Genomic DNA, 72,089 nt, shown 5'->3' with positions numbered 1-72,089 from the left:
TTGTAATTTTGAAATAAAATCCTCGCCTGCAAATGGTTTCGTTTGCAGTGCGGTCATTTCCAGAGCAGGTTTCCAATTTACGAGAATGCATCTCCGAGTGCAGCAGTTCCAAATTGTTTGAATTATTCACGAACTGTATTGCTACTAACCGGTAAGGAACCCTATCGCGACCTACACCGGACGGGGCGAAACGACAAAATAACTGTCGAACCGAAACCCACTTTCGGAGACGTGACATGTCCATGGATAGACAGAGACCTGACCCTTTCAAAACACCCCCGTGCCATTCCATCTTGCCTTACCATCCGTAAAAGGGCATCCAGCAAGGGAAACAATGAACCCACCAAAAAACCCAGAACCACATAACTACACAAAAGTTTTTCGCTAAATTGTATTATATTACTTTTAATTGACCGCGTTTATCTTCCACCCGAATATTCCAGGTCCCAAAACGGCGGAGCGGACACCGGTGATGGTTGGAAGCCGGAGGGAAATTTTCCGAAAAATGTTCTCCTTGCAACAACGGTCCGAGCTCACACCAAGGACTTCAGGGTAGGCAGGCACTTTGGCGGGAGCTGGCGGCTTTTCGAAACCAGATCGAGACGCGACACGAGGAAGATATAAAAATAAATCATTGCACTCCTTTAATGCTTATCGGCAGGTAGACAGCCGGGGCTTTTGTTGGTTTCGAATATTCCTCGCAAGAAAACAAAAAATCCCAAGGGTTGTTGAATTGGTTTAGCGGAAAATGCATCGTTTTCACCGTTATGTCAGCAGGTCGATGAGTGTGGCTTAAATGGTGGATGGTTGCTACAAGCTGGTTAGGAGAATTTGATTCGATAGCTTGCAATAGATAGTGGAGGAGGTAAGCTATGTGAAATCATATTTTTCAAAATTTTCTGATTTAATCCAGTAGTATTTATAACATTGAATTGGTTGGTAAAATTTATACCTAATTTTAAAATTCACGAATTTAAACCTTACATGTACGGGACGAGCCTGACGTTAAATTTGGCACAAGGGGTTGGTCACACCGCACATTGTGCCAAGAACAGGTTTGGGCACACCTGGGCACACTAATTGGCGCTCTTTGGCACCTATGATTAGAATTTTATATGATCATTAATGCTTCTGGCATCACTATACAGTCTCTTATCCTGCGCAATCCAATTATTGGAAACCACATTTATGACTTTGCTAAATTTCCGCCAAGCCCAGCCATTAAAACAGCGCAGATCCTCATACTACTTGTCTGAAACATTACATCATGTCATGCGCGGAATGGAATCCGTTTCACAAATCTTGGCACATGTCGTACAGCGACCGAGGTGGGTGAGATGGTTGTTGTTTACAATTCGGTAAAAATAATGTTTAGGTTTTATCGGCATAGGCTCAAATCTCTGCTCAAACTTTTTATTTCTTATCGGTTCCTATCAAAAAGAAATTCGACATCCTTCTGGACCTGCTAGGCAGTTCCTTCGACAGTGGTTCGTAGACCGCCAACGCAACTACCACTCAAGTACGATGATGCTCCACTCGGGAATCCACCGTGCAAAACATCAACGTTGTTCGGACGAAGCCTATCGTCATCAGTGCCCCTCTCCTGAAGACGACACACGTACCTTGCGCGGAACTGGCCAAGGTGAAGAAGATTGTGACGAAAATTTCCCGTGGAGTTAACTGTAAGTAAGAAAATCGAATGATCTCGACAAGGATGGAAGGCCCATAGGTGTATTCGGGGAAGATGAATGAATGCTCATTAGCAAAGGGACGCTAAAAGTTCAATTTCGCTGCACGGACGTGATATTCATTACGAGTGCATTTACTGAAAAAGTGAGTTCAAGAGCCAGATTGTACATGGAGTTCCCCAGGATAATACACCAGCGAGGCAGGAATCTCCCCAGCAGAGCTGATAAATATCACGGCCGTCATGTGACAATAAGAAAAGAAGTCTTCTCGCTATCACGAGACGCAACTATCACCTATCACGAGATTTCTTGTCATTTTCCAATGATCAAGCATGCATGAGAATAATTCTTATACGGTTTTAGCATCAACATTTCTAACTGATTTAGATGAATTTAAGCAAGCAACCGTATGTGGGTTACAAATCTGGAGGAGATCGAAGTAGGCCGCGCTGCGAAAATGCCGTGTTTCTGTTTTGCTGCGTCGTTTTCGTTCTAGTGGAAATGTTATAGATTTACAATTTCATTTTTAAAAAGTGTTAATTTGAAAGTACAGAAGTGATGTTGAAAAGTGCATTGAGTGAACATTTTCAAATTCCTATCCGTTGCATGTGGTGCCGACTGGTCTAACATACGCGAAGTTACGCTCAGATAAGTTTTTTTTTTACCTTTTCGATCCTCTGTCCTCGATAGGAAATATTCATCTAATTAAAAACGACCATTTCATAACTTACTAAATACGCGTCAATCAAGTATTGCACTACTGCTTGATTGAAAGTTTCAGTACATTATCAATGGTGTATATTAGCATCGATAATGTTTTGGAGTGGGGCTTATCATGTGCGAAAATAGCTTCGGAATGCTTGCGTTCTTGAAATGGGCTATTGTAGTTGCGGTAGAGCTGTCACCTTTTAACTCCCGGGTTCAAGCTTCGTTGCATTCATAAGAAGTGATTGCAGGCAGATTTTATCCATAATACCACTACCAGACAGTGGGAGTTAGGCCAAGGACGAATCTTCATTCTAATCTACGATTCCACATACTATTAATAACCTTTTACACATGAGAACCTTCTATCGATCAGAATGAATTGTGCATATGTTTAGGATCAACAAACATTTTCAGGCGCAAAGGACCAACAGGAGCTGATAACGTTTCTTAATTCCAAAATCTGAACACTGTTTTGAATAATATGTTTAGGTAATGGGCAGCAACAACGGACAGAAAACTACTTACAGCTTCTATTTATTTTATGCTTGATATAACGATTACAACGCCGGCTGGGCGTATCCAATGGCTTACCCTCCCTACTAGCAAAAATCCACCCTTCCCGTGACACTTATGAGGGTTCGTAGAGTTCTCTGCATCTCTCTTAAGTAAGTGTCGGACTAACATTCCTCCCGTTTCCCCACCAGATGCAAGGACGTGGCCAGGATAGCTCTGGTCTGTTGGAGGGAGACACATCCTTTATCTAAGAGGTAGTAATTAATCACAAAATACTATCTAACAGTAACGGATGCCGGTGGGTCACCTTCTTAACAACAGTTTGGTGTTCGTACCACCTACGGCATTGTGCAACCTGGTTTATGCTATGCTATGCTATTTAAGCAAGCAATCGTATGTAATCGGTAGAGTGAATATATTATAAAGATTTTGTAGGTACAAGTTACTTTAAAAGCAATAAATGAGCTAGATATTACGATGATCACAACACTGCACGCACAGTGGTCAAGAATGCAGATTTAAGTGGAATGATATGTTTTGAGCCTGAAATTGAAACTTTAGACTAAAAGTCTCTTCTACAAAGTTGTTCCTTATAGTTACGCCCTCATTTTTATGACAATGAATTCTAGGGTGGTTCCTATTATCATTAAAATCAAAAATCTAACTTTTTTGTTTGAATAAATTAAAGTATTCATTCTTGCGCAAAGTTTTAGCTGAGCTAATTTCAAGCAACTTTGTTGGAACTAACTTTTTCGTATCTCTTAAATTGGCCGATTTAGATCTATTTTCTTGAATTGATTTAGGGTGGCTCTTAAAAAAACAGTTTTTTTGCTCTAGTTTTCTTATTTCGAATTTCTCAGCAAAGGTGTCTTGAGATAACTTTTAGATCTTAAGAAGGCGCAAATTTTTGTTGGACAAAACTTGTCAATATCTTTCGCCGATCGAGAGTTATTGACGTTTTAATACTAAAAATATACACTTTTCATATGTTAATATCTCTGGTTGGGGCAAACAAAAAAAAAGTTTTTTACGGCTTTTTAAAGGGCGTATGTTATTCTCAATAATATGAAAAAAATTGAGGTATGTTATTTTTTAAACTCATATAAAATCAATTTGAATTTATTTATATTTTTTACTATATTTGGGTAAATCTTTTTTATTAGAAGCGATACAGGCAACAAATTCAGCTATAAAACATTCGTCTTAAAGAGTTTTAAATTTCTTTAGAAGATAACTTTAGAAGATAACTTTTGTCCGAAGCCCAATGAGAATAACCCAAATTTGAGATCCGTTCACCCAGTTTTGGAAAAACTATTAGGAACAGCTAAAAATTCTCAAAGTAAAGAACATTCATATGGGTTTTACTCAGTCTATTAATAGATGTCGATTTTACTCATATTTTAGTAGATTTTGAGGAAAAGCGTAGATAGTTAATTTTACTCAGTCTATGAGTTCCTGCAGTTTTCCCAATACTTGGTGAATGGAACTATAGTTTGGGTTATTCTCATTGGCCGGATTACAGGAAAATCTCAGGTTTAACAAGATTCCGTTGAAGGATTGCATCGAGACAATTTTCGGATTGGCTTGTGTTGGATCGTTCCGGGATCGCATCAAGTATAGTTGAATTTCTTGCCCTATTTGAAGCCATCACGAAAATCAGTCATCTGGGTTGCGACGACGACGACGATGATGCCCAGGTTGGTTTCATTCTCGGGATCCATGAGTATTAGACGTCGTTCAATGCTAGCCGTGAATGCTTCCATTACCGTGTCGGTGAATAAGACAGTGTCAATCACGGAGTAGGAACTACTGAAATGTACGGTCGTCAATGCTCATGCTCAATGCTGAAAATCGATGTCTGATGCCATTTTGTAATTCAAGATACCGGTTCTCAGATTCGGGAAGACTCGAAATACCTGTGATCTTGACTTTTATACCTAGGGGATCAGTACTTAAGGGGTTTAGATTTTGATAAATTCTTTAGTGAGAATGACACTGATGAAGACTGCGCATTGTAGTCGAAATACGTATCTGTCATGGATACCAAAATTAATTAAGTGGAATTAAATGGAAGTTAACCTTCTTTTTTGATGTTTTATTTTATCGAAATACCCTACAATATGGGTATTTTCAGAACGATTCCGACACGTTAATCCCAAAAATCAGTGTCTGATGCCATTTTTTAATCCAAGACGGCAGCTCTCAGATTCTGAAAAACTGTCAAATACACAATATGGGCATTTAGGAATCCAAGATGGCGGCCATTGGTGTAATATACTTAGTTTGTAGTGAATATGAATTTACGTGTAGGAAATCCTACCCCTCATCATCATCATCAATGCTAGCTGTCAAGAATTGCCTAAGGAGACTCAACAAATACGAAGATATTTTCCTGGACGAGTTTTTCTGAAACCAAGAGGAAATAAAGCTATGTCCAATAATAAAATCATCTGTATCTCGGTAACGGATTGACGTACAACTAAGGTTAATACATCAAAATAAAGGTAATTTACTTTACTTTCAGGTAAAAATATCGCAACAAATCACTTCTCAATCAAATCAAATGTTAAATTCAGTCCTCTATATCCGTAATACGCGCGCGAGGCTCAAACCTTTGTAGACTACTTTTTTTTTTAATTAATCTACTATAAAATCATATATTAAAAATCCATCATCACCCTCGTGGCGAACAGAAATAGTTTTTGCAGTGCTACAATAATTATTAAAAAGTCGTTATGACAGCTATCCATATAAAATAATCCGTTAGAGATAATTTCGTCAAGATACATAATTTGTCAATTCATAAAAAAATCACTGGATAACTGTTCAAAAGACAGTTTTAACGTGTGAAATGCAGTGTCTTTTAAATTCTCTAAGTGTTGCTAAACGTTTGATATGTCTAGGCATCGAATTGAAAACATTTATTCCTTTATAATATAATGAATTTTGTGAAGCACAAGTCAAGAAATGTGGTGTTCTTATTTCAACCGCGTTTCTAGTATTATATCTATGAAAGTCACTTCCTCTTTCAATTCGATCACACAAATATCGAGGCAGCAAACCGTTAACTACTTTAAAAATGAACACCATAGTCAAATATACAATTCTTTGCTTCACCGACAACCAGTGTAAGGCGTCTAAAATCAAAGTTAAGGAAGTGAATCTATTACATCTCAAAATCAAACGCATTATTTTATTCTGCAAGCGCTGTAATCTCGATATTACTCGATATATACTCGTATTCAAATGCAAATATTTGCCGCACGTGTGCATCGGGCCTAACGCAATTTGAAAAAATCACGCAGCCGTACACATCGGGGATTTCCTATGCTTGCTTCAGTGTTTTTCCATTAGAACGATATGAAACAAATATTTACCTGCAATGTTTCTGAGAGATATAAGTCCATCTTGCTGTAGCACATTCCCTTCCTCATTCAGGACAAGCTGATAGTTGGACAAATCGATTTTCGCTTCTATCATTTTACAATTTTAAAATACTGAACTTCTGAAGCACTGCACAAAAATGGGCTGTTAGGATTTCGTCGATTTCTTTACTCTGACTTTGACAGTTCTAACGATTGCACTAACACCATCATATTGACTCGACCTCAGATCCTACTCGGATCCATTTTCATTCGTTTATTGAGAGTCAGGGTTGACTCTGACCCAGGTTAAAAACCGAAAACGACATGTTTGTAGTGAATTTGAATTTACGTGTAGGAAATCCTACCCCTCATCATCATCATCAATGCTAGCTGTCAAGATTTGCCTAAGGAGACAACAAATACGAAGAGATTTTCGTGGACGAGTTTTTCTGATACCAAGAGGAAATAAAGCTATGTCCATTTAGAATCCAGAATAATAAAATCATCTGTATCGGTAACGTCAAATAAGGTTAATACATCAAAACATAGGTAATTCACTGTACTTTTAGGAAAAAAATATCAATACAAATCATTTCTCTTCGTTTCTAATGAAAATTCACCCTTTCTTCTTTATTCCTCCCATCAAACGCTGCACACCTCCGGAGTCAACTTCCTTGGCACATTTGTTCCACATTTTGGTCATCTAAATCGCGTCCCGAGCCGTTTTTCCCCTTTTCTTAAGCTTCCGTTTCATTATTGCCCAAAATCTCTCGATGGGCCGGAACTGCGGGCAGTTGGGTGGATTTATGTTTTTATCGATGAAATCTACGTTATTATCGCGAAACCACTGGATGACTTCCCGGCTGTGGTGGCAACTCGTCAAATCTGGCCAAAACTTCACGGGACCTTTATGGGCTTTAATGAAAGGTAGTACGCGGTTTTTGAGGCATTTTTCCTTGTACAGCTTCGAGTCCATCGTCTTATTCGTCACGAACACTTTGGTCTTTGCTCCGCAGCTGCATATCCCTTGCCAAATCATCAGTTTTTTGGCAAATTTGTCCATAAAAGCAAACTTAAACTTCGCATGAACATTTCCTCGTGCCGTCGTCATGTAGAATTTTTGGCCAGGGAGCTGTCCGAAATCCATTTTGACGTAGGTTTCATCGTTGATGAGCAGGCATCCTTGGTACTTTGTCAAAACCTGCTGGTAAAATTTTCGAGCTCGAGTTTTGGTGACGAAGCTTTGCTTCAACGTTTTGTTCGGTTGCTTGCTGGCTCGATAAGAACGATATTCTGCTCGCAAACGAATTCTTGGAACGGTACTGCGAGCAGCAGCGTATTTTTGTGCGATTTCATTATCTGATAGTCCAGGGTTTGCTGTGACGGTTCTCAACACCTTCTGGTTCAGCTTGCGGTCATATGTTCCACTACGACGCTTACGCTTACGCTTACCACGCTCTTTTGCTCCCTGAAACGTTTGAGCACATCATACACGGTTGATTTGGTGATTTTCAACGTTTTTGCGATTTTTATTGCAGACCACGTTAAATTATCAACGTGGGTGTGCAGAATTTGTTCTCTCCTCTCGGCTTGCATCTGCAATAATTTTTGACTCACTGCATGGAAACCGTGAAATTTATACCACAGAAAGTGGGTGCCTAGGTTAACAAACCGCTGTAAAATAATTCTTGCAGCGGTCACTTTTCGTGCCACTGCAACACAATAAGTGATTCCGGATTCTAACGTTAAAATAAGTTACCGCATTGTTCACATTTCAACAGAATCAATATGTTCTAGTGAAAACTACAGAAATTACCTTCAATGAAATCAGTTAAGCCTATTTTTATACGAACAATATTTAATGGGTCTGTTCTGCCTAGAAATTTGCAATGAAGTAGGATATTCTACGCATGTTAGTCCCACTAAGAACTGTTACTTTCAGTGTTGCTTTGATGGCCACGTTGCGTTTGAAGTCTTTACTCTTGTGCTTGCATGAGCGTGGAGATCTGGGCAAAAAACGTGAAGTGGCCGATCTGAACAGGCAGATTGCTTCCAGAATGGACTCACTCCGAAATGAAAGTTTCGGGCGTGTTGTCTAGAATCTGAACGACCGCTCCAGACCATTCTGGAAGGTAGCCAAGGTCCTGAAAAATCATCCCAAACCCGTTCCACCTCTCAAAGTCGAAAATGATGACGATCGGCTTTTAATTACCCCACAGGAGAAAGCAAATGCGATCGGCAAGCATGTCGCTTCATCGCATTTGCTTGGCTCGACTATCCAAAGTCCGCTCGATGATCAGGTTGCGCAATGCGTTCAAAACCACGACCCTTGTGTCGTGCCTCCGGCGGATATGATTACAGTACAACAGATTTGCTCAGCGCTGAAATGCACCAACAACATGAAAGCTCCCGGGTTTGACGGTATATTCAACTTGATCTTGAAGAGTCTCTTCTAACCGCTATCTTCAAAAGATGTTTGGAACTGCACTACTTTCCAGGCATCTGGAAAATAGCAAAAATCATACCAATCCGCAAACCCGGTAAGGATCCAACATTGTCTTCAAGCTACAGACCAATCAGCCTCCTTTCAGCGCTGAGCAAATTGTTCGAGAAACTCATTCTCAATCGTTTGCTCAAGTTTGTCGAGGAAAATAACATTCTCCTTCCGGAACAGTTTGGCTTCAGAAAGGGGCACTCCACCAATCACTACACTAGCTAGGGTGATGAATAACATCCGAAGTAACAAAGCTGTATCCATGGCCTTGTTAGACGTTGAGAAAGCGTTTGACAATGTTTGGCATGATGGACTTGTGTACTGGAAGGTAGTGATGGATCCTTACCGGGTTTGCGGATTGGTATGGTTTTTGCTACCTTCCAGATACTTGGAAAGTAGTGCGATCTATTGAAGATAGCAGTCAAAAGCGAGTACGCTTTCGTGCTCAGCTTCTTCAATACCAAGTTGAATATACCGTCAACCGGGGAGCCTTCATGTTCTTGTGTTTTTCAGCGCTGAGCAAATCTGCTCCACTGTAATATTTTCTGCCGGAGGAACGACACAAGCGGAGGCATCCAAGTTTTGTACACATTGTAAAACCTGACTTTCAAGCGGACTTTGGATGATGGATCCAAGCAGATGCGACGAAGCAATGTGGTTGCCAATCGCATTTACTTTCTCCTGCGGGGTGATTTTGAGCCGATCGTCATCATTTCCGACTCTGAGAGTTGGAACGGGTTTGGGACGAGTTTTCAGCACCTTGGCTACCTTCCAGAATGGACGGGAGCGGTCATCCAGATTCTGGACAACACGCCCGAAACTTTCATTTCGGAGTGAGTCCATTCTGGAAGCAATTTGCCTGTTCAGATCGGCCATTTCATGTTGTTTGCTCAGATCTCCAGTCCTCTGAAACTGGCGTCTACGCACATTTCTCAAGCGAATCAGTAACTGGGTGTGGGAATCAATGTAAACAAACTTACCCCTCACAGGAACTTGTCGAACACACGTCTCGTCAGCCATGGATATGGCCTGGTGGAGTCCTTCCAGAGCCCAGTCGATGTCCTCTACGGTGTCAAGCGGCGAATTTTCGTTGATGTTACGGTCAACCACACGTCCAAACTGGACCCAGTTTACGTGGTGGTACTCTTTTCGTAGGATTGGAGCAGGAGCTATGTTGATGCCGACCTCAGCCACCACCGGTTGGTGATCGGACGAGGCTGTTCGTTTTGAGTTCCCAGATTTGTTTCACGATGTACTAGTTCTAAAAGCGATTTTTAAAAATGAGGGTGATGTATACCCCAAGATTTAAAACGCCAGTTACACTATCCTCCTTGTAAATGTATTGAAATATGTAACGTCCACTTTAAATGCATAGATGTTCAAATGTATGGGCAAAAACAGCGCAGGGTGTAAGCACTTTCTAATCAATCCAAATTTAAGTCCGATCTACTTATATACACCAAAATTGAGTAAACAAAGTTGGAACTGACAAGATGGCGAATGAACAACATTGACCTAAATCCGAATGTTAGTTTGTTATCTTGTCAGTTACAATCTAGTTTGCTCTATATTGTTGGCCCTACTTCTAATGGAAATGAGTAGATCTTACTTAAAATTGGATTGTCTAGAAATAACGTGTGCAGACAGGTGGAAAAACTCGCTGCACACGGCCAACGAGATCAACCCAAATTTGATTTTAATTTACTCATAAATCGCAAAAAGTGCAGGAATTCAGAAAAGTTAACTTCATGTTTTCCAGTTTTTTTCGCGCTTTTTCAAGGAAAAATGCCAGAAAATGATAACACTAACGATTGGATTTTCTCGGTCTATTGGTACTACTACTAGATTGTGTAAAATGTTCGTAAATTTTCCTCATTTTCCAGCAGATTATTGAGGTTTTTATTTGGGTTCATCTCATCGGTCGTGCACAAATTTGAAGTGACAACATCTTACTGGTCTTATAGAGCTTCTCGACGTCTAATCGGCGCACACTACTGTACCATTTAAATCCAACGAGTGCGACCAAGAGGGAAACATATTAGTGGGAAAATACACCGTCTGTTATCGAAGTAACCTTGCAACGTCGGTACACTGACTTGAATACAACTCACTAGACTACGGCAATGGTTCACTGGTATTGGATTATGGTTCGATGTTAAGAAATAACGCGTTGATTGACGGTTTGAAAGATATATTTCACTTTTGGAGATAGTTTGTAAACTGATCTTATATTGCAATCCTGGTCCGTTTTTATATAATTTCTCTTCTCATGGGTTCATATGGAAGCCTTTGTGGCTTTTTAAGCTATTGTACAAATTTAAGTTGTTTTTCAACCTTCATTTGTCCCCTAATTTAAGCACAATTATAATCCATTTACATGTGCTCTTCTTCAACTGCCAATTTAATGCACACATCTAAACTTGTCTTCTTTCCTTTTCTAATAACTTGCATGCAAGTTTTGAGTGTTTGACCGAGTGTGAACTCATTGTTAACCCATGTAACTCAGTCGATATTCATCTTATTTTACTAATACTAAACTACTACTACTATTGTGGAGCATATATTGTTGCTGTCAACTCAGCAGAATCAAAACAAATCTAATTTTCTGCTGCTGCAGTCGCTTAGTAGAAAGACTAATTCTAGATAGATTTTTTAACATAAACGGCCGAAACACCGTCTATTCATACATGTGTGATAGATTGAGAAAGACGATTCAGCATCGAAAAAGTCTGTTGGTATACGTACACTCCACGATTTTGCGTACGATTTATTCTTCTGATCATTACGTCCAAACTAAACATAAAGCCTTTCCCTGAAAAAAAAGGGTTAACCGACATGCACGTATCAACCATATTGATCGAATAAGCCATCTCCAATAAATCTTGCCTAGATGAAATTGGGAATCGATTGGGTTCTTTTTTTTCCTTTGGTTTGTTTTTTTCCGTCGATCTTGTTTTCCGTGCTGAGCACTAATGCTACCGACGTGCCAGGAAGGCAGCTCCCACACCTGGACCCTACCTATCGACCCATCAAACTCATGAACCGGGGACCAACGGCTTTACTTCCCATCCGAAGGAAGGCGTGATCAGAGATGTTATGCCTCAGAACATCCCGGCGGCGCCGACTGGGATTGAACCCAGGCCTGCTAGGGTGAGAGGTAATCACGTTTACCACTACACCACCGGTGCCGTTACGATTGGGTTCTATCGATTGAGAATGTTTTATACAGATGAGATAGCTTGTGTGGATGGCTATCGCGCGCAGACGGCAAGACGTGTGAAAATCGATTCTAATACCTATGTTACACTAGTAACAAAGGTAAAACAGAAGTTTTTCCCTTAATTTCTTCCCGCACAAAAACTTTCAAATTTGAGAAAAAAAATTGCTTGAAAGACATATTCGATGATATTATGTTGGTGAATAACATACAACTGACTGGTAAACTTTTGACTTTAAATGATCTATATTTCTTGAATTTGTGTGGTTTACATGTATAACTTATCAAGTGACACAGATGCGTCTTTTCAACTTTAGTTCTTGTGAAATTTCAATTATTATTAATTACAGTTCCTAGTCCTATCAGGCCTGCTTTAGAGAATGACCACCTTGGTGGGATTGGTTTGTTTTAAAATTTGAAAAAGAAGACTACTTATAAATACTATTTACAACTACAACTAACCTAGAACTACTATATACACCTAATCTACTATAAACAAATTGCTTATTAAAGCATGTTCTGATAAATTACATTTTTGTGCAAATTTAGTCTTAATTTCGTTAATTCAGGAATCTATTTTGGCAATGCCTGCCTCTTCATGTTAATTTGTTATTCTAGTGTCAAAAGGACGATCAAGTACCATCCTCAGCACTCTATTCTGAGCGACCTGGATTTTGTTCCTGTGAGTCTGTGCACATGATTTCCACACCAGAGCTGCGTAGAGGATCGCAGGTGCTATGATTTGTTTGTAGATAGCCAGTTTGTTCACCCTTGAGAGGCGGGATCTGCGGCAAATCAGCGGATACAGACACCTAACCAAGACAGAACACTTGACTATGTACTGTTTTCTCTACATGCGAACGGAAGAGGAGCTTTTCATAGAACAACATCCCGAGATAGGTTACTTCGGCAGACCACTCAACCCTTGTGCCATTCATGATTACAGTACAAGATGGAGCCGGTTTCAGTTTGGGCGATTGCCGATGGAGGAACATGATCGCTTGTGTTTTGGAGGGATTGATTTTAATTTTCCGGGACTCCTGCTGGGATGGAAAACGTGTCGGAAAGACAACCATTCAACGATACCTTAAACGACCTTTGTTGGAGGTAGTTACGGGTGATTTTAACCAGATGTAAAGGAAAGTTGTGTGTGTGTGTGTCATCCTCTATCCCTCACCCAGCCGGGGGCGTTGGACAAGTAGAACTGCGAATAATTTGATCAAATCTCATGCTCCGTAATGGTGCCCTTTATGTTGTGAAGACTAGTATTTCAAAAAGGGTAACTTTTGAGGCAAGACAGGGTGTCCTCAACAAGTTAAGGGAACAGGATGCACTAGATGTCCACAACAGGTACAGCAAAACATCACATAGACGCCCTTATTCACACTAACTACTCAGGGGGTAGAAGGTCAAGAAGAGCCACCGCCGCCAACTAAAGCTTGAACCGGGTACCTGGGACTCCCACGATATACCCGCGGCAATGGTCAGCAGACGATGCCCTGTGCGTATTTATTATGTAATATGTTTTATTTGGATACACAAAATGTTTGAAGCCATGCGTCATCTAAACCATAATTTGCATCACCACAAATACACTTGTCAACAATCTTCAACTGGAACGTACTCACCAAATCACTTCACCCGGGAGCGCATTCCCGATGCTTCCACGCATATTTTTTTTTCCCTCCACTCCAACCACACAACAACCAAATATCACTTTTCTTCACGTTTCTTTTTCAAGTCACTCCGTGCACAAAAGCAATGCACATCTCAAAACCCTTCCAATAGATCAGCGCACTTCTCATCACCGCGTAAATAAACAGAAATTAAAATTTTCACTCGCGATGCCACAAATTTCTGGTCCGGGAGAAACAATCAAACCACGCCAATTTTGCAAACATGATGAATCATGTTTTCTTTCTCGATTCTAAAACTTCTCGGAAAGCGAGAAACCAACACTCACACACGTATAACCGTCCGGGAGGCAGAGTGCCAGCGCTAATCCGGCAAATGCAGCCGAAAACTATGAAAGCGAATGCACGCACAAAACAGAGAACGAACTTAACACACAACCGTATCCAAAGGCGTTAGAAACTCGACTCCACCAGATGTAAAGGAAAGTTGAAGTTACAAAGGATCCATCACTACCTTCCAGCTACAGACCAATCAGCCTCCTTTCAGCGCTGAGCAAATTGTTCGAGAAACTAATTCTCAATCGTTTGCTCAAGTTTGGCGAGGAGAACAACATTCTCCTACCTGAACAGTTTGGGTTTAGGAAGGGGCATTCCACAAATCACCAGTTAGTTCGGGTGATGAATAACATTCGAAGTAACAAAGCTGTATCCAAGTCCACAGCCATGGCCTTGCTAGACGTTGAAAAGGCTTTTGACAATGTTTGGCATGACGGACTTGGGTACAAGCTTTGTAACTTCAACTTTCCACCACATCTTGTAAAAATCACCCGAAACTACCTCCAGCAAAGGTCGTTTAAGGTATCGTTGAATGGTTGCAATTCAAACACTTTTTCCATCCCAGCAGGTGTTCCGCAAGGTAGCCTGTTGGGCCCTTTGCTATACAGCATCTACACTTCCGACATTCCTCCCTTGGGCAACGGTGGCGTGTTTTTCCTGTTCGCAGATGATACCGCTATAACCGTCAAGGGAAGGAGGCCTCGTGAAATAACAAACAAACTTCAACGATGCCTTGACGCCTTTGCTGATTATGCCAACATGTGGAAAATCAAAATCAATGCCTCCAAAACCCAATCAATAATGTTCCTCCATCGACAATCTCCCAAACTAAAACCGGCTCCCTCTTGTACTGTAATAATGGATGGTACAAGGGTTGAGTGGTCCACCGAAGTAACATATCTTGGTATGTTATTTGACGAGAAGCCCATTTTCCGCTCGCACATAGATAGGGCAGTAGTTAAGTATTCCAATCTAGTTAGGTGCTTGTATCCGCTAATTTGCCGCAGATCTCGTCTCTCTAGGGTGAACATGTGCATGTGCACAAACTCACAGGAACAAAATATAGGTAGCGCAGAACAGGGTATTGAGAATGATCCTAGATCGTCCTTTCGATACCCGCATTTCTGACCTCCATCAAGAGGCTAACATTCCGAAAGTAGATTTTCAAATTAACGGAACTAGGAACAAATTTGTGCATAAATGCAATACATCAGAACATGCTTTGATAAGCAATTTGTATATAGTAGGTTAGGTGTATATAGTAGTTGTAGATTAGTTGTAGCTGTAAATAATAGTTTTAAGTAGTCTCTTTTTTCCAATTCAAAACAAACCAATCCCACCAAGGTGGTCATACTTTAACAGGCCTGATAGGACTAGGAACAGTAAATAATAATTAAAATTTCAAAATAACTAAAGTTGAAAAGACGCATCTTTGTCACTTGAAAATCGCCTCCGCAAAGTAACACCATATTTGGGTAAAATTTCCCTTATCCAATGATGCCGCTAATTTGCGTTCGATTTGCGAGGAAAGAATAACACTAGTTTACAAAACAACATAAAAAGTGTGAACTTTAGTGGTTGACCAACGTTTCTAATACAAAATCCTACGCTGAATGCAATTCCGTGGTCAGAAAAAATTAAAGTAGAGCCATTTTTGAGATATACAAAAATTTAGATTTTTTGAATTTTGGACAAAAGTATGATTACTAAAATGTCAATACCTTTGAAACTAGTGCACCAATTTTAAATCTTTTTTTATGAAAATGAAGCTAAATAAATTTGCTATCGTTCACTTGAATATTATGTCTTGATTAAAAATTTAATTGTGAAGTCATTTAAAAATTTACGGCATTTTTTTTTTATTTTTCCTGCGAATTTTCCATAAAAATCTTGTTTCAATCAACATTTTTAATGGAATAAAAATATTCAAAAAATCATTCCATAATTTATTCTTAAAGTCTATTAAAAACTGGAGAATGAGCCTTTAATGGATGAAATCGGTTGGAAATTGTCGAAGTTATGAAATTTTTTGTAAAATCATGGAAATTGAATGTTCCAAGATTGGCCGTTGTCCCGCTCCTAGGTTCATGCACCACTTCCAGTAAGCCTTTCTGCGGACGTGTACGCATACGGTGCATTTCACTAACACTACCAGCTGTCACGCAAAATTAAATGGGATATTTTCAACAATATAATTTACGCTAGTGTTTGTGCGACCGCTCGGCGAGAACCTAACGCAACCAACTCAATTTGACAGCTTTCTTTCTTTAACATTGCTTAACGATGTATACGACAAAACGTGAATTCAAGTGTATAAATGATCCTCAAAAGTTTTGTTACGCGTGTGGCAACTATATATTTACAAAATCGGTCAATTTCACTGCTTCGTTGCAAACTGCATACAGGCTTTATTTTAAAATTGATCCTGGAGACTTTGACGAACCGTGGATTCCAAAAGTATTATGTAGTTCGTGCAAAACGTGCTTGGCTAGGTGGATGTCAGGCGCAAGGTAAATTGATTTTTTGAATAACTTTCACATAAACAATTTATGTACAGCATGGTAGTGCTTTGTTCTTTCCTGATCGACATTATCTTACTTCATCTATTTTTGATAAGTGTTAATGTCTTACTTACTAACTCACTTATTTGTTATCTGTCAGTCACTATTTGTCCTTTGACATACCCACCATATGGCGTCGACCGTTTTGTCATGCAACGGATTGTTATTTCTGCTTGACAAAAGTTAAGCAACAAGGACGTCACAAAACAGTTGAGTATCCACAAGTGGCTTCTATGACAAAACCTGTTCCACATTCAAGTTCGGTCCCGTATCCTGTTTATCCAAAGCGGAAACGAGCGCCCTCTGTTGAATCGACCGTTACAAAAAGTGAGGAGGAATTCAAGGAGGAATGCGAGGAAGACTTCGAGGTGGAATTGGAAAGAAACCCAAAACTGTTTACACAATCCGAATTTAATGATTTGGTGCGAGATCTCGACTTATCGAAGGAGAAATCCGAATTGCTGGCATCACGCTTGAAAGAACACAACATGCTGAGCAAGGAGGTCAAAATTTCTTGTCACAGGAATCGTCACAAGAAATTTGACAAATATTATTCTACAAAGGACAAGGCATGTTTTTGCCATGACGTAAACGGCTTGTTTGAAGAGTTTGGTGAGCCATATGATCCAGCTGAATGGCGTTTATTCATCGATAGCAGCAAGTTGAGCTTGAAAGCCGTTTTACTGCATCAAGGGAATGAGAAACCTTCTATTCCATTAGCTCATGCCGTTAATATGAAGGAAACGTATGAATCAATGGCTCTATTGCTCAATTTGATAAATTACAATCAACACAATTGGAAAATTTGTTCCGATCTTAAAGTGGTTGCCATGTTGACTGGATTGCAACAGGGATACATAAAATATATATGTTTTTTGTGTAAATGGGACAGTCGAGCTCGTAAGGAACACTACGTCCGAAAAGATTGGCCAAAACGGGATAATTTCACAATTGGTAAAGACAACGTTAAAAATGATCCTCTTGTGGTAAAAGAACGCATAATACTTCCACCACTACATATAAAACTTGGGCTATTCAAAAATTTCGTCAAAGCGTTGCAAAAAGAAGGGCCGGCATTCCAGATCTTGAAATCAGTATTTCCAAATTTATCTGACGCAAAGATAAAGGAAGGTGTATTTGTTGGCCCACAGATCAAAAAACTGCTCAATGATTCCGCATTCAATACAGTTTTGACACCAGATGAGGAAGAAGCGTGGAAATCGTTCCAGCGTGTTGTCACAACCTTTTTAGGAAATTTCAGAAGCCCAGATTATGAGGAAGCCGTCGATGAATTGCTCAAAAATTATGAGAAAATAGGTATAAATCAAAAATATTGTGTTTGTTACATATAATTAATTTCAAATCCTTTTATTTCACTGAACACAGGTGTGAATATGTCTTTGAAGATACATTTCCTACATTCTCACATGGATTTTTTCCCGGAAAATCTTGGTGACGAGAGTGATGAGCACGGCGAACGTTTTCACCAACAAATGAAGATGATGGAACGTCGTTTCCAAGGGTTTTGGGATGAAGCAATGATGGGTGACTATTGTTGGTTTCTGATTCGAGAAACAAGTTCAAAACATCGAAGACAAAGTCATTCGATTCTCAATCATTTTTAATAAAACCTAAATAAATTTCTTTTGTATCAACTCGGTTTTAAATCCTGATATGCCTTAATCAAATTGATATGTAGAGAAAAGAATCTACCATGAAAACTTTACATGCGATTTGGATGCTTACAACGACACCTAGAAAAGGAACTCTAAAGCTGTTGTATTTCAGCAACATTTTTAAGTGTTTTACAAAAATGCTCATAACTTCGACAATTTCCAACCGATTTCATCCATTGAAGGCTCATTTTCTCCGGTTTTGAATGGACTTTAAGAATAAATTATGGAATGATTTTTTGAATCTTTTTATCCCATTAAAAATGTTGATTAAAACAAGATTTTTATGGAAAATTCGCAGGAAAAATAAAAAAAAAATGCCTTCAAAATTAAATTTTTAATTAAGACATAATATTCCAGTAAACGATAGCAAATTTATTTAGCTTCATTTTCATTGAAAAAAGATTTGAAATTGGTGCACTAGTTCCAAAGATATTGACATTTTAGTAATCGTACTTTTGTCCAAAATTCAAAAAATCAAATTTTTTGTATATCTCAAAAATGGCTCTACTTTAATTTTTTCTGACCACGGCATTGAATTCAGCGTAGGATTTTGCATTGGAAATGATCATCACCTTACCGAGTTCAAAAATGCTGTAAACTAGTGTAATTAACGTTTTGTTTATAAAACTTGATAGTACCATTTTAATTGTCGGTCTACAATATATTGAATTGGTTCCGCTTTTTGATAGATCGAAATTCTATTCGTTAGACTATAAATATAGCGACTTTAGTTAGCTTGCGCCTGAATCAAAACACTGAATGGGGCTATTCTCGAAAGTGAAAATCGATGAAGATAATCGGGCTGATTGATTATTTAACTTTATTGGTTCGTCAAATATTATTGCAATATAATAATATTGTATACGAGCACAATAAAGCTGATTAAGTGTAAAGTCATAAAGCGCCAGTTGTAAGCCAAGAAAAAGAAAGTGATTTATATACACTTCGTACTACCTAAATTTTATACCAGCTCCAGATATATAAGCCACAATTATGTCCTTAAATTATTGTCATGTTAGGAAAAACAAAACGTGAAGACATAAATCAATTAATTATTGAATTATGATTTGAACTCGAATTCAAACTAGCAATTGATGTTCAATTGAGCAGTGCAGAAACTGAGACCAATAAAAATAAAAATATCCATTAAGGCCTCGTCTATCTATGGATAATATCAAAAACGAGATTATACTGTGTAACAAAGGTTCTATTCACCTGCCCGGTGGATCAATATGGTTTTTTTTTCTAATAATTGTGGTTGGTTTAAAATTTATTTCCCGGAAAAAAAGTGATCGTTAACGTCCATGTCTTTTTCGGGTTATTGTTGGGGGGGCGAGAGGTTATTGTGAAGGGGGATGGGGTTTACATACATTGCTTTCCTCATTCCTCATTCCTCATTGTGGTCACGCCGTGATCCACCTTTAGCCACTGACTTAGTCCTGCTTGCTGCAGGACCTAGTGCCACGCCGTCCGAAGCGGTAATGAGCAGAGGCAGTAGTAGTAGTAGTAAAATTTACGTTTATTTTCTGGGTTTTATGTTTCAACATTTGATTTAACATTTCAATTGGTTAGCCTTTGGCTCTTCATCTTTGTTCTAGTTAATTGGTTATTCTAATGTGATGATTGCGTTTAGCGCTAATTTACAGGATACCCTTTGTGGGATTGTTTTGGTTTGAATTTAAAAATTTGATAACCTACCTACTTGAGCACCTAACTACTTATACTAGGTTGCCAAATCACGAATGATCTGGTGGTTTGATCGCAGACAGGCGACTCTGAACCTTTCCAGCGTGGAAGTCTTTCGTTCCTCGAGTGTTTGAAGACCGGCCAGGTGGTGAATCTCAGAATTACGAGTTCGCGGTGGACTGTTAAGGATCATTCTGAGGATCTTGTTTTGGATCCTCTGAAGCTTTAAGTGGTGGCACTTAGCACAACTCTCCCAGATTGGCATACCATACTCAATAGCCGGCAGAATGATTTGCTTGTGGACAGCAAGCTTGTTTTTGAGGGACAGGGTGGACTTCCTGTTTATCAGAGGGTAGAGCGACCTGATCAAGATGTTACACTTGGTGGATGTCTTGTCCACATGGGATCGGAATAGCAATTTGCTATCGAGGGTGAGACCAAGGTAGACTACTTCACTCGACCATTCAATGGGAGTGCTATCAAGATGGACCTTGTTGTTAGCAGGTGGAACAAGCCGAGGTGAATTCGAGTGTGGAAACAGAATGGTTTGTGTTTTAGCTGCATTGATACAAATATTCCAGCTCTTAAAATAGTCGGACAAAACATCCAGGCCTGATTGTAGTTTACTCGCCAGAGCACGGATCACTCGACCCTTATAGATGATGGAGGTGTCATCTGCAAACATTGACAGGATACCACCACCCGGCAGGGGAGGAACGTCTGACGTGAAAATGTTGAATAGGATAGGCCCAAGCAGGCTACCTTTAGGGACCCCTGCATCAACGTTGAACGTATCAGAGGAGACATTGTTCAAGTAGACCTGGAATGATCTGCCCGACAAGTAGTTTTTGATGATCTTCACGAGGTAGTTCGGAAAGTTGTATCGATGCAGCTTGTACACTAGACCATCATGCCAGACATTGTCGAACGCCTTCTCGACGTCCAACAATGCCATGGCAGATGTATTGGAAACGGACTTGTTCCGCTTGATGATGTTAGTAACCCGTGCGAGTTGGTGGATGGTAGAGTGGCCTTTCCTAAAGCCGAATTGCTCTTTGAGAAAGATGTTATTATCATTTGAAAACACCAGCAGACGGCTGAGTATCAATTTTTCGAATAGCTTCGAGATGAAGGACAAGAGGCTGATGGGGCGATAGCTTTTGGCACTGGTAGGGTCTTTGCCAGGTTTGTGAATTGGAATAACTTTGGCTAACTTCCAGCATGCAGGGAAGTAGCCAAGCATTAAACACTTGTTGAAGACCACTGCAAGGTGCTTGAAGAAGTCAACACTCAAGTTTTTCAGCTCGAGGTTGACCACTCCATCGACACCAGCGGCCTTCATGTTCTTTGTTGATTTAATCGCTGCTATCACCTCATCAGCCGATATTCTACTTTCGTCAGGGACAACTACGGGGGTGGCAGCGACACTAGCCATTGCCTGTGATACTGCAGGCTCGTGGGGACTCACCATGGCGTGGCCAAGGTTATGTGAATTTTCAAAGTGTTGTCCAAGAGCATTGGCCTTTTCAAATGGGGTTATTAGTAAAGATGGGTCCGAATTTTGGTTAGGAGAGGAAAGGGGAGGAATGGGCCTCGGCTTATTTTTCAAAATCTTTGCCATTTTCCAGAATGGCTTAGCACAATCTGGGAGAGAGCGAATCTTGTTTGCAAAATCGATATTTCTGAGATCCACCATCCTGGCTTGGATGATTTTGCTCAAACGGTTGCGGCCCAGTACGCTGGTACTGCCTACGGATCGTGTTGCGGAGTCTAATGAGGTCTTTAGTAGGCCTGTCAAGGTTCAGAGTGTTACTCACCTGTCTGGATACTGGCACATGTAGCTCCCTGGCCCGGGAAATTGCTTGATCGATGGAGCGCAGACACCGGTCAACATCTTCGGACGATTCCGGTTGGACATCGTAGTCTACAGCGGTGTCGACGCAATGTTGGAACTGACCCCAGTCAACACGATGATAGTTGCGCCGGAAAGCTTCAAATCGATTTACGGAGGATCCCACCTCAGTCACCACCGGGTAGTGGTCCGAGCTGAGTTCCTGGTAGGTGATAGGTTGAGCGATGTTGTTGCCCATGTTGCTGATGAAGATATCGATGGTAGCGTGAACACCGGAACGACTCAACCGGGTGGGAGTTTCCGGACTCAAGATGTTGTACTGCGCTTTCTGCAGGTCGTTGTTCAGGATGGTGCCGTTTTGATTGCGCCGATTGTTGCCCCAAGCTTGATGTTTGGCGTTCAGGTCACCAGCGATGATAAAGTTTTCCCGTCGTCGTGTTAGCTTGATAATATCTCGTCGCAGATCTGCTGCCGATCTGTCCCTGATGTTGACTTGTTTGGGGCAGTAAGCCGCGACGATGGTGATGGGGCCAATAGGAGTAGAAACTTCCACCCCTACGGCTTCGATGATCTTCAGCTGAAAGCTGGACATCAGTCGACAGCAGATGTTTCTCCTTATTGCAATAGCCACTCCTCCTCCTCCAGAGTTGGTTCGATCTAGCCTCACGAGCCGGAAATCGGGAAGGTAGACGTTTGTTTCAGGCTTCAGGTGGGTTTCAGTTATGATGGCAATGTCGATGTTTCGTTCATTGAGAAACTCAACAAACTCGATGTTTTTGCTCTTCAAGGAGCAAGCGTTCCAATTTACGATCTTGATGGCTTCACGGTCCATACTTAGTGACAAGGGACAGGGCAGCATGAAGCTGTTCAGATCGAGTCTTGCAGGTGCGCAAGATGATGATGACCTCGGCCACGAGCGTCACAAGTTCCTCCGAGGTGAACGGAGAATCGTCAACAGGCTCACCTGAGACAACACCAGCGTATGATAAACCAGGGGCGGTGGAGGGACCTGGCATTGGCTGGGCAGCAGCAGCAGCAATACGATGCTGGACTGTTCGATTGTTAGGAATACTCACATGCTTGACTTGTTGGTTGTTGAGCGGAAGTGGTTCTAAGTTCGGAACATGTCGACGGGGCTGGAGAGCTGGGTACTGGACTTCCGTGCGTGCAGGAGGCGAACGATGATTACGGAGGCGACCGGGCTGATTATTGATCGTAGCCTTCCGACGGATATTGATGAACTCCACTCGCTTGGGACATCCGCGATTGGAGGCTTGGTGGTTACCACCGCAGTTGACACACGTTGGCTCGATGTCATCATCTTGCTCACAGGACGCAGTCGAGTGAGTTCCAGCACACTTGCCGCAGATAGTCTTCATATGGCAGTTTTTGGTGCCATGGCCGTAGGAGAGGCAGTTCATACACTGCGTAACATCACGATGTTGGGATTTGTAATGCTCCCAACTGATGATGACCTGAAACAGGTCCCGGATTTTGGATCTCAGAGCCGCTAGACTGGTGGATCCCTTCGTGAAGTGCACCAGGAACAACTGGTCACGGAAGCTGGTGTTGTGGTTGGAACGCCGGTTTATTGGGAACACCGCCTCAGGTTTGAGCCCAAGCCGCTCCAGCTCGGATTTAACCACAGCCGCCTCGAACGACGGTAATCCACGCAATACCAGCTTCAGTGGCTTGCTCGATGGCAGATCGTGCGTGAAGAAGTCAACGTTGTTTTCCTTTAGGAAACATCCTGTTTGATTGTACTCCTCCAGGCTGGAGCACATGATTTTGGTGCCGATGCTGCAAAGCTTGAAGCGAGGCAGCAGCTTGTGTTTTGCCAGTTCGGCACGCAGCTTGGCAACATCCTTCTCCGGCGTGAAAAGCGGGGGAATCCGCTCTCTTGCAGCGATGGGAACGACGTCACCATCGCCATTTTCTTCGGGGAGCACCGCAAACTGGTTGGCTTGCAGTACCCGTTTTCCAGCGTCATCCTGCGACGCGCTGTGCTGGATTACCACCTTCTTTGAAGGGCCCGCTGCTGAATCATTGGTACGTTTACGCACCATTTGTTTCGTGTTGGCAAGTTGCAGTAAACTTGCCAGAACGCGCGAAGGTGGCGACGTTTCCACGGCGCAACGCGACAGCACAAACCGAATCTAAGCGAGAACTCGAGCGAAAAAGAAAACGAACTGAACAGCTCAACAGTCGAGCAAAGAGTGGGAGCAGAGGCAGGAGAGCAGCACTGATTTATATCTTTTCAGGTTCAAGCGTAATGATGTGCAACCAAATGGTATTCGTTTATGATGACTGGATTTGGGAAAAAGGCATATTTCATAAAAACAGTGATAAAATTATCATTTGTACATTTTCAAAAGTTTAATTACAGCAAAATTGGAAAAATATTTTGTTTCAGCAGGTTTGTTATGTAATATCCTATCGATTATCGTATTTGGATTTTGATTTCATCTATAAATGACAAAGTTACAAGCGTTGAAAACCTAACACTCCTTCACCACAAAATTTTTTTGATTTGCATCCCAGTATAGTCGAAAAAGTTCTACGTAAAAAAAAAACACCAGGGGCCCCAAAGAAGGTTAGGACGTCCCTGGATGTAATAAAGGCAAATGTCGCCGCCTTTAGCTACTTTCTTCTCCGGTTAGGGAGAGTCTTTCGCTTTCAGGTCAGACACTGTTTCTCGATTCTAGGAGCTACTTTTTTCCCCGGTTAAGGAGAGAAGTTTTCACTTCTAGGCCGAAAGTTCTTTCGGATTCAAAAAAGAGAAGAATCTGGAGTAACCTTTGAAACTTAATTTTATTCAACAAAATTGTACAAAGTGATCTTACAGCTACGTGTTGCATTAGCAACTTATAATTATGTAAAACTTTTGCTTGGTTCGTCCAGGGTTTTACATATCCCTTTCAATACCGGACTTTTGACCTAATTTTGCCTATTCTATTAGCTAGGATTTCGATCGCCCTTGAAAGGGTAAATTTGTGTTATTTGGATCTTATATACTATGCCCTCTCAGATCTGGGATTTCTCGGGTTATCTGGTAAGTTTATTTCTTTTTGTAAATCAGATCTGATATGGCTCTACAAATAAGAATGAGACATTTGTAACGTTTAAACATTATAATTATATCCTTCGTTAAGGATAAACAGAGAGGGAAAGCTAAACGTAACCTAGATGCGCAAGCATGCCATGCGTGGGCGTGTTTATCCTACTTGAACGCAGAAACGTTCCTAAGTAAATACTGCAGTTAGATTATGTAAAACGAGCTCTCGCTCCTTTTGCCCTACTTTTCATTTCATATTCTTGGCCTTGGTATCAACGTCAGCTAGGGCTATGCAAACGGGATGCAACTATGTGGTTATCTTATGGTTTTGGTTTTAAATTAATTGCCTCGCGGTAACATTCCGGAGCCCGTAAATCCTTCTAGTTTTACTTATATATGATCGTTATTCCGCGAGTGTTTCGTCATTTACTTTGTGTATCATTCCCACAAAGCAATCTTTTTTAATGATAGTTTCAACATCTTGGTGTTTCAACACCCGTTTTGATGCTACTTGTTCTTTTTTATTGTCTTCATTTGAAGAAGCTTCGCCTGGCGGCTCAACATCCATAATAGCCAATTTAACTACTGGTCGAGTGTATTCTCCAGAAGCTGTTTTCACAACAGCCGATCTTACCTGACCATCCTTGCCTACATGTGTTTTCAAAACAACTCCCTTTTTCCACTTTGCCTTTTGATCATCTTCAGCAATCATAACGATGTCTCCTTCCTTTACATTTTTCACAGCTTCCGACCATTTTGATCTTTTGGCTAATGAAGGAAGGTATTCGTGTAACCACCTATCCCAGTAAGTTTTAGCCATAGACTGCACTTTCTTCCATTGTTGTCTAGTGGCCTCTGCCTTCGACACATCATTCAATGATGGTTCGGCACCGCCGGCACAACCAATTAGGAAGTGGTTTGGAGTGAGTGGTTCGTCATCCGTGGCATCTAAAGATATTTTCGTCAAAGGTCTACTATTTATTATATTTTCGATTTCTGTTAATAACGCACGGAATGTGTGTTCTGGCATAGTTTGATTTGGTAAAAGACTTTTAACTTCTTGAACCAGCCTTTCCCATGCTCCACCAAAGTGTGGAGATGATGGAGGGTTGAAATGCCATTCAATTCCTCTTGACGCAAGTCTGTGCTGAATCTGTTTTAGTTCATTGTCAGCTCCCTCAAAATTAGTACCGTTGTCGCTATAAAGGAATTTTATTCTGCCTCGTCTGTTCTGCACTGAGTTCAAGCATAATAAAAATGCATCTGCAGACAGATCATGGGCTATTTCAAGATATACTGCCCTTGTTGTCATACATGTAAACAATGCTCCCCATCGTTTTTCTGTTCTCCGTCCGATGGACACATTGTACGGCCCAAAGTAATCTACTCCGGTATGGGTGAATGGTTTCACGAACGGTTGCAATCGACACTCAGGTAGAGGTGCCATTTTAGGGGTATTTATCTTCGCATTTTCATTTTTACAATGTTGACATTTTTTTATTGTCCTCTTCATTCCAGCATCTATTTGGATAACATGATATTTTTGTTGCACTGCTGCTATCGTAGCCTTCATTTTTTTATGTTTAAACTGTTCATGTTGATTTTTCAATATTAAATCAACTACATGATGCTTTGCTGGAAGTATGTAAGGATATCGAGCCGCATAAGGAACGCACTCTGCATCCTTATATCGTGTTTCTGATTTTATTGTACCATTTTGATCTAGGAATGGTGTTAGCGTTCGTATTTTGCTAGATTTGTCAACCGTCTGTTTAACATTTAGTTCCGTTAACTCATCTGGAAATGCATCCCATTGAGTTTTCAGAATCAGCAAAATTTCTGCCCTTTCCATATCAACAGCACTGATGGTCTTATCGAATCTCAATTCTTTGTTTGTTTTAGACCTAAGCCACTCTATATATTTTATTGTAATGCATACAGACCTCTTTAAACGGTCCCAATCCGAACACCATTTAACGTTCAGCCAATCTAAATTTGGTTTGCTTATGCTCTTTATTGAATGTACGGGACGTAATTCTTCATGACTTAAGTCTGAACTATGATTGTCCCCATTCACGGATGGCCAATGTTTCTCGTCCAGCTTCAAAAACGCGGGTCCTTCAATCCAAGACGATTTCGATTGCCTTACTTTAGTTCCTTCATCAGCCGGGTTTGCTGCTGAACTAATATATTTCCATTGTGATTCAACGGTGCTTTCGAGGATTTCACTAACACGGTATTGAACGAATTGTTTGAACTTTCTTAATTCAGATTTGATCCAACTTATGACTGTTTTTGAATCGGACCAGTATATAACCTGGTCTATTTGTAGTCTTAATGCTCTCTGTACTGTATTAGATAATCTTGTCCCTAATACAGCAGCTTGTAGTTCTAAACGAGGTATTGACATTATTTTCGTGGGAGCAACCTTTGATTTGGCAGCAACAATCGTTACATCAATGCCGTCTTTGCTTACTGTTCTCATATATATAACAGTAGCGAAAGCGTTCAGTGAGGCGTCGCAAAAAACATGAAGTTCTCGACGTATCACGCCTTTAAAATAAGAGTAACATCTTGGGATTTTTATCTTAGATAGGGAAGACAATCTATTAATCCAGGTTTGCCAAGTCTTATTTATGTCATCGGGAATTTTATCATCCCAGTCTATACCACGTCGCCATAAATCTTGCATTATTATTTTAGATTCGATTGTTATATGTGCGATTAACCCAAGAGGATCATACACACTCATAATAAAAGACAACACTTGTCTTTTTGTCGGTTCCAACATTACTAAATTAGGAATGTTGATTTCAAATGTAAGTTTATCGTTTTGCGTGTCCCAATACATACCCAGGACCTTTTCATATACATTTTCGTTATCATCCAGTTTCACTTCCTTTATTGGAGAGATTCTATCATTTGGTAATTGCTTCAAGCAGGACTTCGAATTTGATATAAAATTCCTTATTCGGAAGTTAGCTTTATCATGTATCTGAATGATGTCTGATACAGTTTTTACAGCTTCTTTTACTTCGTTGAAGCTGTCTAAATAATCATCTACATAGTGATTTTTAATTATAGCCTCAACTGCTTTAGGTCTTTCATTTATGAATTGTTTAGCATTTTCATTCTTGACAAATTGCATACAAGCTGGTGAGCAAGTAGCTCCAAAGGTCATTACTTGCATTTCATAGATGTCCAATCTTGTATTAGGTTGCTTTCGAGATACCATTCTTTGTGATTCTCGATCTTCTTTTCTGATTTTCACCTGATGGAAGGCCTCCTGAATATCCCCGGTTATTGCTATTGGACCTTCTCTAAATCTCATCTTTATATCAAGAGCTGACTCTGTCATGTCAGGTCCTGCTAATAATTGTGAATTTAAAGAAACTCCATCAATCTTAGTTGCCGCATCAAATACCATTCTTGGTTTAGGCGGTTGTTTACTTTGGTTGATAGTTATAAAATGAGGTATGTAAAAGGTTCTCGCAGTATCAATCATATACTCATCAGGACTTAACTTTTTAAGATATCCTTTCCTTACATACTCATCAATTTGTGTACTATACCATTCTTTTAAAGAAGAATCCTTCTCTAATTTCTTCTCTAATAACAGAAAGCGATTCAGAGCCGTAGAAAAACTATTTGGAAATTCGACCTTATCATTTTTCCACAAGAGACCGATTTCGTAACCCTTATCAGTTGGTTTCCATGTTTCTTGCATAATTTTTAGAGCGCGTTCGTCTAATTTTGATATTAATTCGCTCTGAGGTACCTTTACGCCAAGGCTTCTGTAGAGAAGTAATCTGCCATTATCTCCTTCATTGTTTTTTCTTCTTCATTCACCTCATTCATTACAAACACATGATTTTTGTTTTCGGTGTTATTTCGGCTGGTACCGAATATAACCCATCCCAACTTTGTTTTCTTGGCAATAGGTTCAGAAAATCCACGCGATCTTTCTTCAATACCCTTAAAGAGATATGCATGTGGTAATCCTAATAATATCGTTGGGACTGCCTTATCGTAAGATTGCAGTTCTATTCCCTTTAGATATGGGAACTGTTCTTGTATTTGTTTTGAATCAATAGATTGCATGGGTAAAGCCAGTTCATTAATTGTACGTAAATCCTTAAGCAAAAACGATTTCTCGTTTTCACCTTTGATATGGACTTGAACGGTCATACTCTTAGTTTCTTCTTGGACCTCTCCGTTTGTCCAAGCTATAGTCATAGGCTTATTAAATCCTGAAATATTCAATCGTTCAACTACGCTATTATGAATTAAGCTTACCGATGAACCTGAATCGAAAAATACGTGAGTTTTTAAACTGTCTTTTCCGTTGTTCAAAGTAACAGGCAAAATTTGATAATACACCATGTTGTGTTTTTGTACGTGACAGTTTACTTTGTCAGACGCAATAGTGGTTTCAGAACTTTTCCTTAATTTTTCTTTTTTATCAGTTCTTGGATGTAGCAATCGATTATGTTTACTGGTACATCCGTCAATATTGCATGGTCGTGCTACTCTACAATCCTTTAATATATGATTTGGATTGCAACATGAAAAACAAAGTTTCTTCTTCATTATAAACTGTCTTCTTTCTTCGGAAGACAATCCTCTAAATTCATTGCATCCTGTTAATCGGTGATTTTGTCCACACTTAAGGCACTTAGGATACCCTGTACTGTGGTAGTTCACTCTATCGGGTCTTTCCAATCTGGAAAACTTTTCATTTTTAATCCCCTTATCAGCTATCAACATTGTAGCCAGTTTTTCTTGGGGCTTTAACCATTCATAGAAATCACATAGTGTTGGAGCGATAAATGGATTTAATATAGTTGACAATGTCTTATTTTCATTTACATGCATCAACCATTGTTGATGCAGCCCATTGGGTAATTTTCCCGCCAGATCTCTAATTAATCTTTGATCATTTAGATATTCCTTATGATCAAGACACGTCATATTAATTACCAAATTCCCAATTGCAGAGATGAAATCCACCATTGTTTTTGGGGTTTCAAAACGAGGATTTCTAGTTGCAAGAACCTCTTGCAATAATCCAGAATAAACCAATTCTACACTTCCAAATTGGTCCTCTAATTTTCGTATTATCAAATCCACATTATCGGAGTCGAGAAGAAGTGCGCTAACCGCGCGCAATGCATCTCCTTTTAGACTTTTCTGTATACGGTGTAAATTTTCAAGGTCCGAAAAATTTCCCCGCTGTGTGGTTTCGAGGTATGTTTTTTTAAATCTTGGCCAAGCTTTGAAGTTTCCATCAAAATATGGCAACTCCAGTAATGACTGTCTTAAAATGTATTTTTCCGTTGTGTTTTGTCCGCTAGCATTGATACCATTAATTTTTTTAATGATCGCTTCGAAAGCTTCTACTTGGCTATCTGCATTAGTCTTGTATTCTTTCCTGTTTTGAAGAGTTTGTATTTGCTCTTCCTGTGTAGCCAAATGGACTCTAATCTTAGTACATTTTGTACATGTCCAAGGCTCTTTTTTCTTCGGTATGTGATCTAATCCTACACAGGTCAGGTGGAACCAGCGATCGCAATCGTCGCAGGCCACCATGTTATCACTGTCGTCTTTCTCAAAACAAAGACGACAGTGTCCGTTTTTATTAACAACAAATTTTTCACTCATCTTGTTTTTTTTTTTTTAATTTATAAATTTCTACCTGATAATATAATAGCGTCAACTCTGATTTTACTCACACTTTAATTTGAACTTTGTTGATATTAATGGCCTAACAGCTCGCCATTGGTCTGCTCCTTGCCACTGGACGTCCTTCTAGGATTTCGGTTGGCCTATAGCTTTTGTGATATTTTCGGCCTTCAGCCGTGGGAGTCCGGATTTGATGAACTTGTAGCCTTGTTGCTTGTGGTCTGCTTCTGGCCTTCAGCCGTGGGAAAGTGCGGCGTTTTATTACTCTGGCTTGAGCTACTTCTTTGTGGCGTGGTGTAAAGTGAATTTGCTAATATGTTGCCGGAACACTTTTTCTTTATCGGTACCGCGCCACAAGGTCACTGGAAACGCCTTGCTTACACAATACACTCCCTTTGGAAAGGGTTCATTTAGCCACTTTTTATATTTCTTTACTTTTTTTAATTTTGCAACCTGAATGTCGATTTCGTTGAAATACTCGACCAATTCATCAATTTCTTTTTGCAAATCGTTCATGTCCACTTCCACCGATGTCCGGATTTTCTGAAACTTTTCAGATCACTTGGCTATAAGCCTACTTGGCTTTGACGAGCCCAAATGTTCGCACTATCTGACCTTTGTCAGATTTGCACTTTGGCTCAACGGCCCACTTAAAACGCCAACTTTGCGGTTCTTTGCAGTCAGATTTCGACTGACAGCTATTTGGCTTAACACCACACTATTTGGCACAAAGGCCCACTGGAACTGCCAACTTGCGGTTCTTTACAGTCAGATTTCGACTGACTGCTATTTGGCTTAACGCCACACTATTTGGCACAAAGGCCCACTGGAACTGCCAACTTGCGGTTCTTTACAGTCAGATTTCGACTGACTGCTATTTGGCTTAACGCCACACTTTGTCAGATTGACACTTTGGCTCAACGGCCCACTTAAACCGCCAACTTTGCGGTTCTTTGCAGTCAGATTTCGACTGACTGCTATTTGGCTTAACGCCACACTTTGTCAGATTGACACTTTGGCTCAACGGCCCACTTAAACCGCCAACTTTGCGGTCCTTTGCAGTCAGATTTCGACTGACTGCTATTTGGCTTAACGCCACACTATTTGGCACAAAGGCCCACTGGAACTGCCAACTTGCGGTTCTTTACAGTCAGATTTCGACTGACTGGAAGTTCGCGGGCTCAAAACGTCGGAAAACGTCCTCCAAGATTCCTCTCTGGAGCCACCATGAAATGTCGCCGCCTTTAGCTACTTTCTTCTCCGGTTAGGGAGAGTCTTTCGCTTTCAGGTCAGACACTGTTTCTCGATTCTAGGAGCTACTTTTTTCCCCGGTTAAGGAGAGAAGTTTTCACTTCTAGGCCGAAAGTTCTTTCGGATTCAAAAAAGAGAAGAATCTGGAGTAACCTTTGAAACTTAATTTTATTCAACAAAATTGTACAAAGTGATCTTACAGCTACGTGTTGCATTAGCAACTTATAATTATGTAAAACTTTTGCTTGGTTCGTCCAGGGTTTTACATATCCCTTTCAATACCGGACTTTTGACCTAATTTTGCCTATTCTATTAGCTAGGATTTCGATCGCCCTTGAAAGGGTAAATTTGTGTTATTTGGATCTTATATACTATGCCCTCTCAGATCTGGGATTTCTCGGGTTATCTGGTAAGTTTATTTCTTTTTGTAAATCAGATCTGATATGGCTCTACAAATAAGAATGAGACATTTGTAACGTTTAAACATTATAATTATATCCTTCGTTAAGGATAAACAGAGAGGGAAAGCTAAACGTAACCTAGATGCGCAAGCATGCCATGCGTGGGCGTGTTTATCCTACTTGAACGCAGAAACGTTCCTAAGTAAATACTGCAGTTAGATTATGTAAAACGAGCTCTCGCTCCTTTTGCCCTACTTTTCATTTCATATTCTTGGCCTTGGTATCAACGTCAGCTAGGGCTATGCAAACGGGATGCAACTATGTGGTTATCTTATGGTTTTGGTTTTAAATTAATTGCCTCGCGGTAACAGCAAAGCTATCTTGACCAGGGTTTTATCAATGTTGTTTTATAGTAGCCCTGTATACCTTTTATAGCTACCATTAAAGAACAATGCAATGATCTTTACATATGGCTATATGTTGAATTCTTTACTATGTTGAACAATGTCTGATTACCAAAAAAAAACTGTACCTCAAACTAAACTACATTCCATGTAAAATCTCGAAACAGGGAATTTTCGCCGCAAAAATAGCGCAAAATCGAAATGTTGTTCTTCACACACTCAAAAAAAAAATTACATTATTGAACCCATGTTAACAACATCCCACCAACCTGCACCATTAACTTTGTAGCTACGAACGCGCTCGCTCGCGTTCGCCCATAAATGTCACACTACACACAGACCCGCTCGAAGTTCCCCCCGGACGAAAGGTCCAGCTCCCTAGGGCTGGAAGACTTTATCGTGGTATGCTAATTTGAAATTTTAATGCCGAACCATGACAAATGGCGTATCATTTGTTTTGGGCCCACAAAAAAAAACTAAAACTATCCACGTTAGCTCGCTGACTGCCCTCAAAGGGGGTGGAGGTGGGGGCACTGCATTATGCAAATTTTGCTCATTCACTTTTCATCCTTCTTGCTAGAGCATCTCGCATTGTAAAGGTACCGGAGTTAACGACATACCACTCGATGGCAATGTTTGTTGCCAGTCTTTTGCTATCAATCTTTTTTTTTTGCTTTCGGGCTCTTGCGAACGTCTTTTTTGTCCCGCGGAATGACATTTCGTCGAAAGTAATTGCTTTTTGTCCTAGTCGTCGTCGTCGTCGTCGTCGTTGCTGTCGAACCAAACAACAATTTGATGTTGTAACTGTATGAGGTTGAAGCAGAGCTTTTTTCTAGTTTTCCTAGAATGTGCCTGCATAGCCTAAGGTCAGGAATTTGCGAGGAAAAAGCTGGCTAGCAATTGTGCAAGGGATTGGCTGAGACATGTTGGGACAGGGGAGATGTATAGCAAATGGTGTTAAAGGGAGAGTTTTTTTTTGTAAAGTGCATTTCGGTACGGACGCTGCATATCATGCGGGAGGTACCAGGTTTGATTCCCTGTCTGAAAATGATAATTTTTGGGTTGAAAAATATGTCTATTTCCCTGGGAATTCAGTGATGGAAGCGTTATATTGTGGAATACCTTTATATCTGATAAATTGTTCACCAAACTACAATTACCAATCCGCATAGTTGGCTTTTTGATTGTAAATCGCTATGAGAATTTCTAATTTTGTCCAACTAGACCGCTGATCCGGCCCACTGGGTCAACACATTCACCTTTTATAGCTAACCCAATTTGAATCAGGTGTCTGAAGCACAAACCCATCACCATCAAGAATCGCAAAAAATCTCCAATTTCTATTCGCCAACGACGACGACAACGACGACGACGCCAAAGCAGTAGAAAACACTATAAATTTGCCTCTTAACAAGCGTAAAAATTTACGACCATCCAAACAGGTTGACCTTTCCGTTTAGATCTAATTGGTTTCCGTTTAAAATCGACGAAGCCCACCGCTCATTCATCTGATTTACTATTTCACCGAGTCTAGGCGGCCAGGTTCACGCGTGCCCGTCGTTAACCCAAAATACCGATCATTTGCGCTCGCAGACCAATTTGTCTTCTCCGGGGCAAAGCTTTCTTCCGTCATCCGCCTCAAATCGGGGTGGCATTTCTGTCCTGCGGCAGGTTTCTTTCTCCGACCCTGCGGTTTTTCGCAGAATTTTGTCCAACCTTTTTGTCGCAGTCAGTCGAGCAAAACCCCGAAAACTGCGTCGCACCAAGATTGATCGTAATCGAGGCCCCTTCGGATGCAGCCAGGCGTTAACAACCGAACATGAAGACGATGGACATGCATTTTGACAATGTGGGAGAGTGCATCAGCGGGACTCTCGCTCTTCTGGTTAATTGATGAAAACAGGACCAAACACACGGAGCCGAATATTGGATTACATGCAGAGCAGTGCAGCCCGGAGCTGCCCGGTTCGATTACCGGAGGTGCACTGTCTGGGTGCAACGATTCGAGTTCATCGAGTGCATCGGATGACGGGCCGACCCTGCTTGCATGCCTGCCTCGTTCGCTCGCTGGGGTGTCACTGAAGCGTGGTGTGAAAATGCTTGTTTTCGAGGCTTTTTGTCCGGGGGTACTGGCGGCAGCAGGGGGGCTCGAATTCGACACAATGTATGGCATTCCGGGAACGAACCGGGACTTCACCAAACTGAAGGCTGATATTTGCTTTTCGGTGTGTGGTTTTCAGTTTTCATGTACACGGTTGCGCTGCCAAACGGGATCTGACATCTGGGGCTTCCTTCGTTACGTGTGGCCATGGCTGGTGCAACTGACCTTTCGGTGAATTTTCTGATATCCCATCGAATGTTCCAGAACAATCCTACCAATAACTCACGGAAACGTCGTAGCTACGTGAAGCAGCTCCACCACTTCACCAAACCAAGCGACACGTAAATCACCACCATAATTGACCCTACTCAATACTATGGCACTCGATCGACGACGACGACGACACCCGTTGACACAACACTCGGCGACACGACAAATTGCCTCCTTCAGTTTCGATCATCACAAACCGCCCACAACACGCTCACACGCATCATTATTGGCAGCACATGGCTCATAATCTCACCAAATGAGCCGCAGATTCAGATCTGTCTTGTAGATTTACGCCGTGCAGCCATGCCCCATCCGAGTCTTCTAAGAGGCTCCCATCGGTCGTCGGCGCACCACACACTGAGATCCCAGCTCGTTGATAAATACCCATTGGTAGGTATATATTTGCCTACCTCTTTGCCAGGTCCTAGGCGGTTGCATCTTCGGCAGAAGCGGCTAAATTAATGTATATTTTATTCAGCGTAAATTCGTGTCATATAGCATAAAGGTAGCGCTTTTCATAGGGAGCGACAAATTGCCAGCTGCTGCAAACGACGGATCTCCAAAGGGGAAAGGGGCCTGATCTGTTAGGATTAGACAGTCGACTGCTGCTTCGGGGGGAAAGGTGAATATAGTAGGAAGCGTTCGATTGTAAAACGAGTGTTTGGCTGATGAGGAGCACTAAATTACGGCTAGCTGGATGGGAGCTGTAAAATTTTTATGAGAAGATAATTTACACGTTATTTGTCAGGTGTCGGCCATTTGTCTTGTTCGAACATGCCCGAGAGGAGTATTTTGTTTTCCCTAGAAATGGAACAGTGAGGATGCATATTGTAACAGAGAGAAGTGTTAACAGTTTTAGAAGGCAATCTTATAGCGAATTTGTTCATCCAGTTCCAACCCGTGCGAAATCGAGCTTACTGCCAGTGTGATCCTCAACCTGAGCCAGGATACAAACACAAACGTTCACACTGACGTTTGCAAGACAACATGCAAACCCAATATTGATACCCGATTTAGGTTGGAACTGAATCACAAACAAATGCGCTATTAGTGATTGGCAGATGAGCTTTAGATTTTGCAAATAAGATCTTTATATAGCTGGTGGTGGTGTTACTGTCGAAACAAAATGTGCTTCGGAAACTTACCCATCAAAGGTCTAAATTCTTCATAATTGGTGATTTAATTGCAAAACACCGCTCATAGAATAAATTTGGAAGGAATCCTTCGCGGTCCCTATTCAAAAAGTTGCTGGAACGATTAAAGTCGACGAGTTTCGTCCCATCTAGACGTTGCACACATCAGAAAAAAAATGTAGAATTTGTTGTTAAAGGCCAGCTGTTGGAGTATTTAAATAGTAATAGTTTGTTGATACCAGAACAATCGGGATATCGGGAAGGTCATTCATGTGAAACCGCGTTGAATTTGGTATAATCGAAGTGGAAAAATAACTTGGAGTGTAAAGATACGATTGTTGCTATTTGTTGAGACTAAGGGTTATAACACTCACTGGAGGTTCCAAATTTTATTCTGCGACCTGTTGCGGTGGAAGAATTGGCAAAGACTGACAATGACAACTTAATGTATAAACCTCTGCGGCAGCAGACACGAGAAGAATCCTCACAAACAAAATTAAGTGTGTGTTGGTGGTGGTGTCTCGTATTAAGGTTCAATTTACTTTGATGCATTTTCGAAAAAATCAAAAGCATTTTTTTTCGACGCATTATTTCAGATTGCTAAAAACTCGCGTCATTTTGTGTAGAATAGCAAAAGGAATCGAATAGTGCGAGCATTTTGCAATCTGAACTAATGCGTCGAAAAAAACTGCTCTTGAATTTTTCGAAAAAGCATCAAAGTAAATTGAACCTTAAGAGGATTCGGCAGCACTGGTCGAAGGCGAAGTTACACCACATCGCAAAGAATAACGTTAACTACAACATCGCCACCACCTTAAAAACATGATTTTCAAAATTCAAATGCAAATGGCAAATTAACAAACAAATTAAAATTGGAATGGTTCCATTCAAATTTTCCTCTTGGAGTACTTCAGGTTGGTTCTCATCCGATGGCAGTTGACTGTACTCTGTCTCCTCCATCGGTAGCATACACATTCTGGTGATTGGTTGTACGATGACTCCTCGGTTTGTGCGCAATGAGACGACTCGAACTAGGTTGTCATTGCCAGGATAAACGGCAATTATTCGGGCCAAGGGCCATTTCACTGGTATCTGATACTCGTCGGTTAGCACGACTAGTCTCCCCGGCTGGATGTCTGAATTGGGATGACAGACTTTCGTGTCGCGTTGCAGCTCCAGCAGGTATTCCGTCCTCCAATGGTGCCAAAACTGCTGGTAGATACCCTAAAGCTGGTGGTAGTGACCGAGGTGATTCAGCGGCGTTCGATGCAGGTCGTGTTCGGGGAGCGAGTGCATTGAGCCACCGATCAGGAAATGCGCCGGAGTGAGCGCAGCGATGTCATTCGGTTCCTCACTTAATGGTACGATGGGACGCAAATTCATGCTCGCTTCGATTTGCGTCAACACGGTACTGAGGTCCTCGAAGGATAGCTTGGAATTGCCGAGTTGTCGCTTGGCCACTTTCACTGCTGCCTCCCACAATCCTCCGAAATGCGGTGCCTTCGGTGGACTGAAGTGCCAGGTGATCCGCTCACAAGTTCGGTCCGATGTGATCTGATGCCTTCGCGTTTCCTCTTGCAGCATTCGGTAGACCTCATCCAGTTCATTCGAAGCTCCTTCAAATTCTTTCCGTTGTCCGAATACAGATCGGTGGGAAGTCCACGACGGGCGATGAAGCGTCGAAGTGCAGACAGGAATGCTGGAGTCGAGAGGTCACTCACCAACTCGATGTGTACGGCCTTGGTGCAGAAACAGACGAAAATGCACACGTAAGCCTTCGTTGCAGCAACTCGCTTGTGTACTGGTTTGACGTAGACCGGTCCAGCATAGTCCACTCCAGAAACAGCAAACGGTCGACCAAGCGTGATTCGGTGTAGAGGAAGTTGACCGATCTGTTGGTTCGCCGGAACGGGGTTGACTCGAGCGCATCTATAGCACGTACGAATGACACTACGGACGAGTCGTCGATCGTGGATTGGCCAATACTTCTCTCTCATGGCCGCGAGAGTAAGGCGGCCGCCACCGTAGATGAGCGATTAGTGGTAGGATTTGGCAATTAGGCGGGATAGAGGATGGTTGCTTGTTTGGATAGGAAAGACTGGTCTTAAAAGCTTAGTCTCTCCCCTACCCGAATGGTTCCATTAGGGTCTAGAAATGGTGCCACAGACGAGTTGACGATCGCCTTCCGACAGCTTTGCTGTTTTGCAGGTCTCGGATCTCCTCATGGAAGGCATTTGCTTGAGCCAGTTGAATCAGTGTTCGTTCGGCGACGTTCAGCTGTTCGACAGTTAGGGATATACTGGGAAGCGAACCAGTAAGTGGAAATGGTTGCGTACGGGCTTTACTACGAAGATTGGCGATGAACCAAAGGATGTAGCCGGTTACGCGAAGTAGGCGGTCGTATGAGGAAAACCTGGCGATGATTGGGTTGACAACGCTGGATACTTCATGGATCCTTGTTACCGCAGTGATCAGCTTACGTCGTTCCTTTCCGGCCTCCGGATACTCAGGGAGCTTCGTGACAGGCCATTCCTTTTCTGGTTGTGACAGCCATTCGGGACCCCTCTTTCACAATTCGCTGGCCAGAAAGTCGTCAACGTGCATGCCGCGGGATACAAGGTCCGCAGGATTGTCCTTACCGGCGATGTGATTCCAGAACGCACTATTCGTCGAACTTTGTATTTCCGAAACTCGGTTATCTACAAAGGTTTTCCAAGTGTTGGAGAGTGCTCGTAGCCACTGCAGGGTAACTGTTGAGTCCGACCAAAATAGTGAACTGGTGATGGAAATCTGGAGCGCCTCAACGATCCGAGAATGGAGTTTGGCTGCCACGTCCGCAGCGCACAGTTCCAAGCGCGGCAGCGAGATCTTCTTCAGCGGTGCGACTCGTGATTTACAAGCAAGGAGTTCCACGCGAATCTTTCCAGTAGAATCCACACACCTAGCATACGTAAACGCTCCATAAGCTGATTCCGATGCATCAGAGAACGTATGGAGCAAAGCGTATCTGCTGACACGGAAATATGCAACTTTCGGAATCTGTCCTGCAAACTCTTCCCACGAACTCGCAATATACGGAACTTCGTCGTCCCAACCACACGGAAGCAACCACAACCGTTGCATCAGCATCTTGCCCCTTATGATAATCGGCTATATCAACCCCAAAGGATCAAACAGTTGTGAGATTGCGGAAAGAATGGAGCGTTTAGTCGGAGCCCCCTTGTGCTGATGGATCTTAAGTCAAAATGGAGATTGTCAGATTCGGGTTCCCAGGAAGTGCCGAGAGCTTTCACTGTTTCATTTACTTCGAACTTGATCGACGACTGCGTGCCAATTTCGTCGGATGAGAGACCTGAGAGGACCGATAACTGGTTGGATGTCCACTTCCGAAGTTCGAAGCCGCCTTTCTTCAGAAGTTCACTCAGTTCCGTCCTCAATTGTACAGCGTCTTCGATGGTTTGGGCTCCACCAATAAAGTCATCAACGTAGAAGTTTTTTACGAGGTTTGGTCCAGCCAGTGAATATGTGCTGCCCTCATCAATAGCCAGCTGCTGCAGCGTGCGTGTAGCAAGGAAAAAGGATGGACTCAAGCCATATGTCACCGTCATCAACTCGAAAATTTCGATTGGATCTGACTGGCTGAACCTCCACAAGATCCTCTGGAAGAGTGTATCGTCCGGATGGAGTAGGACTTGTCGGTACATTTTGGCAATGTCGCTGACCAGTGCGACAAGAAACGTCCGGAACCGAAGAATGATTGACAGGAGATCGTCCTGTACCACGGGGCCTACTAACAGAGCTTCGTTTAGGGAAAAGCCTGTAGAGGTTTTGGACGACGCATCGAAGACTACACGTACCTTTGTCGTCGTGCTGGCTTCCTTCACCACCGGGTGATGCGGGAGATAGTATCCTTTAGACTGGTTCTTCCTGCTGTCTTGAACACGACGCATATGACCAAGGGAGAGATATTCCGCCATAAACTTGTGATATTCTTCCTTCAGTTCAGGATTACGCTCGAGTCTTCGTTCGAGTAAATTGAATCGGTTGAGTGCCATTGACTTGGAGTAGCCGATCAGCTCGTCAGAGTTGGATCGACGAGGCAGGTGTACCATGTATCGCCCCTCTGGATCTCTCGAAGTGGTAGAAGAAAACAGTTCTTCGCACTGCTTCTCCTCTAATGAATAATCGGACTGGACCGGCAACTCTTCAACCTTCCAAAATCGCTCGATGCTCTCTTCCAGATTGAACAGGGATACCGCTACAATGGAGCGTGGAAGATCCTGACTTATAGTAGGTACTTTGCTTCCTGAGCCAGACACTAACCACCCGAAAACGCTGTCGATCAGCGTGGGAAGCGATTCAGGCAAGTTGATCCTGTTCGCCGATTGGAAGAATGAGAAGAAATGTTCAATCCACTGAATCATGTCTATTGGCACACGCTTATGGAACTGGGGATCAGCCAGGAAGAGCTTCGGTGGAAGGTTCCAATGATCTACTGGAACATTGTGGACGGGTATCTCAGGAGTGACCTTCGGAAGAATCAGGAAATCGGCATCCACGGAAAAGTTCTCCTTCCTGGACCGGATCTGAACGTGAACGTACTCCCTCACGTTCTGTGTTTGTGGACCAATTCCCTGGACAAGAACTTTCGTCTTGCTTCGCTTCAGCCTTGGTAATTGAGCCATCTTCTCGGTTATCAGGTAGGGTTGGGATTCACAATCCAACAGAGCACGTGCCAAGTGCTCCTTGCCATAGCGATCAACGACCACAACGATTGCTGTTAGCAGGAAAACGTTTATCTCAATCTCTTGAGGCTGTAGACTGCAGTTGGTCTCCGTTGGTTGGGTGGATGCGGCTGCCGATAGAACGGACGGTGTTGACTCGTCACTCGCTGAGGCCAGATTTACGTTGGCAGACGCCTGCGTCTCATTACTTGATCCGGAGGTTATTGGATTGTCTCCGAATCCGGAATGGAGTAGAGAATGATGACGCCTCTTGCAAAACCTGCACATGTATCTCGACGGACAGTTCCTCGAGAAATGATCAGACCGGAAACAGTTCAAGCAAAGCCGATTCACGTTGACCAGGGTCAGCCGGTCAGCTGCACTCATTTTCTCGAACTTCATGCACTTCACCAACGGATGGCGCTGTTCACAAACATAACACTTGATGGGAGGACTATCGAGACCGCTGCATGGGACGAAAATTCCATGTTGGAGGTTTTTCGAGTGGAAGAAACATGAGAGGTGACGTACTGTGGCGGCGGTTGAGCGTGATAGACCGAAACGGACTCCCGTACACGGATGCGCCGATGCAGGAACTCAATGAGAGCATCGTAGGTTCGGTTCTCGGTCGTTGATGCATGATCTTCCCACGCCTTGAGAGAATCGTCCGGGTGAGACCAAGGTAGACTACTTCCCTCGAACATTCAATGGGAGTGCTATCAAGATGGATCTGGACGTTAGCAGACGGAACAAGCCGAGGTGAATTCGAGTGTGGAAACAGAATGGTTTGTGTTTTAGCTGCATTGATACAAATCTTCGAGCTTTTGAAATAGTCGGACAGAACATCTAGGCCTGATTGTAGTTCACTCGCCGGAGCACGGATCACTCGCAGTGTTGGGAAAATATCAAAAAATCAAATCTCACCAACGCCCAAGATCACGCTTGATTTTCGTAGACAAAAATCAACAAGCAAACAACTGCGGTTGATTTTGCAAGCTGTGATATCGCAGCTCGGAATATCAAGCTAACAAAACTCATCAACTGCAAATCTCACCAAACTGTGGTGAGATTGAGTTTAATGGTTTTTGCTTTACACCCGAATGCAAGCGAAACTTCCATAATGGCTTGCAGCAGACACTTCGCGTCTGCCATCGGTGAAGTTAAAAAAAGAGATAGCAAACTATGCTTTCTGTTTCTAAGAAAACAATGTGCAATGGAATCATTTTTGTGTCGAGTCAACTCTCAGCTTGATTTTTGCACGTTGTGAATAGTCTCGCCATATCAAAGGAGCTTGTAAAATCAATATCAAGCATGATATTTTGTTCCAATATCATGCGTGATATTGCGAGTGCATGAGAGCGGAATAATATCAATTGATTTCTGATTTTGCCAACACTGATCACTCGACCCTTATAAAGGGTGATACGGTCAAAATTTGGTCAAGGGAAAACGCGTGTAAATCGGTGAAATCGTTTATTTAAAAAATCAAATTAAATTTCTTTTTCAAGTTCAATTAGTATAAAATTCAGGAAAAATATTCAGTTAGGCTTCCGCTTTTCCAAATCCGAATTGCCGGGCCTTACGCTTGACCCCTGCCATCAGATTTTGTACAGCCACCTTGTCCACCTTCTTCGCCGCAGAAAACCAGTTTGCCTTGAACTGCTGCTCGCCCTTAGCAGTTTTTTTGGTCTTCTTTAGGTTCCGCTTGACAATAGCCCAGTATTTCTCAATTGGGCGGAGCTCTGGCGTGTTGGGAGGGTTCTTGTCCTTGGGAACCACCTGCACGTTGTTGGCGGCGTACCACTCCATGGCCTTTTTACCGTAATGGCAAGATGCCAAATCCGGCCAAAACAGTACGGAACAACCGTGTTTCTTCAGGAAAGGCAGCAGACGTTTATTCAAACACTCTTTCACGTAAATTTCTTGGTTGACAGTCCCGGAAGCTATGAAAATGCTGCTTTTCAAGCCACAGGTACAGATGGCTTGCCAAACCAGATATTTCTTTGCGAACTTTGACAGTTTCATGTGCTTGAAAACATCTGCTACCTTTCCCCTTCCTTTTGCCGTATAAAACTCCTGTCCCGGAAGCTGCTTGTAGTCGGCTTTGACGTAGGTTTCGTCGTCCATTACCACGCAGTCAAACTTCGTCAGCATCGTCGTGTACAGCCTCCGGGATCGCGCTTTGGCCGTCGTATTTTGTTTATCATCGCGATTTGGAGTCACTACCTTCTTGTAAGTCGATAGTCCGGCTCGTTTTTTGGCTCGATGCACGGTTGTAGACGATACACCCAGCTTATTTGCGGCATCTCGGAGAGAGAGGTTAGGGTTTCGCTTGAAACTACCGGCAACTCTCTTTGTCGTCTCAGCGGCTTCCGGTTTTCGATTTTCCCCCGATCCAGATTTCCTGGCTGTCGACAAATGTTCCCCAAACACTTTAATTACATTTGTAACGGTTGATTTGGCAACTTTTAGCGATGTTGCCAACTTTGCCTGCGAGTAGCTCGGATTTTCGCGATGCGCGAGCAAAATTTTGATACGCTGCTCTTATTGCTTGGACGGCATTTTGACAACTGAAGAGTGAATTCCAAAATCAAAATAGGAGCAACATTCTACACACACACACCTTCAAAATGAGGGGTGTTCAGGTTTTTTAAATGCAAAATTGAAAGAAATACGTCAAGTTGATATTGACCAAATTTTGACCGTATCACCCTTTAGATGATGGAGGTGTCAGCTGGATACCACCACCCGGCAGGGGAGGAACGTCTGACGTGAAGATGTTGAATAGGATAGGCCCAAGCAGGCTACCCTGAGGGACCCCTGCATCAACGTTGAACGTATCAGAGGGGACATTGTTCAAGTAGACCTGGAATGATCTGCCCGACAAGTAGTTTTTGATGATCTTCACGAGGTAGATCGGAAAGTTGTATCGATGCAGCTTGTACACTAGACATTGTCGAACGCCTTCTTGACGTCCAACAATGCCATGGCAGATGTATCGGAAACGGACTTGTTCCGCTTGATGATGTTAGCCGTGCGAGTTGGTGGCTGGTAGAGCGGCCTTTCCTAAACCTGAATTGCTCTTTGAGAAAGATGTTATTATCATTTGAAAACACCAGCAGACGGCTGAGTATCAACTTTTCGAATAGCTTCGAGATGGAGGACAAGAGGCTGATGGGGCGATAGCTTTGGGCACTGGTAGGATCTTTGCCAGGCTTATGTATTGGAATCACTTTGGCTAGCTTCCAGCATGCAGAGAAGTAGCCAAGCTTCAAACATTTGTTGAAGATAACGGTAAGATGCTTGAAGAAGTCAATACTAAAGTTTGACTACATCATCCATACCCGCGGCCTTGTTGTTTTTAGTGCTTCTAATAGCTGGTATCACTTCATCAGCCGATATTCTACTATCATCATGCACTACTACGGGGGAGTCATATTTCAGAACCGAAGGACCAATTCAAAATAGTAGGTGATCTTAAACTTTTAGAAGAAAGTATCCTTAATTTGACGCAGAAATTTTCCAGATCAGTGCACTCGTGGCAGAGATGTTTAAATCTGAAAAAGTTGTTTTTTATATTATTCATAAGTGCAAAAAGGGTGAAATACTAAAATCCCTTTTTTCAAGTTTTCGCCGAAGAAATATTTTCAAACTTTCACAGTTTGTTTTTAACCCTATTGACTAACTTTTGATGAAGAAAGATCAGAGGCTAATGGAAGTTCGATAATATTCATGTTCCGATACCCCGTGCAGGGTATCTCAAAATTGATATGAAGGAAAAAAAAATTGAAACATGGTGAATAGATATTTATTTTTTTAAATCGTGGCTGGTGGTTGATCAGATGTTTATTGATTTATTGCTAAAGTTTTGGGCTTTATTGGAAGAGCCTGTATGAAGTTTAATTTATTTTAGTAAAACGCTCGATTTTCAACTTTTTACCTACACACTTAGAAATACCTAATCTTAAACGTGACGGAATCCATCTTTGACCTAAAGGATGAGACGTAAACAAACATGTCATGTAAAATTAAGTGCTCTGAGACTGAAAAGTTTGAAATTACGTTTGATTGAGTTGAATTTCGTGTCTATTATGACTCAATTTTATGTCAAAATTGACGCTCGTAGATGTCAGTCTCAGAGCACCTAAATTTACATTGATCTATCTAAGTGTGTGGCCTATCTTGACATCAGAATGCTTCCATCAAATTTTCACAGAAATATTATGTACGACGATTTAAACCACGATACTCTATATCAAATAGGCTGTAGTGTGAACGGGGTATAACATATTTCAACATTCAATGAGCACTGAATTTTCAAGTCACTTCTCGCCCTAAGTAATCCGTCCCCTTCCGTAGCTACTCAATCCAGGCTAATTAACATCCTACACTCAACAACAACTCAACCATTTTAATTGAAGCATACCGAATTTCATCGTCTCTCATGGGTATCACTTTCCTGACCAGCCAACTAGTTAATCTCTGTGGCATTTCCCGAACAAGAACCGGCCAGGGAATTCCAATGATTTACTCCATCCGAGTGGCAGCAGTACAGCTAATTACCAACGCGGCCTTGCAGACCTTCGCAGACCAAGGCCTATCGATGACAATATAAAAAAACAAAACTGTAAACACGGCCTCCGTTTGTGTCGATTTTCCCAGAATTTTGCATCTCCATTATCACTCGCACTGCGAATGTGTTTCGGCCGTTGGCGGAAAACTTGAAAAGCCTCCACCATCGCAGATCCCAGCAGAGTCGGAGCATTTCTGAAATGGTTTTCACATCCGCAATCTGCTGCTGCACTTTCCGCGTGCTACATGCAAGTGAATAAATAATTTTCGCTCGAAAAATACTTCCCAGGACGTGTTCCTTCTCGAAGTGGTCACCCATTTCTGGGGAATTATTCACAAATGTGATGTTGCCTTTGGTTTTGCGAGAACCAGCTGATAAGACGAGCGAGCGCGGAATGTGTAATAAATCATCCGGAATTTGAACAAGTGCATTAAGAGTGAGGGAAACATTTTCGACGACCGCTGGCTTTCTTATCGCCGGGGTGCAATCTTGCCGGTTGCCGTGTCTTGGCTTTGTGGTTTAATGAATTTCGTGGATGTTGGACCGGATCGTTGAACCCACTGCTGACGAGAAAGCCTATTGACGCGAAGCTGCGAATTGTTTTGCTAATTTTTCATAATTGGACGAGTTTTATGTCCCTCCAAGGGGCCCAAGCAGAATTTTCGATTTGGCAGACATTGCACGCGCACTTGCTAGCTGTTTGTCGATGATGAGCCGGTAATAATCGAGGGGTCGTCTCTTGGGATGCGCAGCATCGGAATCAGTTGTCAGTCCGCCGGGTTGGTGGGCGCAATAATCGTAAATTTAAATTTGTATAATTTCGTGCAATAAAACGGAAATAATTTCTGCCGGCACACCGACCAGTGATCAGAGCTGTACAATGAATGAAAAAAAAAAATAAAATAAGGGAAACGATTGAGGTGGTTTCGGGATGATGATGAGCTATTGGATGGCACCGGGCAAATATGGGTGAAAATATTATTGCCCGATGATGGCACGGTTGATGATGCGCCAAGTATACAGGAGAGAAAGATGCTTGTTGGTTTTTATGATTGTTGAATGTGGAGTTCTGCTGTGGTGGAGAAGAAAGGCGCCTGCAGAAGGTCACTGATGTGGGAACGTGATTTCTTCGAGTGGCTTTAAGTTTGATAGGTTAGTTTGCTGAGGAATCTGACCGGTGGTGGACGCATTGGCTGAATGCCGTTTTGATAGTTATCTTGACATGGTTTTTACATAATAGAACCAAATCAGCTCAGTGCGAACAGTGCATGAAAAGTGGCTTGGTCCATGCCTTTACCAACTAGGCCATCTGAGGCCCCAATTATTTTCAATCAGTTTGTAAAATAACTCCAAACGCCACCAACCATTTTTGAATCGGTGCACATCTCTACAAAGAAGGTCCAAAAAAGGACTTCGGAAACCCCTTTTCTATATATCGATGGTTATCTTGGTCCTGTCAACCGGTATAGTAGGTCAATGTTGTTCTATATCTCGATCTCCCCTTATATCGATCGTCCCTTCAATATCGAGACATGAAAAGTTGACTGTAATAAGTAATACCAGCGCCAGCTACGGCCAAATGCAGGTCAATTAAGAAATGGGTGGAAGTTTGTTAATCTGCAGGCGTAGCTGATTAGTTTCCTGAAAAATATTTGCGGAACCATCCTCCTTCTGGGCGATTTAAATGGACACCATCAAGCCAGGGGCAGCCCATCGGCAAACCGCTGAGGTATTGACGTTTTCATCTCAGCGCAAGCCCTAGACTTGGTCGTGCTCAAAGACGGAACACCCACCATCACCAGGAACCTTTACATTTGCCAGCCCACGCTTGGTAAACCGACAACAGTGCCAGGTACAAGAAGACCCCTTGGGTAGTGACTACCACCCCATCATTATCCGCTCCAACGAATAGATTGCAAACACCACTCGCAGACCACGCTAGCTCTACCAGCAGGCTGACTGGACTGCCTACCAGAACGTAATTGAAAGCCTTTGCACCGATACGGGTCCTTCATCCATCGAAGAACTCACGGAAGTCATCGCAAACAAGCTCCAACCCTGGTAAGAAAGTCCTCCACTGGTGGTCGCCTGGTTCTAAATCCGCTGTTAAGGCCAGACGGAAGGGCCTAAGAGCTGCTAAGAGGTTCCCTTTCCGACCATCCTGATCGAGTAGAGGCCCTTGCACACTACCGTCGCAAGAAGGGCGATTGCAGAAACGTCGTTCGTGCCTCGAAGGCAGCCAGCTTGACCGCCTTCCTCAAAAGTATAAATTCCAACCAAACGTGATCTGACTTGTGGAGGAGGGTTAACGCCCTCAGTGGCAGGAGAAACTACCAAGGTATTGCCCTCAAGACAGACGACACTACCACAACGGATCCCGCCGTCATCGCTGATAGGCTTGGAACCCATTTTCAAGCCCTGTCAACTATCGACAGTTACTCGGCGGACTTTCGGCGTAAGCAAAACGCAACAGTCAGTTCCATCGCCAACTTCCCTATCCCCGACGATGATTCAATCAGCCGTTTAACTTCCGAGAACTTATTTTCGCCCTATCGAAAGCAAATGGGAATTCCGCTGGCCCTGATGAGGTTGGATACCCGCATCAAACCCATCTGCCCTTGACTGGCAAACTCAAGCTGCTGGATGTGTTCAACGGGGAAAGGTTAAGCGACTCCCTCCCGTGGGTATGGAATCAAAGCCTGGTTGTCCCTATCTGTAAGGCTAGCAAACCAGGAGATTACCACCCAATTTCCCTTACGTGCTGCCTCTCCAAGGTTATGGATAGGATGGTCAATCAACGTCTCTACTGCAGCTTCTTCAATGAGCACAACTTATTAGATAACCCGCAGCACGCTTTTGACCCGGTCACGGGACGAATACGTATTTTGGTACGTTTGGGCATGCCCTCCATGACGCTACGGCGGGCGATCAACACGTCGAGATAGCTGCACTAGACAGTCTCTATCGGGAACCATCGATCTGCTTCCTTCTGAGAAGAAACCGATCAGGGATCGGTACTGGCGGTTACCTTATTTCTTGTCGGTATGAATGGTGTATTCTGCTATCTCCCAGTGGGCATTTTTATTTTCGTCTACGCCGACGATATCGTCATTATGGCCACCAATATTACTATCAAAATCCTCTGGACAAAACTGGCACAGGCCGTTAAGTTTTTGCATCGTTCGGCATCTGGTGACGGATTCCAGTTGCCGACGGTGATAAGTTCGTTCACCCACATCTGCTCCCATGGCGCCCGGTCTTTGTCCACACCCATCACTTCACTTCATCACTTCAGGACCACTTCTGATCGATGGGGCTAAGGCCAACTGCTAAACATGACTGAACCTGCTCCGCTCCCTCACCAGACGCCATCCCGACAGCCCGACGGCACCTTCGAATCCGTATCTCCAAGGCAATCATCGACTCCCGGCTTACGTACGAGATCGAACTCACGTGCATCGCTCGATTGACCCTCGTTGAAAAACTATCTACTGCCTATCAAAGGGCCATCAGTTTCACCTCCGGTCTACTTCCATCCACTCCTGGTTTAGCTGCCTGTGTTGAGGTCGGCATACTCCCCTTTGATCGACTTATCGACATGACCATCTGCCGCCAGAACTACCCAGTTCCAACCCCCTTGCCGTTACCCAGGCCCACCATAGCCACCGATACAAAGGATATAGCTAACGTTACTCTGACCCACTTTCCCAGGGAAAAAACGGTATTGGGATCTCCAGCCCCGAAGCTAGGGTTTGTTACCGCCTCCCAGACCAGTGCAGCGTGTTCTCGACTGAGGCCGTCGCTGCTTTCTTTGCCATCTCCACTCCGTCAAGCAAGCCAATCGTCCTTTTCACCGACTCAGCCAGTGTTGTAGCCGCCATTGATGCCGAACACCTCACTCACCGATAGATACAGGCCATCCTTTCGAGTGCCGCACCTGGCACTGCTGTCGCCTGGATACCCAGCCACTGCCTCGCTTCCTCCGGTAGTCCCTATGTCCCTATACACGCGTAAAATCCCTGACACAGACTTCAAAAAGTGCATTTTTAGCATCACTTGGGTAGCCTGGAATAGAGACAGGATTAACTCCCTCGATCTCTTCATCAGGAAAATCAAAGGAGACACGTGCAAATGGGAGGATCCACCATACCATCGCTCCCAAATTGTCCTCTCCCGCGTAAGATCTGGTCTTTCCCACAACCTCAGTGGAAACGGTGATTTCCTCAAGACCTGCTCCCTATGTCACATTCATTTCTTATGTCACTGCCCCCAATACCAGGGAGCAAGAATGCTTTACGGGATTCCAAGCAGTGTAAAAGACTCGCTCAGCAATAACGCAAGCCAAACTCAACTAGGTTTTCTTAATGAGACAGAACTCTTCCACTTAGTTTGAAAACTACCACTTCGGTGCTCCGAAAGAATCTCGGATGAGATTTCAAGCGAATATCGGATAATATTCTGAGAGAATCTCGGATAAGATTCCGAGAGCACCTCGGATGAGATTCCGAGTGAATATCCGATAATATTCCGAGCGAATCTCGGATGGGATTCCGAGTGAATCTCGAATGAAATTCCGAGCGAATATCGGATGAGATAACGAACGAATCTCAGATGATATTCCGAGCGAATTTCAGATGATATTCCGAGCAAATCTCGGATGAAATTCCGAGTGAATCTTGGATGAGATTTCAAGCAAATCTCGGATGAGATTGCAAGCGAATCTTGAATGAGATTTCAAGCGAATCTTGGACGAGATTCCAAACGAATCTCGGATGAGATTCGGAGTGAATTTCGGATGAGATTCCGAGTGAATTTCGGATGAGATTCCGAAAGAATCTCCGATGAGATTTCGAGCGAATCTCCGCTGAGATTTCGAGAGAATCTTGGATTAGATTCCGAGAGCATATCGGATGAGATTCCGAGCGAATCTCTGATAATATTCCGAGCGAATTTCGGATGAGATTCCGAGCGAATTTCGGCTGAGATTCCGAGTGAATTTCGGATGAGATTCAGAGCAAATCTTGGATGAAATTCCGAGTGAATCTCAGATGAGATTCAAAGCAAATCTCGGATGAAATTCCGAGCGAATCTCGAATGAAATTTCAAGCGAATCTTGGACGAGATTCCAAACGAATCTCGGATGAGATTCCGAGTGAATTTCGGATGAGATTCCGAAAGAATCTCCGATGAGATTTCGAACGAATTTCAGATAATACTACGAGAGAATCTCGGATAAGATTCCGAGAGCACATCGGATGGGATTCCGAGCGAATCTCTGATAATATTCCGAGCGAATTTCGGATGAGATTCCGAGCGAATCTCGGATGAGATTCCCAGTGAATCTCGGATAAGATTCAGAGCAAATCCCGGATGAGATTTCGAGTGAATCTCGGATGGGATTCCGAGTGAATCTCGAATGAAATTCCGAGCGAATATCGGATGAGATAACGAACGAATCTCAGATGATATTCCGAGCGAATTTCAGATGATATTCCGAGCAAATCTCGGATGAAATTCCGAGTGAATCTTGGATGAGATTTCAAGCAAATCTCGTATGAGATTGCGAGAGATTCTTGGGTGAGATTCCGAGAGCATATTGGATGCGATTCCGAGCGAATCTCGGCTGAGATTTTGAGCGAATCTCAGATGAGATTTCAAGTGAATTTCGGATGAGATTCCGAAAGAATCTCCGATGAGATTCCGAGTGAATCTCGGCTGAGATTTCGAGTGAATCTCGGATGAGATTTCGAGCGAATTTCAGATAATATTGCGAGAGAATCTCGGATAAGATTCCGAGAGCACATCGGATGGGATTCCGAGCGAATCTCTGATAATATTCCGAGCGAATTTCGGATGAGATTCTGAGCGAATTTCGGCTGAGATTCTGAGTGAATTTCGGATGAGATTCAGAGCAAATCTCGGATGAAATTCCGAGTGAATCTCAGATGAGATTCAAAGCAAATCCCGGATGAAATTCCGAGCGAATCTCGAATGAGATTTCAAGCGAATCTTGGACGAGATTCCAAACGAATCTCGGATGAGATTCCGAGTGAGTTTCGGATGAGATTCCGAAAGAATCTCCGATGAGATTTCGAGCGAATTTCAGATAATATTACGAGAGAATCTCGGATAAGATTCCGAGAGAACATCGGATGAGATTCCGAGAAAATCTCTGATAATATTCCGTGCGGATTTCGGATGAGATTCCGAGCGAATTTCGGCTGAGATTCCAAGTGAATCTCAGATGGGATTCCGAGTGAATCTCGAATGAAATTCCGAGCGAATATCGGATGAGGTACCGAACGAATCTCAGATGATATTCCGATCGAATCTCAGATAATATTTCGAGCAAATCTCGGATGAATTTCCGAGCGAATCTCGGATGCGATTCCGAGAAAATCTCGGATGAGATTGCAAGAGATTCTCGGGTGAGATTCCGAGAGCATCTCGGATGAGATTCCGAGCGAATCTCGGCTGAGATTTCGAGTGAATCTTGGATGAGATTCCGAGTGAATTTCGGATGAGATTCCGAAAGAATCTCCGATGAGATTTCGACCGAATCTCGGATGATATTCCGAGCGAATATCAGATGATATTCCGAGAGAATCTTGGATAAGATTCCGAGAGAATCTTGGATAAGATTCCGAGAGCATTTCGGATGAGATTCCAGGCGAATTTCGGATGAGATTCCGAGCAAATTTCGGCTGAGATTCCGAGTGAATCTCGGATGAGATTTTGAGTGAATCTCGGATGGGATTCCGAGTGAACCTCGGATGAAATTCCGAGAGAATATTGGATGAGATTACGAACGAATCTCAGATGATATTTCGAGTGAATCTCAGATTATATTCCGAGCAAATCTCGGATGAAATTCCGAGCGAATCTCGAATGAGATTTCAAGCGAATCTTGGACGATATTCCAAACGAATCTTGGACGAGATTCCAAACGAATCTCGGATGAGATTCCGAGTGAATTTCGGATGAGATTCCGAAAGAATCTCCGATGAGATTTCGAGCGAATTTCGGATGAGATTCTGAGCGAATTACTATTAAAAACGATGGTTTTAAAGTAGAAAAGGCAGGTTGAGTAATCCTAACAATAAAACATGAACTTTGTCATGACCAGGCATAGAAAATTATTTACATTAATTTCGTGCATCCATTTACCTCGAACATTTTTTGTCAACAGAATTTCATATAGTGACATATGAAACTTTAAAAAGTTTTGATAGCTACAACTTCTGTGAATAATTCAAATATGTATCGCTTATGCATGATGAACCAGAGCGAACAGAACTTTATACCACAGACAAACAGACGTAGCTCTTCATTGTGTATCTTCGTTCATGCATTTAACGGTTGATTTGAATATTATCAGTTCCGCGAACTACTCGCCGCAGCGCTGGCATCGGATCACTTTGACGTTTCTATATATTCCATAGAAATTTTATGCAATATTGTTTACGAGTTAGCGAACAAGCTTGTTTTCCGCGAGAAGCCAGATAGATGTCGTTACTGAGGTTATATGTTTTGAGATACTATGTTTTCAAGAACAAGTTTTTCAAAGAGTTACGTCTGTTTGTCTGTGTTTATACTGTTAATGGAATTTTAAGAACTGAAAAAAATGATGGGTACTGTTCACTTTGGTTCGTCGTGCATAAGAGATACATATTTGAGTTAATGACTAATGTTGTAGTTAATATCAAAACCTCTAAAAGCCCAATGCATCATTTCACTGAATTCAGTTAATGAAAAAAATTAGAGGAAAATGAATGTAAATGGATGCACGAAATGAATACAAATGATTTTCCATGCCTGGACGACCAAACTAAGCTTACAAACATTTAGCTGGTTATAAGCTGAATAAGCATGTTTTAGCTCCTACTCCCTAATAGTCCCAGTATGCTCGAGATCTTGGGATCACAATGTTAATATTCCTCGAGAGTGTTGAGAAATAATTTAATCTCAGAAGTTCTTCGTCGCGGGATGGAAGCTGTATGTGAAGTTATAAATCAAGCCTATAAACATCAGCTCGTTCAAAAGTCCCACTATCTCAATAAACCACTCGCATGCAACGCTTAATTAATTGAGCTTCGTTTGAAAAGCCACTACACAATGACTGGATAAAATCTCACTTGAAAAAATAAATTAGACAGCAAAACCAACGCGTCCGACGCCGTCCATTCAAGATCATAAATCGATTCGAAAACTCTTGCGACAGCAATACTCTATTCTTTCGAAAAGAAACAGAGACGAGTAACACGATACGTGCATTCCATCCATGCTGCCCGGGACCGTTCGTATCGCACCGGGTCAATCAGTCTGTCGTCTATCAATCACAACATTGACTGGTCCAACATGCGGCACACTTCTTGCCCAGACCGGGGACCCAGTGCGTACGGACTCCACAGGAGGCTGACTCACATGGCCTCGATTGCGTTCTTTGGCGATTCAGAATTCCGTTGTGACTAATTCGCGGTTCAACGTGTAGCACACAGTTCGAAAAGTAGTGTAAATTTCTGTTCAATATGATGCACACAAATGGAGCGTCATATTTCATATAAGTTTACATTATATATCATGTAAAGTTCTAGCACAATTCATGCAATGTAGCAAATATTGTATACAAAAGCCCATCTTTGTAAACAATATTGTTTACAAGTTGCTCGGTTGTGTGAAATTAAATTTAAGTTTACGTGAATGAATGTTTACATCACAATTAAAATTCAGAATTTTTATCTGTGCAAAATCCCACACTCTCCTCGTCTTCCCTAGTGCCCAGACCACCCGTCCCGGACCGCTAAATAGAGTCATTAGCTTTTATCAAATTATGAAAATTGCGGAAATAAATCATCACCATTACCGTGCACGACCGAATACATCAATCTATGCTCCAATCAACAGCCATCAAGCAGCAACATCATCATCATCTCCACCTCGTACTCCTCCTTCATCCATAATCATAATCGTCTGCTGACCGATTGGCTGTTGTCTTTTCCCCCAGCAGCAACAACGGTCGTCGATGCAGGGCCTACTAATGCTTGTTTATGTTGCAGCGCGCCATTATCACACTTTGCCGTGTCACATCTGACAAACACCACGAGGGCTTTTGTGCAATTTCCTCAGATTTAATTCACTTTGCCATCATCGACTGACGGGGGCAGCCCCGTGGGGGGAGAGGTTCGATACCGATTGTGAGCCCAAAATCGAGCCCAAACGCCCCCTCATTAAAAATCAATTTGAGACCCCTTAGTCTTATATGGCAGCGAGCCTCGATCCGAACCAGTAAATCACCCCGCCAAATGGCCTAGGCACGACCAATCGACCCAAGTGGAGGATGATGGGGAAAGACTCTTCTCGAGGCAGAGAGCTTCCAAAGAGCTTAAAATTAGCAGATATCGCTTTTAATTACACGGTCATTACTCACCGATGAGGGCATCTGGTTGAGAGTATGCTCTTTTCTAGTTATTATTTTCGGTGAGTCGATCCCATACGAGACGGAGCCTCAACCGGCCGAACATGACAGATGATGTTAAAATAGTACATTAAATATCAATTACCCTATGGTTAGAGAAATGACGAGAGGCAGCCAAGTCGTGCACCAGGCTCGTCGAGGTGCAAGTATTTCATTCACTTCTAGAGGTTGCTTCTTTCTCTCCTCGAGCTTTACGGGCATCGAGTGCTTTATGACCCTTGTAGCTCTTTGATGTTGTTTGGAACGTTTCATTTGTGGCAATAAATTCAGCAACTGCACTTGTTTTGACGTTGCTAAGCAGCGGTTTTACAGCGACCGTCGGTGAGTAGAGGGTGAGCATTTTGTATGAAGTTTGATCCTCTGTCAGGTGTAGGCACCGTAGTCCGTTGGCTCACATAACGCACATGATATTTTTAATCATAAAAGCAGAAATGGTTAATTAACTAATTTTACTCGTGACGGAATCCATTTTTGACATAAAGCATGAGACGTTAACAAACATGACATGTTAAATTTAGTGCTTCGAGACTGAAAAGTTCGTTACTGGACGAAAAGTACGTTTGATTGCGCTGAACTTTGCTTTTGCTATGACTTAATTTTATGTAAAAATAGTCACTCGTCAGTCTCGGAGCATCTAGATTCGCATTAATTTTTCTAACTGTGTAGTTTTGAAAATTGCGAGAGATGAAAGGTATTTCAGATTTATAGAGTCGTCCCAGAAGTTCCGGGACCGTCTTAGAAATCAAGGGAAATTCCTAATAGTTAGGAAATCGTCATTCGATTTCTGTAATCGTCGTAAAAGCTCGGAGAACTTCCTAAATGTAAAGGAAAGCTTGAAGAATTTCAAGGAACTTCATAGATCTTCACAAAACATCGTACAACTTACGAAAATTTCGTTGACATTCATTGAACTGCGTAGAAGTTCTGGAAACGTTGTAGAAGTGCAGCAAATGTTAATAGAAGTTAACTTAATTTTGCAAAAAATTAGCAATCGTTGTAGAAATTCACTGGACTTAATAAAATTTCAGATAATTTTGCATAACTTCTGCTAGTTTTGTATCAGTTCAAAGAACTTTTTAGAACTTCATGAAATATTTTTGAAAATTAGTGAATTTTGAAGAAATTTGGGAATTTTTCATTATCTTTGTTTGTGTCTGCACCCAACCGGAGGATGTAAGATTTGCTTACAATTCTGTGGGATTTATCATCACAGGATGTTAGTGGAGACCGCATGAACAGAGGATGTGATGAATCGAGGTCCAATCCAAGAGAAAGGAGATAAAGGAGATCAACAATGTTGGAGAGATTTTGGATGTGGAGAGCTGCTGCTTAAGTATTTGTTTACGAAGCATAATGTGCTTGTGTTGGTACATCATAGATGCATGTGTATTAGTGGCTATTCACATTTGCATACGTATCTGTGAGACCCACAAATCGTTAGTGAGCTCACGAGCAGCAGGCTCACCAATACATTTATATCAAACTGTCAAAATGTTTGACCCGTCAGTGCCTGAGGGGAGTCAAATACGAACAATCGTTGCACCTCGCATAACTGGTTCCAAATGACAACAAGCAACGATGGTTTGTTGATGTTTGGAACCAAATTCGCATAGAAAAAATCAATGAGCGTTGTAGAAACTCACTGAACTTAATAAAACTTAAGATAATTTTGCAGAACTTCTGCTAGTTTTGTATCAGTTAACAGAACTTTTTAGTACTTCATGAAACATTTTTGAAAATTAGTTTTGAAGAAATTCGGGGAATTTTTCATTATCTTTGTTTGTTCCTGGTGTTTGTTAGGAAGATTAATTGTCTCTAGGAGCTAAACGGAACCGAGGCACTAATATTGTTGTTGATGTAAATTTAGGTGGATTCAGTTCTTCATTTCTCTTCTTCTGTTTTTTTCTACTTCTTCATCGCTTCGTACTCGTATAGATCATTTGAAAGGTTCTGCAGTTGCTGGCACCAGGTCAGTTGAGCTTCGGTTTCGTTTTCGGTCAACGGTTTTTCTGTTTCCTATCTGCTACTGTCTGACGATGCCCCTCCACGAACTACACCAGCGTACGAAATGCTGCCCTTATCGTCCTGGTTTTATTCCCTGGGCCTCCGCTTTGGGCAGGAATTCATCTGGTACCCATCAGCTTTATAGAGGAAGCACTTATCCTTATTCCCCGTCCATGTAAACACCTCGCACTCGTGTGAACATATCGAGGCATAATGCTACAGGAAAATTTTCCAGTATGACACGCTTCACTTTTCCGTATTTCGCTAGTACCAACGTTAGATCACCATCTGGTACTTCTGGTGGCAGATCGTACACTCGCACGGCAAGCGACATTTGTACCTTGCACTGGCTTTCCATTAGCATATTGGAAAGTTAGCTGCTCCGGATTATGCACCAGGGCATTACGCATACTTGCTTCATATTTAAACTTTTTGAGGATCGCCTTCTTCACAGCAGTTAGATATGTGGCGTATATGTCTATGTATATGCGTCCAATTTTTTTTTTTTTAATAATGTGTTTATTTTTCCAGGCTCATTTGCTGTGGCTTTGCGGAGCCGATATTTTTTAGATTACAAAATTACTTAAAACTAACGTTAGTAAAGCGGGGGCTGATTACTCGTGGCTATCTCGAGGATAGGGGTAACAAATTGTAACAAATGGATGGCAGGGTAGGGATTGTGAACACAAGGTTTGGAGAGCAATGTGCTCTTGATCTCGAACTAAGCGACACTCTGATGAAAAAGACAAACATGGGGGTACACCGATGGGCAGCTAACAACTTGGGAGAACACAAGATGACACTAACTACTAAATCCTCAGATCTATCCGTTTTAAAACACATAAACTAAAATCAAATAGTCGAGATCTCGGCTCGCCAAGATATCTCTAACGGGTATCGCGGGTTGTTTTCCTCGGGCTCTGAGGGATGTGGATAACTCAGATCTGGCAACACGGTGTAAGGTACATGACCAAATAACATGCTCGATATCGTGATAACCACTGCCACACGCACATAAATTGCTGCCTGAGAGCCCAATTCGATAGAAGTGCGAGTCTAACGAACAGTGATTGGATATAAGCCTTGACATAACGCGTATAAAGTCACGGCTCATGTCCAACCCTTTGAACCATGGTTTGTCATCTGTACCTGATGGAGAATAGAATATAATCGTCCCAAATCACCATCATTACATTTTTGTTGCCAACCGATAAAGACTTACTGACGAGCAATGGAGAAAAATTCGTTGAAGGCGATTTGTCTCTCAAAAATATCGCCTTCCATAGCGCCCACCTTAGCCAACGAGTCCACTTTCTCATTACCCGGAATTGAGCAATGAGATGAGACCCAAGCTAAGGTGATAGTATAGGAGCAGTTGGATAAAGCACTCAGCTTAGATCGTATTTCAGGCAGGAAATACGAGGAGTGTTTCATCGGCCTCATTGAATAGCCTCCAACGAGCTAAGACTATCCGTAAAAATGAAATAATGGTCAGAAGGTAGTGAGTGAGGCAATTCACTCTACTGCGTAAAATATAGCTGCGAGTTCCGCAACGTATACGGAGCATAGTTTCTGCAGTTTATAGGAGGCGCTATGAAATTGATTAAATACACCAAATCCAGTGGAAGCATTTATGGTTGACCCATCTGTGAAAAATATTTTATCGTTACTTAGATGGTGGTACTTGATTGCGAAATTGCGATTGAAAGCAAAAGCTACCGTACTCTAGACGCAACAAGATGGTTGTTCGGTACAACCTGATCAGATCTTCCGGGTGTGCTCCCCACCAAGTTCCAGTGATTGTACGAAGAAAATTGATTCTTTGTTGGCATTTTTGTTTCACATACGCAATATGTTTTCCCCATGTGCTTTTGGAATCGAACCAGACACCTAAATACTTGAAAGATATACTTTGAGTGATTGTTCTACCCTTTAGTTGAAGCTGTAACTGTGCAGGATGATGCTTCCTAGAAAAAACAACCAACTCAGTTTTCTCCGGAGAGAATTCGATACCCAGCTTCATAGCCCAAGTAGACAAATTGTCTAAGGTATCTTGCAATGGTCCTTGCAGGTCCGGTGCACTTGGCCCTATAACGGACACAACTCCGTCATCTGCAAGCTGCCTTAGCGAGCAATTTTCATCAAGACAACCATCAATGTCTTTTACGTAAAAATTATATAGAAGGGGGCTTAAACATGAGCCCTGGGGAAGACCCATGTAACTAATTCGTGAAGTTGTCGAGTTTCCATGAGAAAAGCTCATATATTTCTCAGACAACAAGTTGCTCAAATAGTTGTTTATAATTGGTGAAAGCCCACTATCGTGGAGTTTATCCGAAAGGACATCGATACAAACAGAATCAAAAGCCCCCTTAATGTCCAAGAAAACTGAACCCATTTGCTGTTTTTGCGCATAGGCCAGTTGAATTTCAGTTGAAAGCAACGCAAGACAGTCACTCGTTCCTATGCCTCTCCGAAATCCAAATTGCGTATCTGAAAGTAAACCATTCGACTCGACCCATTTGTCTAGACGAAAAAGAATCATTTTCTCCAACAATTTCCGTATACAGGACAGACAGCATCGCGATGGGACGGTACGAGTTATAATCCGACGCGGGTTTTCAAATGTTGAATAAGTTCAACAAGCACTTCTTCGCCGCGACGTCTGGGAGATTTTTGAGCAGGTTGAACTTGATTCTATCCATTCCTGGAGCTGAGTTGTTACATGAGAGAAGAGCAAGTGAGAATTCCACCATCGAAAACGGGGAATCTATTTTATTGCTACCCGACGGACGATCACGAACGTTGGTTTGAACCGGCACCAAATCCGGGCAAACTTTCCGCGCGATGCTGAATATCCAACTGTCCGAGTACTCCTTGTCTTCGTTAATCGGTGATGACGCGTTTCGCATTCTCCTGCCGACATTCCAGAGCGTTCTTATGGAAGTCTCTCGCGACAAACCATCAACGAACCGACGCCAGTAACTACGTTTTGTGGCCTTAAAAGTTTTCTCGAGGTCGGTGTACTGCTCGAAATTCCCAGACCTTACCGTGTTTGCGGAATATTTTCGTCCAATGATTTAACGCAGTTTGAAATCTGAATTTTTGCAGATGAGCAGTTTGGATGTCGCCATGGGCATTCAACTACTCATGAACTCTTAAGAGTTACCAATTCAATTCGTTCCAACAAATCTGAAGGCTGCTCAACTTGAGTTGCTCTTCTACACATAGAAAAAGCATCCGACAGTACATGAAGGTTTGAATGCTAAATTAAAAAAAAAAGTTTAATTTTCCTCTCCATATTATAAGATTAGTTCAAAATTATTTAACTAACAGAACTCTGGAGGTAAATTATCAAAATTCCAAATCTGATTGACTACCCTAGCAGCACACATGTCACTGAACAATTGTGGTTACTTGTGTGCCACTTATTCCAGTCACAATCACGTTGCAGCAGCTTATTTCGATCGAAGTGTGCTGCTTGGGTACCTGTGAGAGCTGGAGTTCTTCAGGGTAGCATTCTTGGGCCTATATTGTATAACATTTTTACTTTGGACCTCCCTGATTTGCCTCAGGGTTGCCAGAAATCATTTTTCGCTGATGACACACACTGAAAATAAAATTTCGTTTATACAACGAAATCGCTCGTGTGTTTTACGAATTTATTCGTTGTTTTCTGCAACGAAATGGATTTGTACATTGTTTGAAGCTAGTTTCGTTAGAACTGCCACATTCGCTATCGCTACACCCAACCAGTGGGCCACAAGTGTTGGTTGTGGAGACCGAAAAATGTGCAGTGTGTTAGTGAGGATGGGTAAAAATAACTTCATCATTGTAAGGGATAAACATGACAAAAATATAAAAATTGGCTTCAGACCGGATTTGAATCATGAACCTTACGATAGCCATATCTGTACCTTATTTGTGCTACGATAAAGGGAAAGGCTTAAGGCAAATAAGAAGTACTCATGGAGCTGTAATTCGATTCCGTTTGCTTTTTCTGCTGCTTGCATGTATTTTTTTTCCTCTGACATAAAACCACCGTGACCAGTATTTTGATTTATAATGGTAGCTTGCATGTATTGGTCAAACCGACGATATTAAAAAAAAAAGTATCCCATCTCCAACACACAATCAGAACTTTAGGAGACAATAAGCGCAGTTGTTGGTTTGATTGTACGAAGATGTATTTGTATATTATACGAATAGGGCGTTATATTGATATTGCGCCAGATGACAGAGAAAACGAATGTTTCGTACCATTTATGAAAGATGTGTTGTATGCACGATATTCATTTTTACGAAACGGTTTTCAGAGAAATAACGAAAATACATTTTCCGTGCAGGCATTTCCGCTAAAAGAAAAAGTCTTCGTGTTATTTTCAGCAGACTGCAGAAAAGTTTAGATATTTTTTCTTCTTATTTACAAAAATGGAAGATTTCTCCCAACGCTTCCAAAACTCAACTTATAATATTTCCACATAAGTCTAGAGCTTCCTTTTTAAAACCTAGTAGTAGTCGAATAGTCACTATGAACGGAGTTCCAATTTCCTGGTCAAACTAAGTGAAATATCTTGGATTAGTACTAAACCAACTAAATGATCACATTGAGGGCATTCAAGCCAAATGTAATAAATACATAAAATATTTGTATCCTCTTATAAACAGGAAATCCAAACTTTGCCTGACGAATAAACTTCTAATATTTAAAAAAAAAACAACAACGGACCGCCCTAAGCGGTTGTACGCAATGGTGACGTAGGACTACGAGGTCTTATATAATAAATCTTATTTTTTAACTGCAGAAGAAGCTTGTGTTTTGTGTAGGAATAGTAATTTGAGCGGGGTTATCTCTGTTTATACTCTTTAGTATGACGCGCTTGACATAGATGGCCCACAGCGAATCACGAAGAACTACTGATTCCGATCAAAAGCGGTGCGGCTGCTTTCTTCTTCTATGGATGCTCATGTGGGCAGCAGTTCACTGCTTGCAGGCAGCCTTTCGTTGTGCACTGGAGAACACCACCACTCACCACGCGGTGATTGAATAAACACCGTTTGGTGAGACCGGATGGAATTAAACTTTTAAATCTGTGTTAGGGAAATCACTTTTCGCGGGCAATCGGTGATAATTTTAATTATCATAGCAACAGTTGCACATTCGTGCAATTGACAAATTTCACGCTACCTCGACAAATGGTTGGCAGCACCCTCTCAGATGTCAATGAAACTTTGTAAGTGTATAGATTTAGTCTACTTTAGCAACTTTGCATAATAATTTTCTTTATAAAAATCTAGACCAACATTTGGAGAGGGCAAAACTTTTTTGTCATCAATTTCTTCAAAAAATTGTAACTCCTTCAAAAATATTGCTGGAGGATGATTTGTAGAGAAATAAATGAGCTTTTGTAAAAAAATATTAAAAAAAAGTATTTTTTCTACACTGCAAAAAATATTTTTTTAAACTAAAAAATGAGATATCTCAAGAAAAAAAATTCAGATTAAAAAAAAAAATGGTACTTTTGAAAAATCCTAATTTTAAATTTTAAACATTTTTTTCTTCAATGTAGCAATAACATGTTTAGTTTTTTGGTATTTTACTATGCAATCTCATTTATTTATCTACAAATAATTTTTGGCAACATTTTTGTAGGACTTGACATTATTGAGTCATAATTTTTTGAAAAAAATATTGATAAAAAAAAGTTTTGCCCATTTTAAATGTTGGTTTAGCGTTTAAAAAAAAATAAGTATGCAAAGTTGCTTAAGTAGACGAAATCTACACACCCACAAAGTTTAATTGAAATCTGAAAGGGTGCTGTCAATTCCTTTGTCGTCAGTGATCACTCGGCTGTCGACAAAAGCAGGTCACTCTCGATGTGTGCTACGCGATCGTCTGTTTTCTCGACAGCAAACATTGTGTGGTCCTCCTCATTGTTCTTCATCAGCAGTTCTTTCGGTCGATGCGTCGTCGACTTTGGAAAGCAACCGTTTCGTGATCAGTGTGTGAGTGCTGACCACGTTTTGTGTCCATTGCTGCAATGGACGCGCTCTGACCCTCGTTGGCATACAACAATTTGCCATACAATGAAACTACTGGAAGCGGCTCCAGTTCTGATGGAGGAGGCTTTTTGGTTAGCGGAAGATAAAGTGTTTATTGTGTTATACCTTTTGACTATAGTTTTAAGATGTGTTGTATAGTGACCAAGAATACTCGGCTCTGTAAAGTTAATTCGGTTGAGCCTTATCAAATAAATAAATAAACAAACAAAAAACTCCTTTGTCGTGTTAGCGTGAAATTCGTCTGTTCAGTGACATTTTGAAAATTGATAAAGTCTTAAACTTAACATATGCGTAGCAATATTTCTGATCGATCTGTTATAAAGATATTGAAATTGGTACAGGGGCAGCTGAGATATTAACGTTCAAAATCTTTCATAATTTTGTTACATGTTGCATTTTCGGTTTTCACAAAGTGTACCCCCATATAGAAATCACAGACGTAGCCCTACGTCAAAAAAATAAGACCGGTCATACTACCGTTCGCTTCAAAGTTCAATTACCAAGACCGCATTGTTAACACGTGATCCGGGGAAATAGTTTGAATCTGAAGTGAATTAAAATTACTTCATAATTCAAATATATGATCATTTGCACCGGGTAATCGCTTTATTTGCAATCCACAAAATCAAGGAAAAATACCCTGTCATATTATGGCTCCTGGTGACCGGATAAACCTCTGCACCACTAGGCTCAAAGAACAAAAATGATAAGGGGAACAGGAACCACCAAACAGTTGATAACAAAACAGAAAAAGATTATCAATACACTGGAGTCGCTTTTTACGCGGGGGATACGTGCCGCGTAAAAAAACCGTGTAAAAAAACTACTTACATTTACTGCGCAAAAGTGCATTTCATTCGCAAATTATTATTTGTGATGTTCTTGTTTGGAGTTAAATTCTATTTCAAAATTCAAACGTATTCCCTCCCCTTGGCTAGTTTTTGCACCTTGCTGTTGGTGGGTGGGCGTAATTTAATGCTTTATAGTGGAGTATTGGAGACGGTAGGTTTATGGCCGGCGTTGCTGGCTCATGCCGCGATAGATTGGCGTCATGGGCATGCAATGGGGATTACTAAGCTTCCCCTCTCTGATAAACCACTGCATGAGAGAACCAAAGATCTAGTCTAGCAGTGATAGTATCACACTTGTTACTCCTTTGATTGAGAGCCGCGTCGTAGTACGCTTACGTATAGGCACTGACGTTGGTTGCGATACTGGCGGGTTTTGCCGTAAATCACTCTTATTTTTTTACGTAGATAGATTTATTTGGGTTTGCAAGGGAATTATACTATTGAAATATTTCAGCGTGTGGCGTGCTTCTATTGTGAAAAAACCCATACGTATTTTTGTGGTGCGACCTAGTGGAAGCGTGTGAGCATATTGGAGTATATACCCTATATAATTTAAAAATCAGCTAGGAAACTAACTTCAAAATGAAGCATTTTAGTCACAGAAGGTGTTACCTGGGTCAAACTAAGATATAATAAATAGGTTTAGGTCAGAATCAAAAGTACTTTGAACACGTTTAATTTTAGAGCGCAAGTGTAGGTACTTAATAAAGCATGGGTTATGATTGATTAGCTGAATTAGAGCTTTTAATAATTTATTAAATTAGACTAATGAGATATCATAATCATCAAATGAACTTAAATAAGAAACTTCAGAAAGTCTAGTGACATTAAGTAGATTAACAAAAGAATTAGGATGCGTGGGCTCCGCTTAGGGTGGCAACTAACCTTTAAAGTTGTAGAATAAATCTTCTTATTTAGACTTGAACTTTAAAAAGAAAACGCAGGCAGACCAATAGCATTAAGCAGATTAACAAGGAGAGGAATAGTTTGGGAAATAAGTAAAAGTAGAGGTAGGTGACAATTAATAGCTTTTAAACTTTTGGAGGTATTGTATTCCCCTGAGTTTGTTGTACTCGATTCCTATATTATTCTCTCAATACGCGAAATCTCTTATATGTGCGGTTAAAGCATTTGAGTTAACTTATTTCTAAATGTTCAAGTACTTACATTTGTAAACAGCAGTCAATGTTAATCTTTGAACTAAACCATACGTAAAACCGACCTTTCCTTATGTGGTATTGATGCATGTTTAATTTTTGGCGGCTGTCGGAATCAACGCGCCTACGTCTACGGAGCTTACGCAGAAGTGATTCGCAATGCGGTAGAGCTCACCAAAAGTTTTTTTGAGCTTCTGTAGTATAGAATTGGTTCGGTACGATCGCGAAATCTTGAAATGATTGATACGTGCGGTAAAATAACTAAATTGAAACAAAGCTCAACAGTAAAATAAGTAGAATATTTAGGGAGGAAACCAAAATTAATCAACTTGCCAACATAGGCTATCACATTTATTTTGGTGGCACTCTTTAAGTGATAATAAGCTGTTTTTTTTTTCTATACGGTTGTTTCGCGTGGCGTTCACAATTTGCGCGATTTTCGTATCTTACGTAATTTAGATGTTTTACTGACTCAAGGTCGTTCCTTAAGCGGTGTTGGTACAGGTTGAACCTTTGCCGACTGTCGGATTCAACGCGCCTACGTCTACGGAGCTTACGCAGAAGTGATACGCAATTCGGAAGAGCTTGTCAAACGCTTTTGAGCTTATGTAGTATACCATTTGTTCGGTGTGGTCGCGAAATCTTGAAATGATTGATACGTTCTTTATATTAACTAATTTGATATAAAGATCAGTAGTAAATAAGTAGAATATCTAGGGAGGAAACCAAAATTATTCAACTTGCCAACATAGGCTATCACATTTATTTTGGTGGCACTCTTTAAATGATAATAAGCCTTTTTTTCTCGCTTCGGTTGTCTCGCACGGCTTTCGGAATTCGCACGGTTTTCGTAACTTACATAATTTAGATATTTCTTTCGAAACGGATTTACTTATTCAATCGGTTTACTACGCGGATGTATCTACGCGCACACGTCACAGCATTTTTTCTATAACTATCTTGAAACAATACATACGGAATCCAGTGTTCAAGCAGCCAACATAGTCTGCTGTATTGTCAAAGATAGAAGCAAAATTTATTCAAATTGGTCAAGTCTTGAAAACTAAACTGTCACTCAGCTCCAGCTTGATACCCAAAAAAAAAAAATTCAAGCGTATTGCATGAAAATTCGAACACAGACGCCCATATCAGTCAGTATTAGCTAATCACCACTGGGTGATGAGGTGAATTAACCACGAATTGCATCAGCTGCTGGGAGAACTACCGATGGTCCTTCCACACCGCAAAAATTATGTTTAAGTGTGTGAAGATGACTTCTGTGTACTACAAAGAACACCCAGGCCCAAACACTCAGGCCTGACTTGTATGGTATGTTGTGGCAATCACCCTATATGCCTAAGTAAATCCATATCATTTCTAAAACTGATCAAAAATCGAACTCTTCTGTCCCGTAATATAATGCTTTTCAACAACATTAACATGCTGGGTTCATCGCTTACCACATCGTTGATGTCTCTTAAGCAAAGAAGTGATTGTATATGTCATCCCTTCCTTCAGTTTGCATTTTTATTCCATCTATGTGACCCAGTTTCGCGTACAAAATTAGATGGCAACCATAATGTTCGTCTTTCCAATGACCCATTCCCTTACTGATAGTCGACGCGTGCCTGAAATCGATTTAAAATGTGTTAGCCTGTTTCATCATCGTCATCCATGTGTCACGAGCGTCAGTCCTAAAAAAAACCAAATCGAACTTACGCATTAAAAAAAATCAATCATTATTCGCCCGCTCGCGTGTGCAAGTCCAAACAATTTGTCGCGACCAGACCCGAAGGGAGGCAATTACCGCAACATCGTGACAGAAGTTTCGGGGGTCGTCACTCATCCGTTCACCGCGAGATGCGATCTTGATCGATTCGAACGCGTGCCTTCACTCGTTTTTTCAAGAAGCCACAATTGCAAATTAATTGACTAAGGCTGAAATCGTGCGAGGAGAAATCCGCTAAACTTGAGACTGTTGGTTAGTAAATAGCAAAATCGACCTTCGATTCTAAAATCGCGACACCCACAGTTCGGAAAATGTCGCAATAAAAACCTCACAAGTTGCACTTTTCTACCTGTTAGGTTGTTATGAGGAAGTGACACAGCTCGCCGGAGTCTAGGCGCGGTCCAACGGAGCAATAAAAATTGGGCAAACAGCCAAACTGACCCGGGCAGAGTTTGAATTTTATTACCGATTTTAAAGCATTTTTTTTTTCGCCTCATAAAATCCGACCGCTCGCCGTGGATTTCCTCTATCGGGTTTTGCTTGGTCCGCTGATTTTCCGCTCGCACTCTGAATCGATTGACCTTGGACTGTGGAGTCAGGTGCACCTGAATTGCAAAGAAATGACATTGCCAAAGGTCGTCCGGATTGAGAAAAGCTCTGCTCTTGGACCAATGTCACATGTAAGTAGGTGTGTATGTGTGTGTGTGTGTGATAGGAAACGGGTGAGACGAGTAGAAACGGAATCAGGTGGTCAGCCAAGCGGAGTAGTTCCGCGGTGTTGTAAACAATGTTAGATTGGGGAAGTGTTATTGATAAGCGCTGAAGGTCGCCAACGATGTGCGGTTGCCGCGGTTCAGTTAGTCTTCGGTGAGCGGGGGAGTGTCGATAGGAAGTTGTTAGACGCTAGATGCTAATAGAGCGAGTCTAAATTATTCTGGTGGCTTTGTGTGCGCAATGCGTCATTGGCAATGGTAAGATTGCCTTTTTGTAAGGAGTGACCTTAATGAATATGAAGAACTGCGTACTTTAGGCATTTGATTTATAAGGAATAAGTACGTTTGGCGTATGCATGACATCTTGGGTACACTTCTTCACATCTTTCACTCGCAAACGATGATGGTGGTCTGCTGCTTTGATCTGTTTGCGACCGGCAACTCAATGAACTTCGACACGCAGCTCAACAATTTCTTACCGATGTTTTGCACGCTTCCACATGTTTCTCCCACGGGCCACCGCCACCACCAGTTCAGTTTCGCAGACGCAGCTACTCAAGTGCTCAAGTAATCCAAGTGATCCTTGACACGGTCCGGCTGAGTACCCTCTCGGTGGCCTGCTTGGATAAAGAAATTCCTATCGAGTATAGTTTTTTTTTTTGCGCACGCTCGTTTCACACAGTCTACCCTGATGCAGGAAGGTGTGTTTAAATGAAAATGTCTCCTCAGAAGAGGCAAAAACTCCGGTATTTTCCCATAGTCTGCTGAGTTGATGAAGCCGTAATCGTCGCATTACGATCCGAGTTATTCCATTTTAAAATTGTAGCATTTTTTGCCTTTCCTTGAAACTGGAACAGGACTTGGAGTTTGGCCACCGTGGCCATAATTTATCAATCAATCATCTTCCGTGGTGTTTACTCATGACACCTTGGGCTGAAGCCCATGTCGGGGGGCTTACAACTAAATTTTCCAGCTATCAGAGCCTATCGGAGCCCGCATAAATTACACGAACCGGTGCACATGCCGGTCGTCAATCACGCGAAGCATGAGGGACATGGAGCCCTTCGGTTTCTCCTAAGCCAAAAGAAGATGTCAAAATGGTTGAATAATGGCTTTGTTCCTGACAGAAAATCACGAATAAATGTGTTCTCTTCCCGTGCCGTTTGTGGATAATTCACACCTTCCGCCCTGCTGAGTTTGAGGGTTTTTCGAGGAACTTCGAAAAGTTTTGAAAACTCCTCTTAATTCGGATTACCAGCCGGACCATTAAATATTGCAAACGAAACGATTCTCCGGCTGTCAGCGTGTCAAAGGCTCTCGAACCCAGGCATTAAAAATCGGTAAAATTAACTCGGCGAAAAGTGACCGCTATCAGTAGGGACGAATTATGACCATCTTACAGCGGAGATCTTCTCTTCACGAACGCATCAACCTGCATTTGGCCACCACCGAAATCCACCGAAGATGAGTGTCATTCCCCTCAATTGGCCCTCGGGCAGTCTCCGTTCGTTTTGTTTTCTTCCCGCAACCTGCCGCGGCCATGTCATTTACGCTTGTCTCACCGGCTCAGTGTTAATGTTCAGTGAATTTTTGATAATCTCGCCTGCTTTGATATTGGCCGCCATCCGTCCGCCAGGCACACGTGATGCATTTCTGCATATTATTGTCCATCGAGTTCGACTCGTGGTGCATCGTGGTGTCCGTCGGAGCAGGCGCTGGGATGCTGCTGTGCGTGAACACAACACAACTCAGAAGGCCGTAAACAAATATTTACTCACGGAAAAGTCAGAGGTGACGGCGCACTCGGTTTGCGCTTTCTACTCAAGCTGAGCATTTGTTTCACTCATTTCGGGAGTTGGTCTGAAATGTATATTGCCCCCCCCCCCTGCGTGCCACGCTCCCCCCTCCCCACGGTCTTTGGGAAGGGGATTTAAATTTATTGAAATCTGACAACAGTAAAACTTTGCATATTATGCTGGTATTTTATGCTCGTTCCGCAATTTTAAGCCGCTATCTCTTACTTGAAAAATTGAGCTTAATGTTTGTCATTTGTGAGGGCTTTTGAAACGGACGACGGTTCTGCTTCGTATGGGATTTTTGACAAGTCGCTAATAATTCTACCCGTATCACTCGGTACCTTGTAAATAATGAAGGTTACCCTTATTTAATACCACTGGCAAATAGAAGCTGTCACATTTTTGCATAATTTCCCATGGGACCGAAAGCGATTGATCATGATGCAGATCATGCTGCGGAATGGATATCCTATGTCAGGGACGCCCGATTTGAGGACATGTTTTCATTTTGAAGACATGAAATACAATTGATACTGTGAACCCTATTCATTCTTACAAAGCAAGATTTCATTCTTTCCCGCCTATGCAATTGATGACTTATCAGTCTTCAGAAAGAGTGGGTGCACTTGTGAAGCCAAAAGGGCTGTTAACGACGATATTTGGCTATTCAGTGTGGGGATTATATAACCCAGTAGGACAAAAGGCAGAAGGCCTAGAACATTCCCTAAAGCATTCATTAAGGGAGAGATACACAAATTCTACTGTAGTTCCATCATGTGCTGGTTAGAGTAGCGCTCCTCATTCCAGTGCTGTATTATTTCATCAATATCACGTGATAACTGACGTGCTACATTTCTCGATTCACACTGACGAAACCTCTATTGAAATGCTGACTGACAAAAAATGATGCGCCACGACGTGCCTTGCTTTGCTTCGTCAATACACTTTGACAGACATAGTAGTGCGGCAAATTGTTTGTCGCAGACTGATGTTTATCTCCATTGAGCAACATGTTTTTGCGCATCGTTTCGGTTCTCGATTTGTTGGGCTTAGTGAACATCTAACGCCGAAAACAGTGGTTCCGGGTATCCTTCTTCGTCGAAGGAGAAGGCTTAACAGTTTTGCGGAAATAGCGCAGGGGTGCTGCAGGATCACCGGCTATGAATATTATTGTACCATTGATCCCGACAGTGGTTGTGCATATTTCTAGATTCTAGGAATTTTATGCGACGTTGCCGGACGAAACATTCAACGGGTGCGTTAGGTAAAGGGCCAAAAAGTCACGAACCATTACTAAGCTTCTCGTTGCTGCCGACAATTGCACATACACTTTCCCCCCGAGTGCGAGTAATACGTACCGCGTAAATCATCGAATTCGCGTAAATGAAGTACACGTAGCATATGGGATTTGACCTAATAGGGGCCAACATGGAATATCTCGCAATCCTGGACACATACTTGTCATTCTCCTCTGTGAGAGACAAGAGCTAACATTCTAATCTTCTCGCTCTGTTCGTTCTAGAAAGAGCACTACATGCAGTATATTATTCACTACACCCTTACTGTGTGTGTAGTTTTTGGAATGAACTGCGCGGTGAGATTAGATCACTCTACACTGGTGGGAACTAGTGAGCGACATAAGAGCTCAAAAACACTCTGCAGTGAACTCACAGAAGCTCACTCCAGAGAACACTGGAGTGGGAGAACTGGTTGGTCCTCTGGATATAGAGAAAGTGCAATTGATCATTTTGTCAAGCTTCTGCATACATGTTCCATCAGAAGTCACAGCTGTTGTTTGCGTTGACATCTATCGGAAACTAGACACAATCTGTTTTCCTATATTTGTTCACAGAAGACACTGCAGTGCAAAACATGTCTGGTACCTCTATATATGCATTTAGATTATTATTCGAAGTCCCTCCTTTTTTACACATTCTGCACACAAAATAGCTCACCCCTCACAGAATTTCCCGCCGAATTTTATGTATGGGGTGGGGTATAAAGTATCTTTTGCGCAGAATATGTAAAAAAGGAGGGACTTCAAATGATAAAGCAAATGCATATTTAGAGATACCAGACATGTTTTGTAGTGTTAGGTACTCTATTTTGTAATCTGTGAAAGGGAAATCACAAATCGAGTGTCAACAAAATACATGGCATGTTGAGAGATTGAGCTCGTGAGAGAGAATTTCTCTCTCAAATTTGAATTGTTTTTGGCTCTCTGGGGACTGGTAGTAAAACAGGTAAAATTTTATGGGGAAAAATCATTTTTATTTAATTGTCGCTTGTTTAGCATTAATTTCCGGGAAAAAAAACTGAACAACAAAGCCCCTGACTAATTTATTTAGGTTGTCGTTCACTTTTTTTGACTTGAATATGCACCGAAAGCGAATTTTTCCCACTTCTCTCAATTTCTAAATGGGGATTTTTATCACTTCCTACCAGCGGAACAGCGCCATCTCTGTGGAAAATATTCGAACAAAATGATTAATTGTGAATGATTTGACGCTCCGTTTCAATGTTCCATTTGATATTGGATGGTTCAAACCATGTAGTCGATACAAATTCAATTCATGTTCTCGTTATACTTCTGTAAAATGCATCAAACTAGCCTTCATAATTCATTTTTGATACTTGGAAATGATCTAGTCTAGCTGATTGAAGCCAACATGAAACATCTAAGCAACCTGTTAATTTTACCATTGATTCAGCATAGGACTTTAAGGGCCACCCACATTAGATCCGTTTGCGTTGCGTTGACGTAAATTTGACAGTTAGACAATAGATTTAACTGTCACTTTGCCGCAACGCGTCCGATTCGGATCTAATGTGCGGCCGCTGCCATAGTGGGAGCGAAGAGGCGCGCTTAGCGTTCTATACAAAAGATTTCCTATTATTGATATTATTCCAAACATTCGATTTCACGATTCCCGAGCCTCTTCGCTCTCAGTATGGTAGCGGCCTAAGCAAATCAAGC

At 41.9% G+C, this 72,089-nt stretch overlaps 2 protein-coding genes across 2 annotated transcripts; both read right to left on the bottom strand.

The window, feature by feature from the left end:
• Positions 1-37,251: 37,251 nt before the first annotated feature.
• Positions 37,252-37,611, bottom strand: LOC135710067 (uncharacterized). Its single transcript, XM_065232516.1, has one exon. It carries the CDS (start codon positions 37,609-37,611, stop codon positions 37,252-37,254), a length of 360 nt encoding a protein of 119 aa, XP_065088588.1.
• A 984-nt stretch (positions 37,612-38,595) lies between these two features.
• LOC135710066 (uncharacterized) lies at positions 38,596-41,455 on the bottom strand. The gene is made up of 3 exons (XM_065232515.1): positions 41,283-41,455; positions 39,333-41,217; positions 38,596-39,177 (listed from the first exon to the last, which is right to left on the bottom strand). The coding sequence occupies exons 1-3, from the start codon at positions 41,453-41,455 to the stop codon at positions 38,596-38,598; spliced, it is 2,640 nt and encodes an 879-aa protein (XP_065088587.1).
• Positions 41,456-72,089: the final 30,634 nt, after the last annotated feature.

This window comes from Ochlerotatus camptorhynchus, unplaced genomic scaffold (genome assembly GCF_037179485.1).
Source record: "Ochlerotatus camptorhynchus isolate MF236.1 unplaced genomic scaffold, CSIRO-AGI_Acam_v1.1 ptg000370l, whole genome shotgun sequence".
NCBI lineage: Eukaryota > Metazoa > Arthropoda > Insecta > Diptera > Culicidae > Ochlerotatus > Ochlerotatus camptorhynchus.
This window is presented reverse-complemented; position numbering and strand designations above follow the sequence as displayed.

Excerpts from the sequence above, each read along its gene's own strand:
- LOC135710067 (XM_065232516.1), bottom strand. The coding sequence starts at position 37,611 with ATGCTGCAAGAGGAAACGCGAAGGCATCAGATCACATCGGACCGAACT.
- LOC135710066 (XM_065232515.1), bottom strand. The coding sequence starts at position 41,455 with ATGTTCGAGGGAAGTAGTCTACCTTGGTCTCACCCGGACGATTCTCTC. Across the intron at positions 41,218-41,282 it reads CACGCTCAACCGCCGCCACA|CGGTCTCGATAGTCCTCCCA; the intron begins GTACGTCACCTC and ends CGTCCCATGCAG. Across the intron at positions 39,178-39,332 it reads AGTCGTCGATCAAGTTCGAA|CCGATTATCATAAGGGGCAA; the intron begins GTAAATGAAACA and ends GGGTTGATATAG.